The sequence below is a fragment of the Equus asinus genome, chromosome 4 (genome assembly GCF_041296235.1).
Source record: "Equus asinus isolate D_3611 breed Donkey chromosome 4, EquAss-T2T_v2, whole genome shotgun sequence".
NCBI classification, from domain to species: domain Eukaryota; kingdom Metazoa; phylum Chordata; class Mammalia; order Perissodactyla; family Equidae; genus Equus; species Equus asinus.
The window spans coordinates 16,279,744-16,339,642 of record NC_091793.1 but is presented as its reverse complement, the minus strand read 5'-3'; the positions used below and the strand labels follow the sequence as shown (position 1 = coordinate 16,339,642).

The following is a 59,899-nucleotide window of genomic DNA, read 5'->3' as shown; positions in this document are numbered from 1 at the left end:
GCAGCAGCCAGGGCTGAGCTGGGCCTCTTGGCCAGTCCACCCCAGCCAGGCCCGGGTCCAGGAAGGAGGGACCCAGATGAGGTGGTGGCATGAGGCACCAAGAGGGGACCCCCAGCTCCAGACAGACCCTCAGGTGGCAGCAAGTGTGGCCTTGGGAGTCAGAAAGATCCAAGTTCAAATGCCTTCCCCAGCACTCACTGACTATGTGCCCCTGGGGGGTTCCTCCTTCCCTTCGGCCTCCCCTTCAAAATGGGCGCAGTGATAGTTTCCTCACTGCTCTGAGAATGCCTTAGGACCCTGGTGTTACACTCCCGAGCCTCCTTTCTGTCTCCTGAGCTTCAGTTTCCAGGGTGTCCCTAACCCCGTCCCACCTGGCCACATCCCAATACCAGCTGTATTTCAATCACCCAGCACATAATGCTCCCCTGCGTGGAACGCCTCTCCAGCCTGTCCTCTCTCAGCCTCTCTCTTCTCCAGCCACTCCTTGCCAACTAGCGCAACCTGTAAGGTTTGGTCCAGATACCACCTCCTCCAGGAAGCTGCCCCCCCCCCCCTTACCCTCCTCCCTTCTCCCACCCGAATAGACTTTCCATGCCATGCTGAGGAATTTGGCTCCAAACCTGAGGACAGTAGGGAGCCACAGCAGGCTTTAGACCCGGTGACTCTCCCTGGTGGCCTCAGCAGGGAACATGCAGAAAGCGGTCCAGAGACCTCCAGAATTCAGACTGGTCAAATTTCAAAGGAAACATCGCAGAGCTACTGAAGACAGCCAACTTTCTGTTTTTCCATGTTGGAACCTTTAGAAAAACAATTAATTATAATTTCCTTTTTTGAAAGGATATTTTTAAACCAAAAGAAGTAGGAAGACAACCTCCAGATCAAGGCCATCTTTTCAGGCGGAACAAACGTGGTGTTGGAATAACTTGCACATGGTCCTCGTATTTGTCATTTCACCCCAACAGTTGCGAATGTGGTTACGGCCGGGCCCCTGCGAGGGTGGGTCCTCCTTCCGGCATCCCTTCCTCTCTGAACCGCTGCTCTCCTGACCCCGCTGGACCGGGGGCGTCTCCTCACAGCCCCCAGCTCCGCTGGGTCCTCTAACATGGCGGCTCTCAGAGGCCTACCGGGGGCACCTGGGCTGTCCAGTCCAGTGGGCCCAGTGGCCTGTAGCTGTGACAGGGCTCTCAGGCCACTAAGAGGGACAGACGTTTACGAGGACAGAGAAGAGGAGACAGCGCAGATGCCCCTCCGTCCCCCTGGGGAGACGAGGAACGTGCAGATATGAGTGTCGGTGGTGCACACAGGCATTCAGTCCTCCGGGCACAGGCCAGCAGGCTCCAACCACTGGAGGGGGAGGGGAGGGCAGGGCCAGCACGAGTGACAGGTCTGCACTGAACCTTTCGGAGTGTTCTAGAAGGAGACGCATCCTCACTTCCAAGCGCAGGCTGCACCGTGGACATTTTGCTGATTGGAGGGTGGGCACCATCGGTAATTAGCATTGAGATCCTGCACCCAGCCTCAGAGCTGGGAGGCCCGCGGTGACCACTGAGGGCAACTTGGCGCTGAAGAGAGACTGAGGCCCAGAGAGGGACAACTCTTGTTCAAGGTCACACAGGAGGGTTATACTGGAAAAACAGTTGCTCTCTTAGGTGACATGAACTTGTAATCTTGTTTCCAGCTTTCCTTTGCCTTTTAATCCCTTTTTGTCAAGGACAGATTTCAAGCTTACCTGTTTCCAGATGATTGCGTGTTTAAAACTGGATGCTCTGAATTAGTTGCCCACCAGCGCTACTCCATCGTGCTTTCATCGGCTGCGCTGTCTTCGATTGCTCCCCAGACAGGATGTGACTTGACACTTGCAACAGGCCCTGGCTGGGCACTGAGGACACTGAAGGCTCAAGTCTTTGCTCTCTGGAAACTCACAGCCCGGTGGGGCTCCGAGGCAAGGACGTGCAGCTTGTTACCAAAGGCCAGAAGAGCCAGGCACTGCAGGAGTGGCTTGACATAGGGGATCCATCCCGGAAAGCTTCCTGGAGGAGGTGGTAGCTGACGTGCTCACCAATGTTAGCGGGTATTGTTATTCACAGTAAGAGGAAGGGGAGGAGAAGCTGGGAAGGCAACATGGGTGGGAAGCACATCCCCTTCCGAGGGAACAGCTGTGAGAAAAGGCAGGCAGTTCTCTGGGGAGGGTGGCGAGGGGGAGGCAGTGATGGGAGCTGAGGCTGGAGAGAGAAGCAGGGGACTATCCTGGGGGGGTGGAGCATCTAAGGGTTTTAAGAAGGGTGGGAACAGGAGCTGTGGGTTTGGGGAACCACTCTGGCAACCGCACTAGAGGAGGCAGGCAGCGTGAGGGAGGCGACTGACCAGCTGAAGGAAGGTTGTGGCCCCAGAGAGGGGCGGATGGGCTGATTACAAGGGCCTCAGAGGAAGGATGGCCAGGACTTTGAGTCTCTAGTGTCCCTGGTGGTCTTGCTCGTAACCAGGATGGACAGATGTGGAGGGGCACCTCACACTAGCCCCAGGTTTGGGGCTGAGCCCGTGTGTGACCGGGCCCAGAGCAGTGGCCACTCTGTGCTGCCATGATGGGGGGCCTGATGGAGGGAAATTGCAGGTGTGTGGGACGGGAGGGTTCCTGGCGGTGACCACTTGATACAGAAGTCCTGCTTCATAGCAGAGATGTGTCCAAGACTGTTGGCCCTACAATGGTCGATGCCACCCTCCAAGCCACAGTGAAGAGCCAGGTGGGCCTGGTGGAAAGTTGGAAGGCCTTCCACACCACACGCCTGGGAAACGGTCCAGGCGTCCCAAGACTGCCAGCAAACACAGGGAAAAGTCCTCAGGGGCCTCCAGGGGCAGGTAGGAGTCGAACCTTCCCCAGAGGCAGGTGCCGTGGGTCCAGGGCACTGCCCCAGCAGAGCTCAGAGCCCAGGGCCTCCCTGCCTGACTCTCTTTGGGATTGCTCAGCAAAAGAGAAAAGACGGGGATCCACAGCGGGCCTGTCCTGGGAAGGTGGTGTTCTGCTAGGACAGGCCTCCTGCAGGTAGAACTGAGACATCGCTGTGTAAAAAACACACCTGCACACACTCATTCACTGCCGGTGCTAGGATAAGCCATTGTCCTTCCTGCAGGGCCATCTGGTGATATAGTCAAGAGCCTTTAAAAAGCAAATCCTCTGGGGGCTGGCCCCGGGGCCGAGTGGTTAAGTTTGCGCGCTCCGCTGCAGGCGGCCCAGTGTTTCGTCGGTTCGAATCCTGGGCGCAGACATGGCACTGCTCATCAAACCACGCTGAGGCAGCGTCCCACATGCCACAACTGGAAGGACCCACAACGAAGAATATACAACTATGTACCGGGGGGCTTTGGGGAGAAAAAGGAAAAATAAAATTTAAAAAAAAAAAAAAAAAAAGCAAATCCTCTGTGAAGTTACCGTTACTCTGCTAGGAGCACCTAAAGTGAATTATTAGAGATGTGCAAGGAGGATGTTCATAGCAGCGTATTTGTAAATTATCTAGACAGACAACAATGAAGAATTAGGTACAAAAGTTATATATAGACATCTGAACAGTGGATTATTCTGCAATCATTAAAAAGTGGGCTATAGAAACATATTTAAAGATAGGTGAATTGTTCATTGCGCCGTAGTGAAAATGCAGATGATGGAACCTGACACGTGACGCCAATGGTTTAAGGTATGTATTATGAATAGAGAAAAAAGGCTGCACAAATTCACACTCGAATGTCAGCTGTGGTTTCTCCGACTTGGGATTCTCTGTATTTGATCTTTTCTCTTTTCTCATGAGTGCTTTTCTGTGTTTGCAAACTTGTTGACAAGGAACATGTATTATGTTTGCCATCAAGACAAAGAGAGCTGTGTGTGTGTGTGTGTACGTGTGTGTGTATGTATTTCAATGGCCCGGAAAGAAAAGACCAAGTTCAGGTAAAGACCCATGTGACTCATTGCTTCCCCAAAGGAGGTTTCTCAGTCCCAGCTTGGAAATTACTACCGAAAACGCTGGATGTTTAAAGCCTGATTGGGCTCCTGTTTCCCCAGAGCAGAAGGGTCACCCATGAGGAGCTTGCTACATGTGCGGGCCTTGTCCCACCCAGGCTTTCTTGTAACCATAATCTGGGAGAGATCTTCTCCCCCCACCCCAAAAATGTCTTTTGTGTGTGTGGGGTAAAACATACATAAGATAAAATTTACTCTTTATCATTTCAGTGGCATTAAGTATGCGTACATTGTTGTGCAACCATCATCACCGTCCATCTCCAGAATTTTCATCTTCCCAAACTGAAACTCTGTACCTACTAAACAATAACTCCTCATCCTCCCCTCCCTCCAGCCCCTGGTAACCACTGTTCTACTTTCCTTCTCTATGACTTTGAATTTGACTAATCTAGGTACCTCATGTAAGTGGAATCATGTATTATTTATTCTTTTGGGTCTGGCTTATTTGGTTTAACATGTATGTTTTCAAGATTCATCCATGTCACAGTATGTGTCAGAATTTCATTCCTTTTTCAGGGTGAATAAAATTCCACTGTAGGTATAGACCACATTTGGTTGATCCACTCCTCTGTTGATGAACATTTGGGTTGTTTCTACCTTTTGTCCATTGTGAATAATGTTACTGCGAACATGGATAGGTACTATCTGCCAGAGTCCCTGCTTTCAGTTCTTTTGGGTATGCACCTAGGAGTGGAATTGTTGGGTCAGATGGTAATTCTGTTTAATTTTTTGAGGAGCTACCATGCTGTTTTCCACAGCAGCTGCACCATTTTGCCTTCCCACTAGCAATGCATGGAGGGTCCAGTTTCTTCACATCCTCACCAATACTTGTAATCTTCGGGGTTTTTTTCCTTTAAATAATAGCCATCCTAATAGGTGTGAAGTGGTAGTTCATTGTGGTTCTCATTTGTTCCCCTAATGTTTAGTGACATTGAACATCTTTTCATGTGTTTATTGGCCATTTGTATATCATCTTTGCAGAAATGTCTATTTGAGTCCTTTACCCACTTTTTGATAGGGTTTGTTGTTGTCAAGTTGTAAGAGTTCTTTATATATTTTCCATATGAGAGATCATTTTTTGTATATATAGTATTCTTGGGTCATATCACTTGTTAAAATATTCATTTATTACTTTTTAAATTTGGAAAGCACATAAAGTAAAAAAGAGGGGTACAAGAAGCATTAGTGATTACATTCTTTGACTTAGCAATTCCACAGCTGGGGATTTGTCATAAGGCATTTTCGTGAACATGCACACAGGTTTAGCTACAAGGATATTCACCATAAAAGAAAAAGGAAGCAAGGAAGAGATGGAAAATATAAACAGCATCAATGTCCAATCATAGTATATAAGTTAAATAAAACACAAACCCCCCAATACAGGGCTGTGTGATTACAAACAACATAGTAGACGAACCCTCAGTGATGTGGGGACACTTATAACACAGCCATGCATGAAAGGAGCAAGGTGCAAAACAATATTTACACTATAATCCCAATTTTGTTTCAAACAGATGTTCAATTGTGTCAAGAGGAAGGAAAAATGCCAAAATGTTAATCTCACACGGTGGAATCAGGTTGTTTTTATTTTCTTCTTCGTATGTTTTTAATTGTCCAAATTTTCTGCACTAACGCGTGTCGCTTTACAGCCAGAAAAAGAGAGTTATTTTGTTAAGGTGCTTACAGGTGTATGGACCGTGTCCTTCCGATTACGGAAAAATACATATATTCACCAGAAAAAGACTCAAGACGAGAGTCGACGCCGAGCTCTCGGCCGTGGTTTGCGCTGTGAGAGCCTGAAAGATTTCTTATTTTCATTTGTACTCTCCCAGGTTTTTCAAATTCTCTGCTGTTTTGTTATCTGGTTAGGGAGAAGGAAAAAAAGACAAAATTGTTATACTTTAAAAAAATGAAAATCTAAAGGAACGACAACGTGAAGTAAACGAAACTCAATTCCAACATCTCGCGCCAGCGAGCGAAGGCCGCGGGACGCGGAAACTGAATCACCACCGCCACCGCCTCCGCACAGAGGCCCCGCCCACGCCCCGCCCCCGGCCGCGTAAGGCTCCGCCCAGGTCCCCGTCCGCTTAGCGGCGACGCTACGTCCGCACCGCCCGCCGCCCTGGCAGCCGGAGACAGCGCGCAGAGGCCCCGCCCAGCCGCGTGGAGGCCACGCCCCCAGCCCGGGCCCCGCCCCATCGGCTGCGCCGCTGCGTTCGCGCCGCCGCCAGCCGCGCCCTTGCCCGCGCTTCCGGAGCCGGCCGCGCAGAGGCCCCGCCCCCGGGCACGTAGGGCCCCGCCCGGCCCCGCCCCCTCGCCGCCACGCTGCGTCCGCGCCGCCCGTCGCGCTGGCCCTGGCTTCCGGAGCGGGACGGAAGGGCGGGCGGCTGGCGGTGCCGAGGCCGGAGCCGCGTGGGGCCCTTCGGGGAAGGGCGCGGCTCCCCGCCTTGGTCCCGCGTGCGTTTCCTTCTGTTCCCCTCGTTCATGTCCCCACCCGCCCCCAGGTGCGCAGGACCTCACGCAGTGGCCGCAGTGGAGGCCGCACAGCCGGGGGACAGAGATCAAAGCGGGGCGGGCCCGGCGCGCCCCCGGGACGCGCGCTGCTGGCCCGCCCGGCCCGGAGGGAGAGCAGGCGGATCAAAGCGCGCGGTGCTGGGGCCGGCCTTTCCGCGCGAGAGAGGCCGGGACGCAGCGCCCCTGGGCAGGACGCGAGGCTCCCTGTAAGCCAGGGCGTCGGCTCTCGCCCTCCACGGGGAGGAGGCCGGGCCCCGGCGAGGCGTCCCACTCCCGCCCTGGCCAGGCTCGGTCCCCGGTCAGGCATTGCAGAGCCCCCCTTCTGTCGGCTGTGACTCGGGCCTGAGCTGTGTGACTGTGCCGCATCAAAGTTTGAAGGCCCAGCGATCATAATAGCAGCTGCCAGTTATTGGGAACCACGTGCCAGGCAGGCCGGGGACCTGTGCCTTTGTGTCGTCGCATTACTCCTCGTAGTAGCGCCGTTAAATGCTGGTATGGCCCACCACCCCCTTTCGCAGATGGAGGGGCTGAGATCAGAAGCAGTTTGCCCCAGGCCTCTCGGGAGAATTGGCACAGCCTGCATTTGGGCCGGATCCCTGATTCTGCATCTGAGGCTTTTACACTCTGCTAATCTGGCTCCTGTGACAATAGATTCAGGGGGCGCAGCTGGCTGCCAGCTCTGTTGCTTACCTTAGCTCACTGCTGCCTCATCCCCAGCAGGAAGACCCTCCTACCCAGAGCTAAGCCCCACTTCCCATTCTGACGATGCCCAGGACCTGTGAGCTCTATGCCAGGAGCCTGAAGATTCCATGCCAAGTTAGCACCCACCTGTCACACGGGGTCTCCTTGCTCAGGTGATGGGAAAAGACACGGTCTGTCCAGCATCTGAGGAGAGGCTGTGAGAAAGTGGGTGATTTCACAACGCCCAGTTTGTTGGACCAAGTCTGCCATGCCGGTGTCATGAGGCTGGGAAGTGTGGGTGAGCGCATTTCCCGCGACGTTCACCAAACCCCAGCTACCCCAAGGCTGCCTGCCTCTCTCATCTCCACCCTCTCTCCCTGGGAGACTCGGAGACGGGCATTTTGGCTATCCACGTGGCTTTCCAGGTTGGTATAAAAGGCCGAGTGATGCTGGACATTGGCGGCAGACCAGACACGAGGCCCAGCACAGGGTGCCCACAGCAATCCAGATTTTCCAGCCTCCATATGTATGTACCTCGGGGAGGAAGCTGCAAATTTGAATTTTTTTGTTTTTGGCTCCATATTAAAGAACAAAGCATGGGAACTGGACAGGCCCCTCTGTAAACAGAAAACACATGTTTTCTGAGAGAATGGGCTCTTCCTTTCCTGGTTTCTTCCCCCGTGGACAAGGCCTCCTTAGACCTGCTGGCTTCGAGAACAGGGAGGCCTTGGACCCCAGGCTGAGAGGAGGTGATTCTTTGTCCCCACTCAGCGAGCAACACTCACCTTAAATGGGGGCAGGAACAGGGCATTAATGGGTCTATTCAGCAGTGGGGTGGGCCTGGGGTGTGGTCCCAGGAAGGAAGTCCCGCAGGGACCTGAGCCCTGAGGTTGGTTCCAGGAAGGAAGCTCCTCAGGATTTAGTCAGGGGGAGGGAGAGTCTGGACCATTTGTATCCTCCAAGCAATTACAAATCATCTTGGGCTCTAGGTGAGCTAGCTTCAGACGAATGTGTGCGCCTTGGGGTCTGCCAGCCACACACAGGGGCAGAGACCTTTCTAACTCAGAAGAGAGGCTGGGGCCTGATGTCTACAAAGAGCAGTCATGCTGAGACTGAGTGCCCACTGCTGTGTGACTTCAGGCAAGTTTCTTAACCTCTCTGAACCTTAGGTGTCTCGTCTGTAAGATGGGGATAACAATATTTGGTCATTGAGGATTAAATAAGATAATGGGTGTCTTAGATATGTAGGAGCCAATTAATGACTGAACGGATCAAACTTTGTCTTAGTTTTAGTGCTGAGCTGTTCCCACATCCCTAGAGTGGCCCGAGAGCCCTCTACAAGTATGTGGGATGCCTATACTCCAAGGAGCACCTCCACTTCCCCCGTCCTCTGCTGGGCCCCGTTGAGTGCCAGGGATCCGGCTGTCTCAGGATTGTTCCTTTGAATCCCCCCAACAGCCTGATCTTTGTCCCCCAGGGGAGATTAGATTTGGGGAAATAACCAGACGTCCTTTGGGCCAAGTCTGCTGAGTAGGTGCATGGTTGCCAAGCCAGGGCCCCCTGTCCTGGGTCAGAATGTATCGCAACTGTAAAGTCAGGAGACCCTGTGGCTCCCGACTCTGAAGGCGGGTTAGAAGGAGAATCTGGACCAGATCATCTGGATGGGCCGCCACTGGTGTTGGTGTGTGTGAGAGTGCCAGTGTGCGTGTGTATAAAGACACAGAGATCGTCACACACGCTCAAGCTCGGTGGATGAACCAAACCAAAGCCAGACTAGTTAACATGAGGCTGCCTTTCATCCCTCAGCCCACAATCTGATTTTCATGGAAATCTTTGTGGGAAAATTCCAAGCGCTTCTGATAGAGGCAGATGCGTGAGAGTGAGGCAGTAAGTCGTCTTGGAAGAGTGCGAGACTTCGAGGTGGGGGTTTCCTCCCAGCTCGGCCCCTAACCAGCTGCGTGACTCCTTGCTGGCCACTCCTTCTCTGTAGGCCTCAGTTTTCCCATCTGAACGATGGGGGTCACGATGCCTGTCCTTCTTATGAGAAGCAAATGGGGGGAATCTGGATAGGAACATGCCTAGAAGTCCTGACCTGGTGCGTCAAGGACCTTAAATGCATGGACACCCTTTGACCTAACACGCTTATGGGAATTTACCCTCAGGAAAGCAACACAGCCGTACGTAGAGATGTCAGGATAAAGCTGTTCCCAGCAGCATGATTTACAGTAGCAAACACTTCAACGGGACAACATGTCTGACAACAGTGGCAAAAGTGATAACCCACCCAGGATGAACTACGCCTCAGCGCGATGCTCCAGGCAGGAAACACACGGACCACGCCCACACGGTGGGTCTACCTCAACCTGTGCCAGTGACGCAGCTCGTTAAGAATTTAAAGCATTCACAAAGTTCTGTTCACAATAGCCAGAACATCAGAAATAACCCAACTGTCCACCCACAGATGAGTGGGTAAACAGACTGTGGGCGCCATACGATGGGATACCGTAAAACAATAAGGCGTGGGCTGGTGAGAGACTCAGCGACGTCCATGAGTGTCAGTTATGCTGAGCAAGAGATCCTACTCTCTGATCCCGCTTATGTTAAATTAAATAAAGGTAAAACTAATCTACAGTGGTAGGATTCAGATGGGTGTCTGCCTGGGACCTGGGAGGTAGGGCCCGCCTGCAAGGGGGACTAGGGGACATTTTGTGGTGATCGTATTTTTTTTCTTGATTGTGGTGCTGGTTACATGGGGGTATGCATGTGTCAAAACTCGTCGAACAGCACAAGTGAAAGAGATCTTCATGGAAATTACACCTCAGTGAAGTTGATTTAAAAAATTAGTTGATATTTAGATTTTATTTTTCAAATCCCATAGAGAATAATACTTAATGACACAAAATACTCACAACATATTAAGCGAAAAGGATCTGAAATAACCTATAGTATGATCATACAGACATGTCTAGTACATATAGTATATGGTTTGGGAAAGATACCAGAAGGACTTCAAGAAAACATACCTGGTAGTTATCTCACGGGTAATTTTTGTTTTCTTTTTTGTGCTTTTCTGTATTTCCAAATTTTCTGTAACAAACACTTTTCTTTTTATAAACAAATTAAATAAAAATATCTCTTTTTCTTTTTTCCAGCTGTGGCAGGTCAGGGACGCAGAGCTGGGTCCAGGACTGGGCTGCGAGGATGCCCCGGTCCAGCGAAAGGGAACCGCCTGGAAGCTGGTAGCAGAGTGAGAGGCGGGGCCCCTTCTCTGGCTCTTTGGCCGTTTCTGGGCTGGGTTATTCTCGAGGGCTGCCGTGCCCACTGGGCTCTGCCGATGAAGGGAGGAGGCCTGTCCCTGAACCAGCTGGGGTAGCCGTGAAGCCAGACCCTCCCGTTTGGAGTGCCGCAACCCTGTAGCTCTGAGCACCTCTCCCAAAGGTACCAGTCTCCCATGCTGACCGGGAAAAGGGTGGGGAGCGGGGTTCTGGTCTCTCTGCCCCTGTGCCACTTTCCCCACCGGAGGAGCCCCTCCTTGGTGAGTTGCAGGGACTGGGGGGAGGGCGGGGGGGCAGACCCTGTGCCAGCGCCAGAGCACTGTAGCGCATCTCCTGCCCGGCTTGGCCTTGTGAGGCTGGGGCTATTGTTTACCGCCACCACTCTCTCCAAACTGGGGAAACTGAGGCTCAGAGAGAAATGACTTGCCCAAAGTCCCCGGGCCAGTAGCCAGTGGAGCTCAGACTTGGCCTCATGCCTGGATTCTCACCACCTTCAGACTTCAGTTCCTGGGAGCTTCTGGGCCCCAAATAGCTTGTTCATGGAGCGCAGATTTGGGGGCAAGGGCTGTGTTTCTCCTGTGTCTGTTGTCTGCTCTGGGTTCTTGTGCGATTTGTAATCTACTGCACAATCAGGGGGCCTGTCGGCTGGGCTTGGAGGTTAAAGGTGAGCTTCTCCGAGGAGAGCGCCCCGCCTGCTTTGGGGGCTGCTGGGACCCCAGCGTCGCCCTCTCCCTCCGCCATCGGGCCCCCTCCCTCTAGCCAGCTGGCCTCACAGAGGTGCCAACAAGGAGACCCGGATTGGCTTGGTTGCTTTGCCCTCCCTGACTGAAGGGGTTCTGCAGCAGACTGAGGAAATGAAAAAGAAGAGCCTGAAACTGTTACAAAAAAATTTTCTTTAACCAAGTCACAAATGAGAAAGATGAGGCAGCAGCAGGTTAAGGACACTTTGTGACGTCGAGTTTTTATCACTCGGCACTTCCATGACCGCGAGTGTCACAATTTATGGTCCCTGTGGCCAGGCAACCGCAGAGCCCGTGGATTTACCCCCGCGTGTGGAGCTGCGCTGAATGCAGTCGGCACACAGGAGCCCAGTGTTGGGGCCGCAGCCGTGCACCCGTCCTCCTGCCGGCCTCGCTGCGGTTTCTGTTAAAAAGTAAGACCCTGGGGTAAAAGAAAAGAAAGCTTTTAGAATGAAATGTATTTGCATGTCTATTTATATAACTATAAAGAAAGAAATTGTAATGTCACTGGTGGAAGGCTTTGGAGTAAAAGACGAAGAGGTAAAGAATTGCTTGCTTTCTCTTTCTCTCTTTCTCTGTCTCTGTCTCTCTCTCTCTCTCTCTTTGTTTTTCTATATTCTCCAAACCTTCTGTAACAATGTGTATTACTTTTATAATAAAAGGAGATAAAATACACTTATATTAAAAGTAGTCAGACTGCACTTGAGGCTCAAATGATTACCATGACCATCAAGGGTACTTGTTACTGAGTAGCTGGTATGTGCCTGATCTTCTGCCAAGCTCTCCCACCGTCCCGGCTGCTCAGAACACCCTGCAGTGGGAGCTGTCACCCCCTGCACGCGGGAGCCGAGGCCCTGAGACGGCAGCCGGCGCCCACACGGCGGAGCTGGGGGCTGAGTGTGAATGATTCCGACTCTCAGAGCTGTACTATTTCCATAACAACTTCCTGCCTCTTTCAGGTGAACGTTTTCTCTAATTACAATGATCTTCAATTAAAATATTTTATCTTGTTTAGGTAGAATCTGAAATTATTCCTGTAAACAGAATTTAGTAAAAAAAAAAAAAATCTTTTTTTTTTTCCTACTTTATGATCCTGTTAACCAATGGCCAAAGTAGGGATCAGCTACATAATTTTCAGGGCCCAGGGCAAAATGGAAATGCAGGGCCGCTTGTTCAAAAAAAGATGAAGAATTCTAAGATGGGGACAGCAGAGCAGTGAGCACGGGGCTGCAGCACAGGTCACACGCCCATGAAGCCTGCTGGGACAAGATCTTGACGGTTTTTGATGGAGCTAGGGTGAGCGACATCCCCTTTTGGGACAAACAGCACCAGTGACCAGATGTCAGAAAGCAAATGGGTGCAAGCTCCAGGAAGACGTGAGGTGCTCAACGCGTTTTCCGGTCCTGAAAACACCAAGTGGCGGCAGCTGAGGATGGGAGAGGGCGAGCCAGGCAGGCTTCCCTCCCCAGGAGAGGGCCAAGCCTCTGTGCTAGGAGCTTTCACGTCAGGTGAGGGGTATCTACTGCATATTGTTGTGAAATGTCACACCCTGGCACTGAGCCTCAAGACTCGATGGAACTTCAACCGCTCTGCTGGAGTGTGCACAGCTGGCCTGCCTACATCCTGGGGAGAAATGAGAAGAGCCGACGCCCATGCTTGCTCCTGTAAAAACACAATAAGAAACCTCATTCCACTCCCTCTGGGAAAGGATCCTGGGGTTCACTGGTGGGTGGATTTTACCCCCAAATGAGGCCAAATGCAGGCACTGGGGACAAACTGGCAGCCTGTGTATGTAAGCTGATGAGTATTTGCGGCTCTGAAAACTGGCTCCATGTGCCCCCCCCCCCCCCAGCCAGCCTCAGGCACCACCTGTGTCCACCTCCACTACCTCCATGTCCTCAGCCCCATGAAAAGTTCCGGAAGTCTCCAGATGGATGGGCAGCACCATCAGGTGCCCCCGTTGCTGCACCCTCTTCCGTGAACCACGTATGGAGGTCCAGGACCGACTCCAGAAAGGATCACATTTGAGAATCGCTAGTGCTCTCTGGAGCTCGGAACACTGCCCATTTTTGTGGAACAAGAGACAACATGCTGCCCCCACCCCAACCCTCACCCTGGTGTCCACGGCCCCCTCACTCAATTTTAAGAAACAAACAGATAACCCCACGCTCCCCAGCCTGAAACAGTGCTCTGGGACAGCGGGCCTGTGATCAAGCGTCTCCTCCATAAGCATGTCTGGCAGGGAAGGATGGACAGATGAATAGACGAACAGAGCAGTGCAGGAGCATCTCAAGGCCCATCGGCAGCTTGACATCTGTGCCCCTCAGCTCCTGTTCCAGTGCTCACAGGGCCCTCAAAGGGCCTGGGCTTGGCCACTGCACAGGTTCCCAGGCCTGGGGCCACTTGGTAGCCTCCCCCAGCTCAGATGTGTCCCCAAGGACCCTTCCAGGCAGAGCCGAGAAGGCAAAAAACAGCGCCAGCAGCCAAGGAGCTCCCAAGAAGAGGAGGCCCGAGCTTCCAGCTCAGGGTAAGGCCAGGCGTCCTCCTGCCTTACACGCGGAACATCTGCCTGAAGGGCGAGAACAGGGTCCTACATGCACCACAGATGTGGGCGGGAGCAGGTGGGCCTGGGCCAGGACCAGTATGGAGCCCACATCCTCTCCTGGACACCAGGGGTCCCAGCTGTCCCTCCACTCCCGGGACAGGAACACAGAGTAGCTGCTCCTGGCGGCTGACTCAAGCCCCTGTGCTGAGGGGACAAGACAAGGGGTGTGTGGGGATACAGTCTGAGTGTCAACTACCTTTCAGCAAGCGTCTTGTACCCACTTTTCTCCCCCCTAAAAAATTTGCCCAAGTCGCTTTGGAGTGGGTTATGAACCAGGCAGGTGCCGAGGGAGGAGGGTGCCTGGGCGATGGGAGCAGAGCAGGGCTAGAGCGGACTGGGGGTGCTGGTTTATCCCTTAAGAAAAAACAACCGAAAAAACTTCTGGGTGGAATTTCAAGTTCTGGAGATTTCTAAGTAGCCGGCCCTTTCTCCACCGTATTTCTTTCTTTCCTCCCCTCTCCCGGCCTGCTTTCCCTCTTTGTTGCCAAGCTCAGACGTCGCTGCTGAAACCCAGCCCAGCGCCCGCGAAGCCCGGAAACTTCCAGCTCGCGATTGTGCGGAAAGTTGGGGTCGCGGGGCTGGGGTGACAGCGGCGCCGCGGGGCCGGCCGCGGCGGTGACCCAGGGCCGCGGCCGCTCGCGGCCTCGCTCTGCCCGGCGGCGCCTGGGACCTCGGACAGTCCGCCGTCCGGACGTGAACTTGACTCCGGCTGCGGCCTGCCGGACCGCGAGGGCGCTCCGGGACGACCTGGTAAGCGGCGCCCGCTCTCCCGCCCTTGCCCTCGGCGCCCGCCGCGGCCGCGGGGGTCCAGGGTCCAGGTCCGAGCGCAGGGGTCTGGGTCCGGGTCTGGGGTCCCGGGCTCGCGCCGGGAGGGGGCGCCCCGGGGGGCAATCGCGGGGGGCGCCCCGCCGCTGGGGCCGCCATCAGCGCGCACGGCGGAGCCCGGGCCCTCCAGCCTCCTCGGAACAAAGACTCGGGAAGTTCGGGAGAGAGTCTTTCCCGACACGTTCCCTCCCCCGGGCTGCTGGGTCTGGGCGGCGGCCATCAGGGCTCTGAAAGCGCAGAGAAGATCTCTCTGGTTTTCTTCTGCCCTCTTCTTTTTTGCCCACCCCTCCCCCCACTTTGGCTGGAGGGCAGAAGGAGGGGGCATCGATGCCATCTAGCTCTCAGGTGTTAACCCTCCGAGGCGCGGGCCTGCCCAGGGGCCACACACGTGCTGGGGGACTCCACAGCTCCGGGAGAGGCACCCCCCCTGCACAGCTGTCTCCTTGTCCTGCAACGGAATCGGATCCTGGGGGCTCGGGGTGGACATTGCTCCTGATCCCCCCCACTTGCCTGAGCGGCTTTCCTGTGGCCATCCCCGGTGACCATCCTGAGCAGGACCTCTGGCCACCACTACCCTGTCTGTGCTGCCTGTGGCAGCTGTGCCAGAGCAGCTGGTGTCAATCCGCCATGACAGGAGCTGGGGGACACAACATGGCAGCTGTGGTCAGCCCTGGGGAGGAGAAGGAGCCCAGCCCTGTGGGGCCTTGTCCCTGGGGAGCACAGGGATGGGGACACTGGTGTCTTCCCTTGCCTCTGTCCACAGGCCCAGGCCCAGCCCTCGCGTCCCCAGCTGGTTTCTCTGCACACCTCTCTCCCTTTGCCTGAGACAAAGCCTCCAGCCCTCTGCGTGGCCTGATCCCTGGGGGGCACCCACAGGGTGGGGAAGCCACCCCACCATGGTGGTGGCAAAGCCTCAGAAGCTCCCAGAGCTCTGCCCTGGACGCTGGACCTGGGCCTGGGGATGTGAGTTTGACTTAATGCCCCCCAACCACAGAACGGACCATCTGGCTGTTCCTGCTCTTGGCAGTGGCCAGGTCCCCAGCCTTCCAGAGGCCATTGCTAACCTCACCTCCATCACCCGGACCCCAAAGTCCCTCCTTGGTGAGAGGCTGCAGGGGCAGTGGAGGGAGCAACCGCACAGGAGTGAGAATGCCTGGGCTAGCTGGGGACTGGTCAGGTCACCCACCCTCTGTACCCTGGATGCTCCAGCAGGGTCCTCAAACGGGCAGCCTACAGGGGTCCGGCAGGCCAGATGGGGCACAGTGAAGAGTTTGCGGGGACTGTGGGAACAGAGCGCCCAGGCCTGCCCTAAGGGGACGCCACACATCGGGTCGTCCAGTTGCTGCCAAGAGGGTAAGGGCCTGGAGTGCCAGAGCTTCTGACTCTTGAGGAGAAGGAAATCCAGATTTGCGAGTGGAATGTCTAAAATTTGAAACTACCACAGGACAGAGGAAACATCCTTGGGTTGAACCCTGTGGCCCCCCCAGGTGGCAACCCCTTGTGTACACACGAGCTGGTTAGTGTTAAAAGGGAGGCCAGTTTTCTAGGGACCCCGGCCCCAGCCCAAGGTCTGAGGAGGACGCCCCCTAGGTGTGGGGCACAGGGAGGGAGGGGTGTCTGCACCTCATTTACCCCGCATCACGGGGAGGTGTCGGCTTCCACTGAGCCCTCCAGGTAGCTGAAGCCGGCCTGCCTCTTTCAGACCAGATCTGCTCAAGTGAGCTGATTTGAAGTTAAAGTCTCCCTAAAACGTGGTTCCTGAGCTGCTGCCCCATCCCCAAATCCTCTGGGGAGCCTCCGTGCCCACCCGCCCCCCCCCCCCGCCCCAGGCTGTGCCCGAGGTGCTCAGTGTGTGATGAAGGAGAGACAGGATGCAGAAAGTGAACCTGAACTTGAACTTTTTTCACATCCCAGGCGGTATAGCCGCCACCAGTTACAAAAGCCTGGGCATCTCGTTGCATCGAAGTCTGGCTCTGCAATGAGCCAGGCCTGGCTCAAACCCCAGCACTGCCCCACCCAGTGCTCGCTGGGTGGCCCCGGACAAGTAGCTTCACCTCTCTGAGCCTCTACTGCCTCATTCATAAAATGGGCTTACTAATGGTTCTGACTCAGTTGAGTTGTTGGGAGACTTGTGATAGCCACGTGAACACTTAGCGTGGCACCAGCACACAGCAGGCTAAACGTTAGCTGCTGCTGTTTTACTGTTGTCAAGGTGGACCGTGGATCCCGACTCCTCTCACCCACCACGTGCTTCGGGGGCAGTTCTGGAATTTCTCTTTCTTGCATCTCATATCAACCTTCAATAGCTTGCCTCTCCTCATTTTGTGTGTGTCTTTTCTTATCTCCCCTGTGCCTTTAGCCCTGGGCTGAGCACTGGGCATGAGAGGTGGGTCGGACATGCACCCTACCTTGAGAAGCTGCCAGATGCCCGTGCAATTATAACACCAGGATGAGGTTCTCCAGGCTAATTTCCCATCCAGAGAAGGTGTTTTCTGTATAGTGCTCCTGCTGTTGGCCGTGCAGTCTTTGTTGAATGCCCCCACAGATGAGCAGCTCACCACCTCTCTGGCAGTGTTGCTGCAGAAGCTGTAGGAGGAAGCCTCCTGGGTATTCCCTGAGCCTTCACTGGTAGGACCAGGTGGAGGACAGGTCCGCAGCAGTGGCTTTGGGTCTGAGGTAGCTGGTTTTATGGGGAAAACACACACCTGGTAAGAAGGTCCTAAGAACTTGGTGAGGTGCTAATTTGAGTCTCCAAGAAAAGCGCTGCAAGTGATGGATATGTACTTTCACAGGACTCAGCCCCATCTCCCGTTTTTACTGGTGGCCCTTGTAGCAAGGAGAAGAAGAGAAGGAGGCACTGAGTGGGGAGTAAAACAAACCTGGTATGAAAAGCTGGCTGCTCGGCTTAGGAAGCTGGAAAGCAAAGTGGAGGTCCAGAGGCCCGGGGCTCCTTGCCGGGACTGGCTACGTAGTTTGCAAAGCCCAGTGCAAAATTAAAACATGGAGCCCTTGTTCAACAGTGACTAAGAGTTTCAAGATGGTGACGACAGAGCATGAACCCAAGCGTGGGCCCTTTGAGCACAGGGCATCCCTGAGGGTGGGGCCCTGTGTGGCAGATCCGTCACAGACCCACCGAGCTGGCCCCACTCCTTGCACCTGTTCATGACACGTGCTGAGGACCCACAGGCAGCTCTGTTGAAGGAGCAGGACTCCTTTTCTGTGCCGATTTTTTTTTTTTTTTTGCCATCACTGATGTTGCATGTATATTTTAGAACATTTTGAATCCTCACAAAAGAAGAAAAAAAATTTTTGATCACCTATAAAACCATACTCAGAGGTAGCCAGTGGGAACACTTCACCCAGCTTTTATGTAAACATAGAATTTTAAACAAAATTAGTATCTTAGCATCTTATTATATGTATCATTTTGTCTTCTGCTTGTTTTACTATTTTATCACAACTCATTCCCTATGTCAGAAGATAGTATTCTACAAGTTGATTTTTAATAACTATTTAATATTCCATCACATGGATTTCTTAACCCTGTTACTGGACACTTAGATTATTTCCAGTTCTCCCTGTTATAAACAACCCTTTGTATGCACATTTCTGCTTATTTCCTAAGGGAGTGAAGGCTGTCACAAGAGACCTTTAGGTTCCAGAAGCTTCTTAGGGTTGTCTCTGAATTCTGCCCTGGCCAAGGGCTCAGCCCCCAGGGCCCTGTGTAGGGTCAGTACTGGGGGGCTAGCCCTGGCATCTTATTTTTAGAGAAAAACACAAGTCTCCCCGGAGCTGACTTGACAGGGCAGTGTTGAGCACTCACTGCATGCGCAGCACCGGCTGCCCATGTTGACAGCCGCCCTGTGAGGTGCTGTCATCAGCCCCTTATGGACGGGGACCCTGGGCCCGAGGAGCAGAGGCACTGGCCCAAGGACCTCCTGCCTGTCCTGTTGTGAGAAGGACACATGAATGATTCTGAAGCAGAAAACGGCCCCTCGACCTCCCAAACTATGGGCCAGGAATTGGGGGTTCCGCTGAGCCTGTCAGGGTGGGGATGGCACGAGATAATGCTTAGCACGGTGCCTGCTCATGGGCAACACTCAGTGAGTGGTGGCAAGGAGGATAGGCAGGAGGAGGAGGAGCAGCTGCCAGGAGGTGAGGTTAGAGCCCCTGGGACAGGAGGCTCTGCAGAGCGTCTGGCCGCCTGGTAGAAGGCTCCGAGGGCAGGGATGAGGTCTGCTGATCCCAGCCCCGCCCCGCCCGCGACAGATGAGCACGGTGCGTGGAGCACAGGTGTCAGCAGCCGCGTCCCCTCAGTCTCTCTCAGAGGCCTCTGGGGTGTTGGTGGGCAGGAGCTGTATGAGTTTCCTATTGCGGCCGTAACAGAGTTCGCTGATTTAGAGGCTCAAACAACACAAGTTTATTGTCGTACCGTCGTGGAAGTGGGAAGTCTGAAAAATCTCATGGGCTGAAATCAAGGCGTGGGCAGGACTGGCTCCTTCTGGAGAGAATCCCTTTCCTAGCCTTTTCTGGCTTCTAGAGGTGCCACATTCCTTGGCTCATGGCCTCTTCCTCCATCTCCTAAGAGGGATGTTGTGCCTCTCTCTGACCACAGCTGGGAAAGGTTCTTCACTTTTAAGGATTCATGTGATCAGATTGGCCCCACCTGGATAATCCTAGCTGCTCTCCCATCCCCCGGCCCTCAACTTCATCCACCTGCCGACTGGATTTGGACTGTTCTGGATTTGTTCCTGGGCTGAGGAGCTTCCTGCCAGAGGCCCCACCGGCCCCATCTTTTGCCTACCTCAAGGCAGAGGTTCTGGGAACTCGGGCAGATTCTCTGCTCAACCAGAAGCTTCTCTTCCTCTCCTCAACTCCATGGGGCAGGCACTATTATCCCCAGTTTACAGGTGGGCAAACTGAGGCCCAGAGAGGCCAGAAAATGTGCTCATTCCCCCACAGCTGGCAAGGGGCAAGGCTGAACCGTCAGTGATGGTTGGACCCTAAACCCAGGCCTCCACGGGGCCCACCGCCTGCCTCTGGGGATATGGCCTTCCCTGGCTCTCACTTAGCCACAGCCCTGCATTCTTTCCCGAGGGTGGCAGCCCTTCCTGCCCCGTTCCCAGAGCAGCCGGCTTCTCTCAGGGACAGAAGGGCCGTGGGGCAGCCCTTGTTAGTGGGCTTGTGTGAGTGCGGAGGAATCTGGGAGCCCCACCGGGGCAGAGCCTCACCGTGGCTTGCATGTTGGGGGTGAAGGTGTGGATGGCAAAGGACCAGTCTGTCCCGGCCAGAATGGCAGGGGCTCTTCCTAGTCTGGGCACTGACTGGGGGCCCTCGGGGTGTCTCTTTCCCCAGCTGCGGCACAGCATGCTGACCTGTGCACGGCTGAGCAGCTTTGAATGAGAAAATGAGAGGGTTCCCAGGGCCACGTTTGAAGCTGGGGTGGCACTCGGTCCACGATGGTGGGTGAGGATGTGCACCCCAAGGCTGGGACTCAGTGTGGGCACAGACGGCGTTCCCTCCAAGCTGCCTGCTGCAGCCACCCCCAACCCCAGGGCCAAGGCCTGGGCCTGGCATGGGAGGAGTTAAGCCACTGCGGCGGGCACCTTGGCACGGCGTGCTGCCCGCCCCCACCGCTTTTCTTCCTTTTTGCCTTTTTCCTTCTTAATTAATCATACGCTGCTGCCCAATTTAAATATGGAAATGCCCAGGCCGGGCGATGCCATTATTCCTGAGGCCGGGCGGGCGGTCCGGGGCTCTGGGCTGCGGGGAGCATCATGGCATCGCCTCTTTTCTGGTGTGTGTGAAATTATGTGCACAAAAGGCGTCTCCTTATCTGAGTGTGTGAACTAAATAAATAAATAAGGGCTTTTGTTTGTTTGCCGGCTCCTGCACATGACTGTTTTGACTAAAGCGCCCGTGTTGTCTGTGCCTTTCTGGGGCTCAGGAGACGCGGGCAGGGGGAGGCCCCCGCGGGCCGGCCCGGGGCTCTGGGCGGCCGCCGGGCATCTGGGCCTCTCCCTCCCCTGGCACCGCCTGCACCCCTCACCCCTCCCCACACACCCCTCGCCGGAAAGTTCCCGGCCCGGGCTGGGCTCCCAGGCAGCCTGGCACCGTGCCAGGCTCGCCGCCGAGCGCGGGCAGCAGGGTGGGGCGAGCGGAGGCACCGCCGAGGACGTGGCCGGGCGCCCCGGGCGTGAGCAGGACCCGAGGCCGGGAGGCCGGGGACCAGAAGGTGAGGGCACCCGGGCGCAGGGTGGGCGCGGGGCGGGCGCTCGGCGGGCAGCAGGCGGGCAGCCGGGCCGGAGCAGGCCTGGAGGGGGAGCGCGGCCGCGGAGGAGGCGGGCACAAAGCCGGGCAGTGCCAGGCATCCCCGCCGCTGCCTCCTCCCTCCTCCCTCGGCGGCCGGCTCCGCGGGGAGGCCGCGCGTGCACGGGGCCCCGGCCGGCCGCGCGGCAGGCAGACACGGCGCTGTGGCCGCGGGGCCGGGGAAGGCCGAGCAAGGCGGGGCCCAGCGCTGTCAAGGAGAAAAACATCCCAAGGCCTGCAAATTGCTGCTCTCAGCTTTTTTTTTTTTTCTCCTCCTGCTTGGGAGGAAAAAAACGCAGTGCTTCCTCTGGAGGCGGATGCAAAAAGGATGCAGAATTTTAACCATCTCCTGCACCGCGTCCCTCTCCAGCAGGGTCTGGGCCCAGGCCTGGCATGGTGGTCCCGCGGGAGAGGGAAGGGCCAGAGCGTTAGATGCCTCTTTCTGGGAGATGCTGAAAAGCCAGGCCTTGTAGGCATCCATGTCCAGAAACGGCCCGATGCAGGGGTGTGAGGACTGGGGTCAGGGTGCCCAGGGCCTGCATGGCTCTGGCATGTGGTGGCCGCTGGGCCCCATTACAGTCACCTCTCATGTCACCATAAGGCATGTTTGACCGGCTCATCACCTGGTGCCTGGGCACCGGGTATGAGACCCCAGCACTGTACTGTGGGGGGTCTTGGTTCTTTCTGATTTGGGGCTTTCAGCCTTGATAGCATTCTGGGCCTTTCTCATGACTGATTTTTGTGTTTTAAAAATAATACAGAAAGTTTTCTAGTGTCTGATGAGGGCTTCACACACCGTACATTCAGGGCAGGACTTAAGGACTGAATTCAGAGTGACGAAGGTGGTCTGGTCACCACAGGGATGGCAGACAGGCCTCCAGTGCAGCAGGAGGGGCCCACGCACCTCACAGGGTGAGGATGCAGGCGGGGAGTGGGTGCAATGTCAGAGCGATGGTCCAGGGAGGCACAGTGCATAGGGCCCACAAATATGTTTTAATTTTAACATCTTTTAGAATTAGAAGAAAAAACTGACTATAATAATAATGAGATATAATGATGAATTCAGCTTGGATTATATTCATCTTTATACCAATGTAGTCATAAAATATAATTTTTAATATTTATGGAGGAAGGACCATGAAAGTCATGATGGGGCCTTGGGCTGGTCCGGTTTGTCCCAGGACAAAGGGTCAGATGTCTGGCTCCAGGGGGGCCTTTGGGGGCCATCTGGGTGCCCTGTGAATCTGTCTTCTCTGAAGGCCAGCCGGGATGGGTTGGCACTGCCTGCTGTGAAGAGGGTCCAGGGCCCTCTCATGTGTGTGCATGTTCCTGTGCATACATATGTGTTTTACAAAGGATTCCCACACACATGAGTGTGCAAGACCTAATTATCAAGACGGGTGAACACAAGCCTGCGTCAGGTGTGGCCAGGAGGGCCTGGTGTTCCTGGCCCTTGGGTGAGGGGTTGTCACTGCGTGGGGAGACAACAGTGGCGCCTTCTAGCCATTGTCTCCCTGGGAGAAAGCAGGCTGCGAGGCCCCTTCACAGCCCACCCGCCATACCCACAGCCCAGCCCGGCTCTATCCAGTAGACACGTAAGGTGAGCCGCAAATGCAGCCACATCTGTAATCGAATGTGTTCTAGTAGCCACATTTTTTAAAAAGTAAAAATGAGTGCAATTCACTTTAATTATACAATTTATTTTATCTAATATATATCCAAAACAGTGTATTTCAATGTGTAATTAATATGAAATTATTAATGAGATGTTTCACCTTTTTTTCATACTACGTCTTTGAAACCCAGAGTTCAGATGGACTCTCCGAATTTCAAAGTCTCGATTTCCACATGTAGCATATGGTCGGGGGCTGCTTTATTGGGCAGTACAGGTTTAGCTGGTCCCCAAGCTGTGTGTCATGTTGTCCCTGTCCGTGTCCCCCACCCCCCACCCCCCGCCTAGAGTTGGGGAGACTGATTTTTCTGCTTTTTTGCTGGTGGCCCTTCTTGACCAGAGTAAAGGACAGTTCCCCTGCTAGTCAGGCCCCCGGCAGCTCTGAGAGCTGAAAGAATGGGTGTTGAGGCTGCAAGTTTCCAGGACGAGGGGGGACTGCTGTAAAAGGTTCTTCGGCCGTGCTCCCAGACGCCAGGGGGATGGTACAAAGGGTTGGCTTCAGGGTACAATAGTGGGGCGGTTAGTCACAGTGCCGGGCAGCGGGCAGGCAGACAGAGCTCCCTGTGTCTGCGCCTGTTCAGGCTGGGCCCTGCAGCCCGATTTCCCGGCCGGCTTCCCATCCCTGCCCTACTCCCCGATTAACCCCCTGCTGCCCGCTGCCTACCTGGCCGCCTGGCTGGGACATCCTTACCAGGCTCTGGTTTCTATCAGCCAGCCTAGCCAGAGGCAAACTCCTTCTAGAAGCTGGCCTCAGGCCTGCATGATTTCATTGGCATCTCTTGGGAAGGAGGAGTTGTAACAGCTCCGTCACCGTGGCTGTGCAGCCTTTGCAGCTCGAGGAAGGGTTTTCGTACGAGTTAGGGCTCCCTGTGTGCTTGGCTCCCTGCTTAAAGATCTCAGCAGCATTGGAGAGTATTCAGCAAGGGCTGTGCATTTCTGGAAACAATGAAAAGCCAAAACTGTGAAAAATTAAGGAGTGGCCCTGAAGCTGGTGCCTGCACTGCATGTTTTAAAGGGAGCAGCCTGATATAAATATTTTAATCCTGTGCATAGTTAGATGGATAAGATAAAATAAATTGGTCATGTCCCAGCCCTGTCTGGGGATACTTTGAAAGCAGGACTTCTGTCAGCATTTGCTATTTAGTAGTTACGGTTAAAATCTGCCCTTCTAAGTTGTAATCCTAGCGTCTCAAAGATGGAATTAGCTGTTTGTTGTGATTTGACAGTTAAATTATTAACACGGGGAGACAGTAACTGCCCCCCAAAAAGGTGTAAAACGCAGTTAACAGTCTCTCTCTCTCTTTAATTTAAAAATTATCTGTGCAGAGATTCTGTATTTTGGCTTTTCTTTGCTAAATTAAAGTGGCATGTGTTTTTATTGTAGAAGGCAGGGATGGTTTGCTGTGCCCTGTGTGAGGGGGGCAAGCAAAATAAAGACTCTTGAAAATGTGCCCGTCTACTTAACAGCTTAAAAATTCCGAGTGCCAGGCATTTTTCTTGGAGGAAATAAATGTCTCCAATTTATGCATCTTACCTGTTGATTACATTTTGTGATTTAATCCTTGCCTCAAACTGAGGATGTCTTTGGAATAGAAGAAGCCTGGGTCTGTGGTCCACGAGATGTGGTTCTGTCTGTTAAAAATCACAGAACACTGACTCCAGGCCCTGTCCCCTCTCCGGATGGAACTCGGTCTGTGTGCCACAGCTCATCCCACCTCTGCCTCCAGAGGACAGGCGATGGGAGACATATGTTCCACTCACATCATTTTGTTCTCATTTATTTTAAACCAGTTAAGATGATTTTAGCACAAAGAGTGGTGTATCTTACTTGCCTTCTGAGAGCCATTGGATTTTCAAGCTGGAGTACAATTTTTTTTCAAAATCCAAATTTAGAAATTGCCTTTTAGAGTAGAAAATAGCATGCTGATTTGCCTTTTAACTCACTTTTAAAGAAAGATACTTAAGATAAATACGTTTGATTTGTAGATTTGTTCCCAGCCATTGTTATCAAGGGGCTGGAAATGACCCGTTTTAAAAAAAATAAGAGAAAGTGTGTTCGCACACAGGTAGAATGAGTTCTTCTGGGGTGGACTCAAGCCCCAGAGGTTCCACAGACGTGGGCGTGAGTCACTGTCCTTTCCGTGTTCTTTCCTTCCCTGGAGGAGTGTGGCATTTGGCTCTAATGTCATCGTGTGAAAAAGACAGTCCCTGCCTGGCCAAGGCGTCGGCACACCTCAGCCTTGACACTTCCTGGTGCGACTGGCACGCTGGAGTACACCTCTCCTGTGATAAACAGAGCCTATGCAAATACTATCATTTTAAAGCAAACCCAACAAAATCTTCACTAACTGCAGTTCTGCCCTGGCCGCAGGCACCTCCTCCAGTAATGGAAAAAAAAAAAAATGGAATAACGGGAAACACACTAGATGCCTGGGGAAAATGTCTCCCCTGCAGGAGCCGGGATCTGAGGTCTGGGAGCTGCCTCGGGGACCTGGGAGATCCAAAGCCTCCATGCAAGGCCTGGGGCTCTTCAGTTTGCTCCTCCAAGCCTCAGTTTCCCAGATGTGAAATGAGAAGAAAAGGGTACCTCGCAGCCCACTGTGAAGGCTTGCTGCAGGAATATGACAACGGCAGCCAATGTTTGCCTAGCAAAGCTGGCCGGTTTCATTTTCTGTTTGAGAGTGTTTCTCTAAAGGGTACAGTGCTAGAGACACGTGAACCACCGTTATCATCTTAATAACTTTCCTGGCAATATATGATGATTATTATTTATGTTAAACTCATAAATATTAAAAGGAATTCATTTTATTCTTATAATGAATTATATCGGTTTTACTTAAAATAACTATAGTTGTATCGGTTGTATCCTTTTCTGATTATGAAAGCAATATAGGGTCATTGTAGGAAATTTGGAAAAGGCAGAAAACTGCTTGTAAGGGGAAGATGGTTCAGCATCCTCCCCATTCAAGCTCTGGTCACATTTCCACGTATTTCCTTCCAGGCTTTCTTCTCTGCCTTGTCGATTCTTGTAGCATCTATTTTCGGATAACTCCGTGACACTTTTCGGCGGGATCCTCCTGTCCTCTTGGCGCTTCTGTCTTTCAGGGGCAGTTCCTCCTTGCTGGCCTGCAGGCTGCCTCCTTTAGGCAAGCCGGGCACAGGCCCTGGTGTTCGGGGAGAAGACCTCAGGCTCCCTGGTACCCAGCCTTCTTCCCCTGCTGTTGTGGGAGCTGTGTCGGGGCAGGCCAGACAAACTGCGAACACAGCCCCATGGCAGAGCCCAGGCTGACTCAGGACGTCGGGGAGAAGGGGCGAGTGGCATAAGACACAGCCTCTGGCAGGGCCCAAGCCGTGGAGATGGAGAAGAGCCGGGCAGCAGAGGGTAGGGAGGTGGAAGACGGCGGGAATGTTGCAACATGGGGGCAGTGGTGAAAGGCAGGCCTGAGGTTTGAATTCTCGGCAAAGAAAGCCACTTGGGCCGAATGGGATGTGCTATTTCTTAGACGAGTAGAGTGACATCAGAACTGTTGAGATAATGTTTTCAAGGTGTTCAGCTTTATAGTCCTGACTTAGACCCACTAAGCGGTTGGGGGTTAGTGCCAAGGGACTTGGTAGAAACAGGCCAGCTTATTCGTGCAAGGGCACAATTCCCGAACTCTGTGTCGCAATCAGGCATGTGCCTCGGCTGTTCCCACAAATCCGTCAGGCAAAAGTTCCACATCACCAGGCCTCTGGAGGGAAACAAACCGATTTCCATATTGCTTTCTGGAGTAACTGTGACCTGACAGGAATTCTAGAATTTCCAAGTTCATTTCTGATAGGATAAATGGAGTCTGTGGGGTCTGCCTTAACCTCCTTAGAATAATACAGCGGCGTCAATGTCTTAACAACAGATCACTAGAGATTTATTAGTAACCCACACTGCAGACAAACTTCACAGGCAAAGCCATTGGTTGTAGTGTTAGTTATAGGAGAGAAATTATTAGCAAGAGATGAAATCTGGAAATAATAGGGAATGCTGGGGTAAATTATCACATAACAAAATAAGGGAATATTTTGTCACCGTTAAAATGCTGTTGACAAAGAGTTTGTAAGGGCATGGGGATGTATGGATACATTTCACAAACGGTAAATATGTATGTAAATTATGTAATTGTATGCATATGTTCACTGTTGGGAAGGAAACACAATAGAATATTATTTCTGGATAATGGCGTGTAGGTGAATCTTCCTTTTTCCATGTATTTTATACTTGAATTATTTATATTTTATACTCACTACTTAAATTATCTTTATTTTAAATATCTATCTTTATATTTTACTCTGAAATTATTTAGCCTTTGCTCTGTCTTCTCTAAACACGTGGTATTTTTATAAGCAGGAAAAAAATTTTTTAAAGGCTCGTGAGTAGAAATATACACAAATGGCATATTTTTCTCCAAAGAGCAATGGATAGATGGCATGTAGCAGAAATATTCGTTAGGCAACGAATATGAACAGTAAGTAAATATTATTCGTTCTCTTATAAAAGATTCGTACACTGATAGATGATTAATCAAACACTGCATGGGTTCCCTTAACCAAACATATGTACTTGCACAACTCAGGCATAAGAATCTCAATTAAGATTTTGTGTGAACTTAAGAAGTGTTTTTGTCTCCTAAACAATAGCACTAAGAAGGAAAAAAAGGCATTTTCGTTATTCTTGGATACTTGGTCGGATGACCACCCTCCCATGGTTAGACTTTATGCTCAGTTTTGAGGTTGTGCTTTCTGCTTTTACTGTTTGGTGTTTAAAGGCAATTTAAAAGATTCTGCAGGGTCATATCTGGAGAAGTATATGGATCTTGGATTCATAATACCACATGATAAACTGTGGTCTTTGGGTGGAAATCTTAGGGGTTTATTTATACTCATCATTTGCCTTCTTTAAAAAAAGAACGAAAAAAATTTTTCCCCCAGCGTGTACTTCCCAGGACTTCTGTATCTCCAAAGATTTTTCTGCCCACTTAAGTCACCTGCTGATTCAGGGCCAGGGGTGCATCGCTTGTGTCAAGATAAGACACAAGAATTTTCCTTTTTAACCACAATGCTATAGGATTTTGTGATATGGAAAAATCTGTCCATGTTTCCATCTAAAATAGTTGAGCCTTCCAGCAAGTGCCATTTGCTTCCCGGTGAAATGAATTCCCGGGACCAGCAGCGTTGGGAAGGGTCGAATCTTTAACACGCAGGGGGCTTCGGGAAATATCAGTGCCCTGGTTGGCTTCAAAGGCCGGCGGGGGGCTCTCAGAGAGACCCCCGCTCGGGCTGCACGAGGCGCAGATGAGCCGGACCAGCGGGGACCCGCCGTCGAGCGCAGAGCCCCCGCCACGACGCGCGCGCCGCTCACCGCGCAGGCCCGGCGGGCGCAGCCTCAGTTTCCCCGGCTCCTCGGCGGGCGGGGCCGGCGGGGACCCGGGCCGGGAGGGACCGTGCGCGAGGCCGGCACGGGAGGCGCCGGCTGGGAGGTCCCGCGGCCTCGGGGGCGCGACCCTCTAATCCGCTTTAGTCAATATATTGTGCGCTTTCCTTGGGCAAAGTAAACAGGGCGGGCGGACAAAGCGGCGGCCGCCGGCCCGCGACTCCCTGACCCCGGGGTCGCGCCCTTTGTTCGCCCTCAATGGGGCCGACCCCCGCCGCCCGCCCGCGGCTAATTGGGGCGCGTGCCGCCGCCGCCCGCCCGGCCTGGGCGCGGACGCCGAGTCGGACCCCAGATCCCGGACCCCGACCTTCGCCTGATGCAGACTCGGCCCGGCCCCCGATTCAGACTCCAGGCCTCGGTTCGGACCCGGCCCCCGGCCCGCGTGGACCCGGCCGCAGGCTCAGACGTCAGGCCCCTCGCCCCCCTGGATGCGGACCCCAGGCCTCAGACCTGAGGCCGACCCGGCCTGGCTCTGGCCCCTCCCTCGTCCGGCCCCCTGCCCGCCACCCTGCGCCGTGAGCCCGGGGCCTGCCTGGAGGAGGCGCGCGGGGCCCTCCCCGCCCCGCCCGGACCCGCCCTGACCAGCCTAGCCCTGACCGGCCTCCCGCCCCGGTGGCGGACGTGCCTGTCCCGCAGACGGACCTCAAGCAGCCACGGCGGCCACGGGGGCTGCCTGTCACCCAGCGGGGGGTGAGGGGGCAGCAGCAACACTGCTGCCCCGGGTCCCACGTCGGGAGCGGCGGGAGGCGCCTCTGCAGGGCCCTTGAGGACCTCCGCCAGCCCGGTGGTGACCCAGAGAAGAGAGGCCGACGGTGTCTGTTTTGCTTTCTTTGCTCTTTATTTCCGCTGGGAGTCCGACAGGTGGGAAAGAAGAGGGGCCGGGGAAAGCAGAATCCCCGGGGAGGGAGGACAGGACCCCCCAGACACCTTTCTGCGTGGGCTCTCCCCCAACCCTTCTTTTCCCTCCACGTCACAGCCTGTCCAGAGGCTGGGGTAGTTCTGGGCAAGCCCGGGGATGCCCGTGGGTGAAGGCAGTTGACACTCAGTTCCGGCCTTGACTATTCCTTGTCCTCTGGGTTCTTTGTTTTTTCCTCAAATGCTGGACAAGGTTATAATTTTTATCCCAAGAAGCTTTTGAGACTTAGCTCCTTGTAACTTTTTTTTCCCAAGGGTTTTGCCTGTTTTTTTAAAAGCACTTTCTCTTGTAATTAGGTGCGAAAAGGAAGCAAGAGAAAGGGGTCTTGGAAGCCTTTGCTCTTGAAGACGGACTGAGTAGCTTCCAATTCTTGGCCAAGCCAGGCAAGGCCCTCTGGCCCAGTCTTCATTTACTTCATTGTTTTGTTCACCTGGCTTTGCCAGGGAGACTTTTAAAAATGTTAAGTTTGTTTCTGAGCTGGTCATTTGTGGGGTGGAATATTCTAGTGCGGAATTTGGCTCTGGGAAGCCTCGGTGTTCTGGAGTCACCGGGCAGTGTCTTGCTCTCCTGAGGACCAGCCTGGGGTGGGGGTCCTGCGTGTGCCACGCGTCGGAAGGAGCAGGTGCATCAGTAAATGTTAGGGGTGGTGCTAATCTGCCGGAACGGGAGCCCTCTGGAGACGTGCCCTGCTCTTGTGGCCTTCCATAGACCTCTTCCCCAAACACCCCAATTCCTCTTTCTTTATCCCTTCCTCACTGTCCTTCCTCCCACTGTCACAGCGCCCACCTGTCCTTTCTCTTTTCTGAGGAACAATAACTCCATCTGGTCGGCATAGATGTGCCACTGCAGAATGCTGATGTCCGGGCCCGGGACCCTGGCCACGCTCCGGGAGAGAACCGCCACGGTGAGGCTCTCCGCAGGGAGCCATTCATCAGCCCTCTCCTTGCTGACATGAGACTTTGAGATTTCCCCAGGTCGTCCTCGTCACCCGCTAGGTCTTTTACGCTGAGACCACGGGCAGGGGCCTGCCAGGTTCACAGAGGCCCAGAAGCAGAGTGGGTCTCAGGTGGGGCTCAGAGCCCCCCTGGCTGCTTGGCGGGGAGCCCCTGGTGGCGGGGATCCCCTGGTTGCGGGGCACTGACGCCCCAGCAGAAAGGGCAGTGGACAGAGAGCATCGTGACCCTTCAGCTCAGGCGAGGCGGCTTTGTTACGAGGACTCTGGCAGGCCCAGCAGGGAGCTCGAGTCTGCGATTTTACACCGGAGATGGACTCGTCCCAGCCCAGTTTTGAGGGGGTGATCAGGATGCACCTGGCAGGGAAGGGTGGACACCTTGGATGACCGGCCGGCTGCGGGGGAGGGGGGGTGCAAAGCTGGCCGGCTGAAGGCTGTTCCGAGACCCACGTTTCAATGGGGCTCTGTTTTGCCTGGGAACGGTTCTTACCTATGAAATAAGCCTATGTGTGTATGAGTGCGAAGAAGTGGGTGGTGATATTTTTCTTAAAAAAAAGGCAAAAATAACAAAGTGGCATGTGTGCCTGGGGGTCCCAGGTCTGTGCAATTTTGGGCCAAGTCGCTGCTTCCCCTCTTGGGCCTCGGTTTCCCTGGCCTGTAAGGAGATGTGACAATTCTGGTTCTGTCTTCCTCTCGGGTATCACCTTAGGAAAAACCCTCGCTGTGAGGCTGTTGTTTTGTGCTTAAAATGTTAGCGACTCACGTGGCACCTAGCACTTACAAATGCTTGGGAGTTTGTGTTGATTTGAACTGTATCGAAATCCTCTGCAGTGGCTGTCAGAAGGGTATGGGCCGAGCATGAGAAATTGAGCAAGATACAGAGCATGCCAGTCCCCTCAAGGCCTTTGACAATGACAACAAGATGGCCCCCAACTTGGGGGATTGGATCTGATGGTTTGGAGGCCCTCCTTTTCCTGGCTTGTACACCTCGGAGCCCTGAATGTTTATCCTAAGGTCCAAGGCCAGACTCTGTCTGCAGCCGCGCCCAGCCTGGCTAGGGTAAGGGTCCGAGTGCCCAAACCTGTACCCAGTCCACCCAATTTGACCTCAGGCTCAAGGGGTCAGGCTCAAGTGGCTTCCAGAGCGTCCGGGCAGAGAGTGCACACCTCAGCCCCGGGCCCCTTGCCTCACCCCCCCAACGCCGAATGGCTGCTTTGTGCTAACGACGATGAGTGAGGTCAGCTTGGTTTGCCCTTCACAAAATTTCATACTGCAGGGGAAGTTTTCTTGCATCTGAGGTCCATCCTTGTTATCTACAGCAGGTTCTGTTTTCACCGGCTTTGGTGTTTGTATGTGTGTACTGAAAAAGGGAGACGGCGGGTAGGACCTGCCTTTGCTGGGCTGGGGGCTCGCCATCAGCCCCTCAAATCCGCCCCAAGCCGTAGGGGCAGCAAAACTTTTGTTTCTTTACACACATACATGCTCAAGTGCATACACATGCGCGCGCACACGCCTCCCAGGATATTATCCTCGTGTTGCTAACATTTAATGTTCTAATATTAAAGTTTGAGGCACCAGCAGACTGTCTTGAAAGGCTCATTCAGCCTGTCTGCCTCGGAGCTATTTTATTTATAAGTCTTCTTGTCACGTCAAAGAACTCTGTGTTTCTTGCAGACTGTGTTCGGGTGGTTGAGTGTTTTGGTTTTTGGCTACAGCTGGTTAATTTTTCCGAATCTGTAGATCCAGGTGTGCGTTGAGAAGTTTTTTCCCAGCGCAAGAAGTTTCCCAGTGAGCCTTGGAGTCCTCCTAGAAATTTCCGGTATTCTACGTGTGAGAGACTGCCAGTTTCGGAGAAATTGTGAGAGAGAGGGAAAGAGGCTTGGGTGCCTGCGTCCACTACCTCCGGCTGGACGAGGAGCCTGGGAAGGGTCCTCTTTGGGAGCAGGATCTTGGAGCATATTTAGAATTCAGAGTTGAAAACTGGTTAACGGATAAGATATGAGCAAGGGCGTTAACTTTGATGGTGGTTGACAATCCCTGCCCGTGATCATCGTCAAAAACCGAGCACGGGAGTGAAAATGCCTGTCCGCCTCTCCCGTTCTGTTGAAATCCATTTTAAAAAGATATGTTCATCATGGGGAAATTATATAGACTCTTATTTTCAAGGTTAATGCCATCCGTTGTCTGATTGCTTACATTACCACTTTCTTTTGGTTAAAAAGAAAACAAACTTCATGTTCTTTTAAAATTAGGAATTACACCGAAAGTTGCTCTATAAATAGCAGGAAACAAAACAGGACAAAAGCAGTGGCTTTCTTTTTTAGTATTTTTCTTTGCGGCTATTAAATATTATCCTGTTTTGCAGTGGTAGATTTAGTTAAGCTATTTCTTCACTTTTTGTAGAAAGGGCATATGTGAAAAATCCCACCTTAACCTTGTCTTTCTGTTAACTGGATCTAAAATCTATGATATTTAGACATAGTCAGGAGAATGAAACTATTACATATTAAAGCAAATTACTCACCTGTGTTGTATGAAATCATATTAGATTTTGTAAAAAATAAAATGAGAATATTTCAATAAATAAGCCCGGCGTGGTCAAATTTCAAACAACTTGTAATTGACCCCCCCCCAAAAAAAACCCTCATTCTGCATGTGATTATTTTGCAGGCAGTTTAGGTTTCGTTGCGACCATTTTAAAGAAGTGATCTGTGAAGTTTTGATTTAAAAAAAGTTCTTGCTGTCCCTTGCAATTTGACAATGAACTGTTTGAGTTCTAAATCAGGGTTTATTTCCTTTCCTTTTTTTTCTTTATTCTAGAGGGCTTATAATTTACTTAGCTCACTAAATAACTGTATGACTAAGAAATGATACTGAAGTTCTCATTTCATTTGTGGGGAAGAAAAAAATTAAACTGACTTTCATTAGTATTTCAGCATTATTTAAAACATTTTTAACTAAACATTTGATAGTTTTTAAAGTTTAAAATTGCTTTAAATTTTTCATATCTAAATTCTGCTTAGATGTAATTCAAAAAGCATATGGGGTCATTAAAATAACGACTATTTCAGGCCCCTTAAAGGACTGATATGATGCAAAAATACTTCAAATAAATCAGTGCTTTGCAACTGTGAAAGGAAGGCATTCTTTGGACATTTGAGGAATGAAATGCTTTTCAAATTTTCTGATGTCCTTTCATTTTCGTGGAAATCGGTACCTCCTTCTCCCAGAAACTGTTAAACTCCAAATTCTATATATCTTTAATTGCTAATAAACATTTCCTATAAGTGGCATGATAAATTCTTTAGAAAAATGTTAATTTCTCTAAATTTATGATGATTCCATTTTAGAAATTGCAGGATTGAGAGATTAAAATAAATTCAGCACCGACTTCTCTTTGAAAGGTAATTTTGATTTTTTCAAAATTTAGCTTGTATTGTGCTTTTTCTCATTCCTGATATGAAGCCAAGAATCAAGTTTTGGCATTTGATGTACGCATATAGAACTGGAGATCTTGGCCCGTCAGCCTCAATTCACATTTTCTGATTTGTGTTGTTAGTACTTTGGAATGGAAAATATTAATCGTAATTCCTCATCCGTGAGGGGAAAATTTTCATGCCAGCGTGTATGTATTACATACAGTATATTTCCATATTTATATTTATAATTGAACGCATGTTTATCGTAGACGTCTAGTTGTTTTATGTTCTCCTTTTATTTGAAAAATAATAACCCCTTAAGAATGCTTTCAGGGTTGTTAGACTTTTTTTTATATATACATACACAGGTAACACATGATGAAAAGTGAATGTGTGGACTTCCAAATTGTGTAAAATATGGTGAAACAGCAGCTCACAGACCGTTTCTAAGCAGACGTGTGATTGCCCAGTTGTGGGGTTACTGCCCATCGGTCAGGAGGGAACAGAGGGCATGCTGTTGATCACTGCCGGCTGCAGGCACTCTAACTGTGTCCTTTCTATTTTTCTAAAAAGGAAAGAAGGTATAGAACTGGTATGGCAGGTGCTGGTTTTTAGAGGGCGAGGGGCTGCTAATGCCGCCTCCTGCCCGGTGCTTTGTTCCGCAAACATGCTTGTCCTGTGGCCAGAGTTTCATTTCTGTTGTTAGTTAACTAATGCCAAGTTTGACATGAAACTGAGTGAACTGAAGCGAAAGATTCGGAAAAACCCTTCATTACGTTTGGAAGGAAGAACCCTTTCTGTGGATGCTGCCTCACTTTTCCTCGCCCAGCCTGAGACCCTGTAAACTCTGTCTGACTTCTGTCTAAGCCAGTCGGCTTCCTTCCCCTCTCCTCTTCCTGAACTATCTGCGTAAGAAAACAAAAATGCTTACCCAAGGTGAACTGATGATGATAGGTTTGTGCGTAAATAAGTGAGAGCAAAACTGGACCCTTCGTAAAGTGGGAGTACAAGTGATTACGACATAGGCATGTCAAAATGGAATCCCAAAGCTGCAGACTACTTTGAGACAAAGGCAAAAGAAAAAAAAAAACATAGCTTCTTAGCGACTCCTCCAAAGGACGCCTTGGGAGGACTGAAGAAGTGGCATCTTACTCAGGAGCTGCCACCAGCTCGCCATCTCAAATGTCTTGGGCCGGCTTTAAAAACATCATTGTTCTTGGGTGTGCAGGTTGGATGTTCAAAATCGATGTGAAAATGTAAGCTTTCAGTTACGCTCATCCTACTTGCTTTAATTAGACTAGATGCATCTGTTTACGAAGTCCTCAGAATGCCTTGGAGACGAAAAATTTTAAATTATTAAATGTCACTACATTGAGAAAAGAAAACCCCGAGTGCCCCCAGCCTTCTGAGGCTGAAGTGCGGCCGAAGCCTGAGCAGGGACGCATGGGCTGGGGGGCATAGCAGGAAGTTGCCGGTTGCATTCCCATTAGGCAGATCTTGGGAGAAATCAGGAAAAAATAACCGTATAAGGCTGATACTATAAACATCCTGGGACAGCAAGAGCCTTCCTATGACTTATTTTTCTGGTGTGGCCCAGAGCTCAGACCAAGTTCTGCCTTCGGGAAACTTGTCCATCATAAGGCTCACCAACAAAGTAAATTTTCCAGGTTTCCTTTTTGATAATTTGAGCACACTTTTTAATATTATTTATTTTGAATAATATAATATGATAGTGAGTTAGAAAAAGACTTTAAAAAACCAACCTGAATGGAATTCCTGAATTCCATTGGAATTACCTGAATCCTATTATTTTCCTTGACTCAAGCAGAATTTGATTTCTGAATTTGCAACCAAATTATATGTAAATTCTTGCCGAGTATAGAGGGGATTAAAAAAAAACAGTGTGTGTTCTTGAATATTGTTCTGACTCACCCAATTTCTTGTTTTACCGAAGAAAAGTTGGGAGGAGGAAAAAGGCATTAAATTAACTTATTACTGTGTGTGAGAGCAAGGAAAAAAAAATCAGCTAATAAAAAGGTTAGTAAGCCGGTATGATTATACAATGATTTCAGGTGGAAATTGCAAAGCTAATATCCTGGCATTTAGTCATTGCCTTCAGTAATGATACAGTCGTCAAATTTGTATTTGTGCCAATGGAACACAAGTTGTAAGTGGCATAATGGAAGATAATCTCTTTTTCTTTGTGGCTTTTTTAATTCAATGTTTTAATCCACCCATTTAATCACAAAACATATATCACATTAGTTATAATATTTATAGTGTTTAGGAAAGTGATTATAAATAGATTATAGTGTGGTTGGTGGATGCAATATTTTTATGTGTGTGTGAACATATCTCAAAGGTATGCAGTGTTTCCAGAGTTTTGCACTTGGGAACGGTTTTACGTGAGAACAGTAACCATATATTTATTTTCAAAATCCCCGTTCAGTTGTTACCGAGCTTGCTCATTATTTTGGAAAAACAAGATTTGGTATTAAAAGGGCCCGATACTTCTGATGTTTAGATCTTTGCATTCAGCCTAGTTTCAAAGCAGTTTTGTTGTTCTGGAGTCCTCACGTTTGCTAAACCACAAAATATCTTTAATATGTTTTCTAAAGTAGTTGAGCCATACCGTTAAGATGAGGGACAGGCGGAATTTATAATGGCCGTTAGTGGCTGGGTTCTTCCTTGGTGTGGCCGGAGCAGGAGGAGGGTGATAGCGGGTTCTGTGTGGTTTTTGGGACTGCCCTGCACATACTCATCTCGTGGGGACGTGTTTGCTCACCCTGCACATCCCAGTCGGGCTGGGAATTATAATAGTGAAGAAAATTACAAAGGACTGTGCTAGACGAGAGATTGTTTTTCCCTGCGTGCGTATTGCTAGAATGTGGGTATGGCATTCCCGAGGCTCAGACTGCTGAGAGAACCATCTTTTTCTGAGAAAGGAGGAACACAGAATTCCTGGGCTTCCAGCTCTGGACCCCCCTAGCCCTCGAAACTGGGAGAGCCAGCCTGGACCTTCCTCAGGGAAAGAGTGAAACCCACCCCACTGTGAAATCACCCCTGTTTGGGCTGTCTCTGCTCCTTGTCAGCAGCTATGGAAAGTGAAAGTTGGTCAGGATTTCAGTGAAAAGATTAACCGGAAAACATGTCTACTACATTTTCAAAAGCTGAATTTTCTCATAGGAAAAAAAGCTATCCCTAGAAAGGAGAGGCCACAGTAAGAGTCTAACACCAAGGAAAGCAATTTGGGGAGATTTCTTAATATATCCTGGGTTTTTTTCCCTCCCTCCCTTTCCCGCCTCAAAATCATGTATGTCATAGAGTAGTGGCAGTGGTGTGGGGGTGTCCAGCACAATTCGAGGATGAGGTCCAGGGTGTCTCGAAGGTGGGCCAGTGGGCAGCTGAGGCCCTGGGAGAGCTGCTCCAGCTGCCCCAGCCCAGCCTTGTCCATGTGGCCATTCTCTCTTCCTGGGCAGTGAATCCAACGTGAAGTAGAGTTTCCTGGGAAGCAGGGCACACGAGGAACTTTTGAATTTACCAATGGCATAAAAAGTATATATATTTTTATGACAACGGGGAAGTTTCAATTGGTTGACGGAAATGGCGAGATGTGACGTCAAGGGACATTGGTTAGAATGCCAAGGCCGGCTTGGGGGGTGGGGGGCTGGGGGGGAGACAGGCACAGAAACGTTGGGATGGGGCCCAGGAGGCCTCGTTTCAATTGGGCCCCCGTCGCAGGCGTCTGGGGACAGCCAGGTCCATCTGACTCTGGGCGAGGGCATGCCCAAGCTGGGGGAGGGGGTCCGAGCGCAGTGACCTCGTGTTGGCGTCCCCCAGCACCAGAGGCCCAGGCCGGCCCCTCTGCGGGGAAACCACTCAGGCGCCCCTGCGGAGGCTGCAGGAAAAGCTGCTTCAGCCTCCCTGGCATTCTAACCAGTGTCGGGACCCTGGAGTCCAGCCGGTCGCGGCCCCGGGGAAGGGCGCGGGGAGGAACCGCGCTGCCAGGGGGCAACAGCGTAGTCGTCCGGCTCCGAAAGAGCAAAGCTGCGGCCTAGCACTTCTTCCCGCAGGTCTTGCGCCCTGGGCCAGGGGAGCAGGAAGTTGTTTCTGCGGGGAAGGAAGACAGCGAGCTCGGAGCTGGGCAGCAGCTCCGGGCACGGTGCCCCCGCCCATCCCACGCCTCCCGGGCCACCGTGAGGGCACCCCCCCATTCGCCAGGCACCTTGCGCACCCCCTCCATCTCTGGGCACTGTGCACTGCCCTCCTCCACTTCACCAGATCCCGGGCACCGTGCCCCACCCTCCACAGGGCCGGCGGTGTCCGGGAAGCCGCCGGGAGGTCGCCCCTGGTGCGCGCCCTGCCCCGGGGAAGCCTGCTGCCACCGTCGACCCCGACCTCTGTCCTGGGACCTCGTCTGGAGATCCATGGCGCACAGCGGCCTCGCAGGGACGAGCCCGGCGACCGTGGCTGCTGTCCGCGGCGCGCACGGGGCTGCGGTCAGGCCAGGGACCGTCGGTCCGCCCGGGATCCCCTAGCCGGGCCCGAGCGTGCGCGCGCGCGCCCTGCTGCCCGCAATCATGGCAGCCGGCGCCTCGGAGCGCAGCCGCCGAGCACGCTTCGGCAGCTGCCTCGGTGCCAGGGCGGCGAGGGCGGGCTAGGGCCGGGGCTTGCGCCTGTCCGCGCCCCTCGGGCGCGCAGGCCCCAGAGGTCGAAGCAGAAAGCTGATGGGTCTCTGCGGAGCGGTGCCCCCTGCCCCGCACGGGCAGGCGGGAGGGGCCGCGGGCCGGGGGCGCGCGGACGGGGAGCGCCCGGGGCGGCATGCCCGCGGGGGCGCGCACGCGGGGCTGCGGGACGAGGCGCGGGGCCCGGGCGGCGAATCCGCTGCTCGCCCCGCCCGCCCCGCCCGCGCGCGCCGGCCCGAAGAGGAGGGTGCGCGGCGGAGGGGGGAAGCGGGAAGGGGCCGCGCCCCGTCCTCGCCCGTAGCGGGCATGGCCGGGGGCCCCGGGAGGCCTCGTTGGTATTCTGGGCACAGCCAAAGTGTTGACCTCCCCGCGGAACAGGGGCGCCAGGGTGCGCGGGCACGGCCACCACCCCCGGGCGGTCTCCCGGAGCTGCGGGGCCCAGAGGCGCCTTGCTCCCCCCCACCGTCCCCTCCTCTCCGGGTCTCCCGTACCCCCTCCCCTGCCTCGATCCGGCGGCGAAGGGGTGGGCAGGGAAACGCGCTCTCTGGGACAGGTGCCAACTCCGAGACAAAAGACATAAAATAGGCGGCAACGGGGGAAGCGCGGCCGGCGCGCTCGGGCGGGGACGGAGGCGCCGCGGGGGCCGCATCCTCGGTGCCGACCGGGGAAAGTTTGGGAACTCGCCGCAGCGGCTTCGCAGCGGCGGGGGACGCTCGGGCCGGGCCGCCCTCCGCGCCGCGCTCACCCTCTCCGCGCCGCTGCTGAATAATTCATGGCGCGGCCGCCGGCCATTAGCATGCACCGGGCGCGCGGCGCGTCTGTGCCAAGCCGCCGCCGCCGCATTCGGCGCCCGGGCCGCGCCAGACGAGCGGCCGCGCGGAGGCCGGGCCCGCGCTGTCCCCGCGGCCGCCCGGCGGCGCCCATTGTGCCCTCGGCCCGCGCCGCCCGGCCGCCCCGAGCCCGGCCGCAACCCGCAGCGCGCCCGACGGCCCGGCGCTGCAAGTTGGGGCCCGCGGCGCCGGCCCGCCCGCCCCGGGATGCACGTGAACTTGGAGAAAGTCGCAGGGCGCGCCGGCCCGGACCTCCGCGGCAGGGCGTGGGCGTCCCCCGCCAGGCGCGCTTTCGTTTTCGTCCGGGACAAAGGTCCTCGCGGCGCTGGTCGCAGACACGGAGACCAGGTACTGCGGGCCACTCTTCGTTGAGGTCCGGTCGTTCAATCCAGGAAAGCCGGAGCCGGGAGAAAGAGGAGCGGCGCGATGCGGGACCGGGGAAGTGGGGCCTGGCCGTGCGCTTCGCCGGCGCTGCCCCGGAGCCGTCCCCGCTGCGGAGAGTTGCGGGAGATGGCATCGCTCTGCTCTCTGCCGTTTCGGCGCCTGAAGGAGGGAAGCATTTGGAACCCAGGACTCAGACCGATGACCCAGGGCCTTTGCAGCCGCGGGCACGGCAGCCTAGCGCCGGCTGCTTCCGAGCGCGTTCCTCCGGCAAGGGCACGGCTGTCGACCTGCGCGCCCCGGGTCGCGATCGGGTTCAAGGCGACTCCTGAGAACGGTAAGTGCATTTCTCACTTTCGCTACTTAGTGGCTATTTAAATATTAATGAAGGGATTTCTAAGAAGAGCTCCTCTGTAGGGCAGGCCTTCCACCGACGAGGGGACACACGGACGAGGTCGCTCTGGAACCCGAAGCCGCACCAGCTTTCAAGAACTCCACGGCCGTCGTTAAGATTCTGGAACTTGGAATTTGTGAAATACAGCCGCTCATCTCAGGTGTGCGGGCCGTTTGCCAGAGAGAATTTTGTTGAACCCGTAAAATAGCATTAGCAGGCATCCAAAACAGAATAGAACGAGAAGAGAAAACGTCTGTTTTCAGGTTAGATGTGTTTGCAGGCTTGTTTGGAAGCTACAATTCTTTGTCGAAAAATTGAAGTCTTTCACTCACTTCCTAAATCTTTGCTACTTCTTATTTTTTTCTGCTGGTCCGGCATTTATGGAGAGCTGATTCCGGGGGGCCCTCGGTCAAGCCTTGGCAGCGATGGGGCCACTGGAGTGAAAGGCCCTTGTGTGGAAGCTGTTGTTTATGGTGGCATAAAACGAAAAACAACTCATAACTTTTCGTAATAAATCCCCCTTTATAGGTGGCTCACACACAGGCCTGGCCAGCGGCCCTGGGGAGTTTGTGGGGAGCGAGGCAGGGGTGAAGGAATGCGCGTTTGCCGTAATTACAGGGTTTTAAGGTAACGCCGAAATTAATTTCTTCAAAGTTGAGTTTCTGAGGCCACGGCAGTCTCTGCAGGCCAGCACTGTCCTCATTTTATTTTACTTTGTTGGTTCCAGTTATTGGGGATTTTTAAATGCATGTTTGAACTTGCAGGTCCCTCTCCTGTTAAAATGAAACCCATAACTGTGGGGGATTAAGCCCGCTTTTTAATATGATCGTATCGCAGGTGCGATTTCCCCTCCGCACTCCCCCACCTTATTGATGTGGTTTGGGCAACCCTGCTGGGGGCTTTGACCACAAAAAAATAGAGGGAGGGCTTTCTCCCATAACACCCCAGAGTTGTGAGCTGGCTCTTGGAGGCCATGTTTCCGGGAACGTGGACAGAGGCCTGAGTGGCCCAGGCCTGCCTGGCGCCTCCCTCTCCTCCGGCTGCCTGGTTCCCCAGATCCGAGGGAAGAGCCCAGAGGACCGAGGGCACCGTTTCAGTAAGGTCTGGCCCACCCTGGCCCAGAGGCTGAAAGTTTGCGCAAGTGCCCTGGCTTTTACCCCCGTCTTCCGTTCTGGCCCCCCGCCTTTGTGAATTTTTATTTATGAATTTATCAGAGGCCGTTAGCAGACGTGAAACCTGAGGTGGGCCATTTGGGGGTGATCTTGGAAATGAGGGTGCAGCTGCCGAAGGCATGCCGCTCCGGCCGGGAGCCACTGCTTGGTGTGGCGTTGGTAGTGACAGGGTTAATAATCGTAAGGAGGTCAATTGCCATCGGGACCTCGCCTGCAAAACGTGGAGACGTTTTCCCCGGGTCCACAGACGACCTGTAACATACGGCTAGATGGATGGGAATGGCGTGGCATTCTGCTGAGGCTGTTGGGCATGCCCAAGCTTAAAACAGACCCCAGCACAAGGAGCGTCCATCGCTTCTTTTCCATGGGCCTAAGGAAGACTCCCAGGGCCACTTAGCAGGGGGTTCGTATTCGTCAGCTCCCAAGACCCCTCTTCTGCCACAAAGTGTGCCTCTGGCACATGGAGTGTGACAGGGTTGAGATCCTACAGCAAACAGTGGGGCTGCCCCACGGACAGAAACCTTGCCTCAGCACCACCGCGGCTCTGTCCTGCCTTTGTCCTTGTTCCTTAGATCCAGCCCAGTTCCCGTGGAGCCTCGGGTCCCACCAGGGGCTTCTTACTGTGTGGGGCTGTCTCATCCAGGCAGAGTTCATTTTTGAGGACTCTGGCACAAGAGACAAGGTTCTGAAAACGAAACTAATGCCTGCCTGTTTTTATCACTTCTGGATTTAATAGAAGGAATGTGCTAAGCAGGGGGACAGGGTCTCGTGGATTGTGGCGGGCTGGTGAGAGGATGGCCCTAATATTCGTGTTTTTGTTTTAAACTAGGGGCAGCCCCAGGATGGCCCCTCGCCTGCACTTCGCCATGCCCGGCCTCTGGCCACTACGAGGCCCAAGAACTTCCTGAGTGAGGGGGCTCCAGCTGCTGGCAGGGGCTGGCTGCTCAGCATGGGCAGTGTGTGGTGGTGAGGCCTCCACTCTGGCGGGTCCCGGAGCATGCTGCCTGAACTGGTGCGGACAGCACTCTGCTCAGTGGAAACAGCAGGAAGCTTTCCACTGGGGTGACTTTTGGTCCGTGTGCTTTGCACCTGACTGGGGCCAACTCTCTATGAACCAGTCTCACTTGCTCCCATCCTCAGCAGGGTGCTGGGGCCTGTCCTGCCCTGGCGTGCACTGGGCCTGACTGGAAGACAGCCCGTGGGGCCGAGGGAGGGACCAGGGACTTTGTCCGCCCTGATGGGCACCTTGCCTGGATGGGTGCTCTCTTGTACTCAGGGAAATCCCTTGCGAGGCACCGATGTGCGCTCCCACTGAGGCCCTTCCATTCCAGGCAGGAAACCATCTTAAAACCACCAGGCTTGGTGGTGGTTGTTGGGCTTGGAAGGGTGTATTTGCATATTTGGGGAGAAGGGAGAATACTCGTGCAGAAGTCCCATTAAGCTGGAGTGTCCCAGCTCACATCCGGGCAGCTGCGGTCCAGCCCCTGCCCCTGGCTCACTGTGTGACCCTGGACAAGTCACATCACCTTCCTGGGCCTGTACCCTGAGCTCAGGAGCAGGAGGGTCGTTGGGAGGGTTCAGACGACATTATTTCCACAAAGCACAGTTCCTGGCACGTGGCAGGGACGCGGTAAATGGCTGCTGCTGCTTGTTATTGTTGTAAATGGTAATCGCCATTTTTATTGCTAGTTACTATATTTTTGAGTTTCTGGGGAACAGAAAGCCCAGTTTTGGTTGCACCAGAAAAGACACCTGGAAGTTTCCTCCCCCTCCCCCCGCCAGGTGGTAGTGCAAGTGCACCTTGAGGATATTTTCTTCAAGGTAGACTGTCAGGAGCCTGCAGAGGGGGCTTTCCTTGTCAGGCGGACTTGGCCTGGAAGCACTGGGTACACTGGATGGGACCAGGCCCCTGGAGTCCTCCCAAGAGGTCCCCTGATGCCCTTCGCGAGAATGGCACTTGAAGAGCTCACCTTGGTGCTGGCCCCGGGGGTCTGACCCCTAAAGATGAGGGCAAGACATCCTGACTGCGAGGTCCGGAGGGGCCATGCCAGCCACCAGCATCCTTGCTGGCGACATGGGTGGCAGTTCCGTGGGAGGGTTTCACCACTCTGATGGGCTAATTGTTCCTTAGCCTGATACAAGCCTACGTTTACCAAAATGCTGGCTTTGGGAGAATTTTATCTCTTAGCTGATCGTTCAGGAAGACCCAGCAAGATGGCCCTTTCTCAAAACATCTTGTTGGAACAAGAAAGAACCATAAATGGCATCAGCCATGCTTTTCTGATGTTATGCGGCCGAGGAGGGAGAAAAAGTAACAATTGTCTCCGAGTGAAGACAATGGACCTTTTATATGAAATATTTATTTTCAGGGCCAACCAGTGTCCCGTTGGCTGGGACAGCGGAGCTCGAGTGTCTGGGTGTTGCGGGCCCTGAGAAGTCAGGGATGAGATTTACAGAAAAGGAAGAAAGAAAGTCCCCACCCGTGGTTCTTGGGAAACTTCAGTGGGAACGGCTGGCTTTCTTTATCAAGTGGAATTTAAACTTCCACAAGTTTCTTTTTTCTTCTGTGATTTCTTTTGAAGGACCCGCAGGGGCACATTCGCAGCCCCGGAAAGATAGCTGGGTTTTGGCTCTTGGGCTGGATGGCTCCCTCGGGCCAGGCCCTGTTGGCCTTTGTCTGCTGGGGGTGGCAGAGTGCAAGTGAGAAAAACAGGACTGGAAGAGGAAGGGTCTGTCCCTGAGGGTTGGGGGGAGCCCGCCGAGTGCGATTTGGGACAATATTTGTGGTTCTCCGGTGTCCTTTACTCCTCCCCAAATCCCGTTCTGTGATGAACTCAGGAGCGGCCTGCAGGTTATTGGAGTCTGGCCTGACTTGGCAGAGCCACACACAGACCCTCAAACACTGTCCCCAGCTGGAGATGGTATGTTTGTAACTCTTGGATGGATGTTTTCTGAATTAATAGAATGAGCAGAATTTCACTGAGGCCTACCCATGAGCCACCTCCCTCTTGCCTTCGCGGCTGCCGGGATGGTGCTGGAGCAGCTGGACTCGGTTCCTGCTAAATTCACAGCCTCAGTGTAGCCGGGAAGGCGCCCTGGGAAGCGAGGCTCATGTTAGGGACCCGGGGAGGAATTGATGGGGCTGGGGCTTGTGAGGAGAGTGTCAGGGAGCGGGTCTTCCCAGCGTTTGGGGCACAATGGGAAGGCCTGGGACAGTTGGCCCAGGACCCTGGCCAAATTAGGGGGTCCTCAGTCTGGATGCCCCTACAAAGCGGATGGAGGACAGAAGGAGTCGCCCCGATCAGGGTGTGGGGGGCCCTCCCTTCCATGCGTCCCCTAACCCAAAGACTTTGTTGGCAAATAATATATTTGGCTTCAAAAAGGAGGTTTTGTTTTTTAAAGCTGCTGTCACCTATCTTTATTTTTTAATCCTGGAAGCTGTTGACTGTGGTCTTTTTCACCTTCTGCGTTAACCTGCCCCCAAAAATGCTATGACGAGAGCTCTCTTTCGGGGGTGACCACAACAGAGCCTCTGAGGCCATGAGTAGAATTGTAAAAATGGGAGTGGAAAAGACTGAAATTTCGTGACCTGGGTCAGAAAAACCCTAACACACAGGCTTTTATTCACTTTTGGGGAGGAAGGGTTCAAAGTAAAATGCTGCCCGGTCTTCTTGTGAAATTTTGGGTGGGAAGCTTGTTTGAGTCGGGGTCCGGGAGCCCTGCCTTTCGGGAGGGCTCAGAAACCCGCGTGGATGGATGAACGGAGCGTCTCGACAGCCGGTGGGGGCCGCTGCTCAGTTAGTGGCTGAGAGATTTTTGGAGTGGAGATGTGACCAGCGGAGGCCACGCTGATTGTCGTCAAATGAGACTGGTGGTTGTGGTTAGGAAAATGTGTGCTGTGCATGGGATGTCTAAAGTAAAACGCCAATTTTTTTTTTTTAAGGGAGTAATAGAATTTTCTCTCAAGATTAAAACAAGAACGTCATCCCTGATGCCTTTGGTTTCCAGTGCCGGGGCTGGGTTTTTCTGTGAAATGCCTTCCTTTACGTCTTGGCTTTCCGATGGCAGAAAGAGCCTCTAGCTGAAATATTTACCTGCTGATTTGGGGCTCTTAAATCTAGATTTGCCTTTCATGTGTTGAAGAGCGATATTTACATTCAAATCAGCCTTTTATAATTACATTTTAAATTATAATAAAATGATGGTGGCGGGGGGGGGGGGGGGGGGGGGGGGGCGGCTTCAGTCTTCCATGTGTTTAACAGGGAAAGTCGCTGGGCGAATGGCGTGTGGCTTGCACATCCCATCGCCAGACCTGCCCAGGCTCAGAGCAGGTGCCTGAAGTACAGGTTCTGGCCTGCAGGGTCACACGTGTGTCCTGAGCATGTCAGGGTCCGTGGATGTCGCCTGTGGAGCCCTCCCCGATCTGCCTGGAGAAGGGTTTGTGGATGGGGATTCTGGCCCCAGTACAGTGGGGACGCTGCCAAACCTCATGGCATGCAGTTCCAGCCTGATTCGGGCCTGGCTGCCCTGCCGCCCTGGCTGATATGTTGTGTCCTGAGCTTCACGCTGGCCCGCAGGCCTCGGGGTGGAGGCCATTATCTCCTAGGTGGCCAGCTGGGCACAGCAGCGGCCACTCCTGGTCGTGGCGATACTGTGTGTGTGTTGGGGTGGGGAGTGCCCACCTCCTCCTGCAGCCGTAACCCAGGTTGTGCCTTCTCTCTCCTGTCAGGGCCGGCCCCAAAATGGCCACCCAGTTTTCAGGGGCTTCCCTCGTGGAGTATGGGGGGACCCTGTCCTCCCGGGGCCAGGCTGCTGGCAGCCGTGCCAAGCCCTTTCTGGAATGGAATTCCCAGCGTTCCTGGTCGGGCGCATGGTATCGGAATCCTACCTGCTTTGTCTCTGGCATCAGCTGGCGACTGGTCACGTGGCCTTGTGCATAAGACCAGAGCCCGAGGACCAGAGGGCTCCTCCTGGCTGCTTCCTCCTCATTCACTCGGTCCCCCCCTCCTTTCGCTTTGGGCATGACAGTCTCTGAGCAGGCATAAAGCAATATTAAAATAAAATGTACTCGAGGCCGCTGGGGAACTCCCATCCCCAGATGCCGAGGTGTCCAGGCCGCCCCTTACCTCCAGTCGTTACCAACAGAAAGGCCCGGAGCTGGGGTGTAAACTTACACAGCGGACCAGCCACGGTCACTCGGTCACTCGTGCTGTCCCCTCTCGTTCAGCACGGAGCTGGCCCTGCCTGCCTGGGAGCCCCTTCCCACACTTGCAGCCTCGCGGCTCACCCTGCACAGGGATAGCCTGGCGGTCGTTGCCTCAGCTCCTGGCCGCATAAAAAGGCTGGAGGAGAGACTTGGGCAAACAGGTTGGCCACGCAGACCTGGCCTGCTGCCTGCAGGAGAGGGCAGCTGAGTCTGCCAAATCTCCGAATGAAAGTGCCCACATTTAAACCAAGCCCACTGACCCGGGTCAGAGGGCCGAGCGTGGGCATGGGTCACCTCTCCCCTTGGTGGTAAGGATTGGCTTTGGTGAAACTGAAGGATTTGTGGTGGTCTGAGAGGGATATGGTGACGTGCCTGGACTCTGGACCCCTCGTGACTGCCTGGCCACCTTTTGGCCCCTGTCTGCATGGTGGCCGTGTCCTGAGTGCCGATGACGTACCACGTGCCATGCTCAGCACTCCGCTTGCAGTTTTGTCATCAAAGCAGCCCTGAGTGGCAGGAGCCATTATCCCTATTCTTTTTACAGATGGGGAAACTGAGGCTGGGAGAGGCAGCGTGGCTTGCCCTGGGTTAGGTGGCCAGTTGGGCACAAGGCCAGATTCAAACCTGTGACCACGGCCTCAGCTGCAACCGAACAGCCTCCCAGGGCCTTGGCTAGAATGGGCTCCCTCCAAGGGCCGGCCAGGGAGCTGTTGGGGTGAGGGCTCTCGGCCTGGCCCGGGGAGCACAGCTGGGGTGCCGGCCGCCGCCTGCTCCTCTGCAGGGCCCGGCGTGGGAACAATGCGGCCTCTATCCCGGGAGTGAGCCCAGGCCGCCTGGACTCCCGGAGCAGCCGGCCAGGCCGCCTGCCCGCAACATGGCGCCCGGGGCCGCGCCACCCGTCCACGGGGAGGGCTGGCGCCTGGGCCGGGCTTGGGCCAGCCGGCTCCCGGCGTCCCCCTCGGGCCGGCCGCTGAGTGGCCAGACACTCCTGCTTCCTCCTCCCTCTCCCGCCTGGCCAGCCCCCCCTTCCTGCTGGTGGGTTTGGGGGTCCGGCCCACCCGCCTCTGCCACGTCTGCCATCCTCCCGGCACCCATGAGCATCTTTCAAAAATTCCCGGTGGGCGGGGCCGAGCCGCAGCGGCCGCCTCTGGCCCCCCCTCCCCGGGCAGCCAGTGCCAGATGAGAGCAGGAGACAAAAGTAGCATTTTCCTCGTCCTCCTGGGCTGGCAGCAGGGCCTCCCCCAGCGCCACTTGGCTCCTGGCAGCCCTGCCCCCGGGTGCCGTGGTGGCCGAGGCCCAGGCCGCACCGGCTAGGACCAAGGGACCGATGGACGACGGTGGCCAGAGACCAGGAGGCCTGAGGGCCTGTCGGTCGGGGGCTGGCACCTGGAGACAGCCTGCTGGCCGGCAGGACCTGTCCTCCTCTGCCTGCCTCTGTGACCGGCGGGCAAGGGGACACCATCTTCACCTCCTTGCTTTTGAGAACGCCCCTCGTCCTCCTGCGCCTTGGGTGAGTCCCCCTCTTCCCTTCTCTCTAGCTGGAGACAAGCCGAGGGCTCTGCCATCTTGTGCTGATGCCTGTTACGTTTCCTTCTCTCTAATTGGTTATCCGAAATTCAAAATTCTATTTCAGACCCCCTCCCCCCCATATCCTCAGTGAAGTGAGCCCTTCCAAAAACTGCAGGGAAAATGCAGAAGCCAAGCCCATTTATTTTTAAGATCCAAAGCTGCAGCCTTTAGAAATCACAATAAAAATGAATGTTTGTTATTTCACAGTAGCTGCGTGTTCAATTATAATTTGAACGAATGTTTCAGGAGGTATTAATAGGCACGGCCTACTCTTTCGTGCTCAGTTATATCGGCTTGTTGTTGGGGGGGGGGTCTCATTATTATTATTGTTGTTGTTGTTGTTATTTTAATTTTTGGCAGTGCCAGGAGTGGCAAAGGGGAAAAACACCAGAAGCGTCCACGCTCCTCCCAGCAAACTCCTCGTCAGGCAGGGCTGGGCTGGCACACGGGAGGGTGGACTCCGCATTGAGAAACTGAGGCCCTTTTGTTTTGTCCGGCATCTTTACTGCTGCTGTGTCCACAGTTTTGGGGTCCTGTTTTTTCTCCCTTTCGTTTTATGTTATTTCTTGGAAAAAAAAAAGCTCTTTTTGGCTCTCAGCTCAGTGTGGGGAATATCTTTTAGGTTGTTTTGGGCTCTGTTTTTTAAGCACTTATTTAAGCCTGGGGATTCCACCTAACAGTGCCGTGCCCGGCTCATAACAGCCCTGTCCACGGATGGCGCGTGGAGCACACGTGGGCACGTCTACCAGACAGACCCTTGGGGGGCTCTGAGTGGTCCAGGGCCTGCCTGTGCCCTGATGCCGTCCTGGTTTCCCATCTACAGAGCTGTGGGCCGAGACACCCGACCATCCAGGGCCTGAACCATGGCAAGTGGGGGTGGGAGTCCCTCGAAGACCTTTGTGTCCCCGGGCCACGCTCCTGCGGCTATCCGGGAGCTGGGCTCTGCGGCTGCCCACGTTTCTGTGTTCCCTTCAGACCTGCTGGACCTTTTCATTTGAAAGGTGGGCTCTGCAGAGTTCAGACCCGAGCTCACCTCATCCTCTGGCAGGCTGACAAAAGCGCCCACAGTCGCGGCCTGGTTTCCCCACCTTACAGGGGAGCCGGGATCTTGATTTATGGAAAATGGAAAAACAGGTCCAGAAAGTTCTAAATTGCAACTAAGAGGAACATTCCCATGTAAATACATCTTTGTTTTCCTAATTCAGAGGCGTTTGGACCCTGTATGTGCCGGCCTGAGCAGGCAGCTGGAGCAGACACCACCAAATATTGAAACTGAGCTCGGCTCGCACGAGGAATATCGGTGGTTGCTTTTGTTCTTAGATAAGACAGCAGTGGGTACGGGAGGATTGGGGGCTGCAGAGTCAGGCGCATATAGCAGAGATAATTAAAACATTTTCATGATTATGACAGCCACATTCTGCTGTGCAAGCTGGAGGATCGTTCCACCCAAATATTTAGCAAGCACCAAATAAAACACTGGGGACAAAATAAAAGTAATAGAGGGAAACAGAGTGTAATAAATTCTAAAAGCAAAAGAGTCAAGAGGAGAGAGAGACGGGGGAGAAGAAGGTTAGTCATTTTTAAAGAATTTCTACTTTTAATAGCTGCCCGCTCTTCATCATTTTTAATTTTATTTTTTGATATAATTAATGTAGGTGAACAGGCCTTTAATCCTAAATCCTGGAATGATAGATAGTCAAATTTCCTGAGCATTAATTCATCTCCTTCTTGGACAAGGTAGGGGCAAGTAGCATAAAATCAATTAATTTCCATAGATGAGCGTTTTCATTCTAAATTAGTATTTTCCAGCGAGATTATGTTCAGCTGATGGTTTCAATGTATATGCATAACACACCTAGCGCACACCTTATGTAGCTGGGGTGGTTATATGTGATCAATTATCAGATCAGTTTTTTGACTTGGGTGATAACACTGTACCTCCCCCAAATCAGTAAAATTCCATAGAATCTTTTTTTTTTAAATCGGGCAAAATATCAGCATTCTCCATGGCACCCGGTACTTCTCAGCAGTATTTTTTTTTTTTTTAAGAAAGTACCACGCATCGCAGTTTTCATCTCGTCGCTTCTATATAAATTCCACTATAGACTGAAATTATACATTCTCGCAGCACAGATGGGCTGGTCTGTCATTACGACTGCCGGGTCCTTGTTGGAACACACAGCATATTTCAATTGTGGAGTCGACAATTTCGAAGAACTGAGGTCAAAATAAACAAGTTGCATTTGTGTGTAAAAACAGCCTTATTAAATGATCTTCTCATCCCCTGAAAACTTCGGTAGAGGAGCAACCATCACCTTCAATTAAATTTTAATTTACGTTTTTGGTCTTCCTCTTCTCCTTTTAAGACTCCAAATGCCCAATGTCAAAGGACCTTAAATGTTTTAATTAGTCACTTTTTTATCTTGTTTTGCAGCACCAACAGTGTCACACCAGATTTAAATTCAAAATTGTGGGTTGTGGGACTTAGAATTTTAGTCTTTTTCATAATCCCTGTAGGAAAGACGTTAAATCTCTGGCTATTGTTTATAGACTGACATAAAATTATTTTGAGACGTTTATGAAAAATCAGATCATAAATATTTTGCGTGGTCTAAAGGCACATTTCAATAAAAAAAAATTCAACAGGTACACTACAAAGAGTAGCTATAAACTTATAAAAAAATTATCTCCCCGAGATAAAGTGCAGGATTTATTGGTCCCTATCGGCACACGTGAGAGTGGGGTGGTTTTACAGCCATGATAATTTGCAAATGATGATAACTGTTTATTTTGAGAATTTGCTCACGTTATGATAGAATTGGTTCTGAGGGTTCTTTCTCCCCCCTCGTTGTTTTTAAGTGTTTCCTTTTGCGTTTCCGAATTCTGGGTTCAGGCTGGGCCATTCTCAGTCCGTGGGGCTGCCTTCCCGCCTTGTGGCCGGAGTAGCGACCCCGGTGTTTGTGGAGCTGAAACAGGGCAGGGGGCTTCCCTCTACTGCATCCTGCAGGCTCCCTGCCCCCCTTCCATTTGTTAATGGAAATGCTTTATCGTGGCTTGTGCATTTTCAGGAATGTACCTGTCAGCGGAGAGGTTAGGAGTAATAGGAAAAGTGAAAAGTCAATGAAATTTCCCAAAGCCATTTGGAAGCCACTTTCTCTAGTGGCTCTGCTCTTGGATTTTTTTTAACCATTTCATCCTTTCCGGTGTTGGTCTTTTATCCTGTTGATTCCTGTCTCAGCACCAGAACTGTGTTTGTTAGCAGCCCTGTGAGTTTGGCACTGGTCTGGGGCTCAAAGATCAGGCAAAACGAAGCAGCCCCAGGCTGTACGAGTCGGAGTCTCAGCGTCACGGCCCTCATCGATGATGGTGATGGTGGTACCTGTGCTCTCCCTGGGTCCGGGGCCGCTTTCACATTTGGAAAAGCAGAGTGGAGAAGGACTGAGGCTGGGCTTCAAATTGAGTTGTTTTATTTCCTGGCGGTGTTGATCAAGGGCGACTCGTTTCACCTCTCTGTGCCTTAGTTTCCTCATCTGTAAGATGGGGACAGTAAGTGTCCCTGCCTTGTAGTAACACAGGGAAAGTGTTTAGCACAACACCTAGTTCAGAGAGAGCACCCCATAAATGCCATTAATCCTTGGTTTATTTCTGAGTCTCAGCGGTTACCCTCACCTGCATTCCTCCCAGGGGGGCACCGTGCCTCCGAGGCTGAGGGAGGGAGTTCCCCAGGTTCAGCCAGCGGATGGGAGTGGGCCCAGGGTTCGAACCCAGGCCTGCTGTTCTCCAAAGCCCGTGTCCACCCAGCATTAACTGGTCAGTGTGGACATAGATGTCCACATGGCAGCTGGTTGTGGATGGCGTGCCTGTGTCTGTGCACTGCGGCGTGTGCACGTAACGTGAGCGTGGACACACAGGTGTCCTGTGTTTTCCCTGGTTCATTGGTGGTTTCCAGAGGTGGACTGGTGTTTGGCGGCACCATGTCTGCTTGGGGCAGGCCCTCTTCGTGGTTTCCCAGTGGGCGCCCTACGCCTCTGGACCACTCTTGGGGACGTCTGGACTGGGCACTCCGCTGTCCCACTGTGATGGGCCCTTCTCCCCAGCCCTTGGCCTGCCAAAGCAGGTGGTGGATGGATAGGCTGCCCGGGTGCCAGGCTCCTGGTAGGCGAAGGAAGGCCCCTTGGCTGGTCTGGCTGTGCTCCGGGCCCTGGCCGGGCATGGCGCCGTCTCCTCGGCGGGACAGGCAGTTCCGAGAACGGCCATTTGCAGACTGGGAGGAATGGAAGTGAGTCTCCAGGCCCCGGAGAGGAAATGGCGGCGCAGGCGGGCCCAGAACAGGATCCGGGAAGGTGGGCCGAGGGAGGGGAGTGGCCAGAAGGCCCTGGGGTGGGCCGGTCAGCCCTCCTCCAAGAAGCGGCCAGCAGGGCTGGTTTTCCCAGGCAGGTCTGCAAGTGTGTGCGTGTGTGCACGCGTGCATCTGCGTGCCAGGGCTTGGGGCGCTGAGCCGCCACACGGGGGAGGTTTAGCGGCCCTGTTTCCCCACCAGGAACATGGCAAGAACTAGGGGGCATTTGATGAGGCAGCCTAATGCAGCTTTGGGGAAAAGGCCTTGGTAAGAGTGATTCTTACCACGAGGCCTCGTTTTGTTGTCTTTAAAACGGGAGTGACAGCATCAGACTCAGGGACAGTAGCGGCCTGTCAAGAGGTCTGTGGTTGGTTGGTTTTCTCCCTCTCTTTGGCCTCGTAGGAAGACTGGAGGCCTGGGCTCTCAAGTGAGCTGCCTGCCCATCCCAGCCTCAGTTTCCCCATCTATAAAGGGAGGAGATAAATCCTACCCATGGGCTTCTCCTGGAATTAGATGTGATGATGTCACCCGGCATTGACCACGGGGAAAAGGGTCCCCGTCTCTGGTCCCTGTGACTCTTGGCTTCTGAGCTTTGCAGGGGCCAGATGGGAGGTCGAGGCCTGGCCTGCAAACTCCTAGAAGGGAGCAGCCGGTGGGGGCTGGGGGGCCTGACGGCTCCGGCATGTGGTATGCGCAGGAACCTCTGGCCCAGTTTCCTGGGAGTCCAGCCCTGCCCCAGGATTCCTGCAGTGGGTGTGCCCGCACTTCCGGCTGGCGTGGGCGGAGGGATCCTGCAGGCACCCTCCTGGTTGTGCTGCTGCTTTCGACTCTGGGGGTCGAGGAGTCCCCACCTGAGCCTGGGCGTGAGGTCCAGGGGAGCCCGTCAGCCGGGCACGGGCGCATGTGACTGGCAGTGGAGGGCTTCAGCGGCCGCTGCAGCTCCAAGGGGCCTCCACGGGGTGGAGGTGGTGTCCTCCAGCCAGAGCCTTTGTCGTGAATGCAAATAGGAAGTCGCCGGACGCCAGCACTTGGGCAGGCTCTCAGCCCCTGACGATGAGTGGGCCGCGAGGGTCTCAGGCTTCAATCCTGGGTGCTCCCTCACCAGGGCTGTGCTCTGCCTCTCAAGTGAGCCACACTCAAACAACTCATCCCCTGGCTGCCAGGCCTGTGCGACCAGCACTGGTGGGCGGCTCACAGAGGCAGCCTCCAGGTGTGCTCTTCTGGGCCAGGCAGCGTGGCAGGCCACCACGGCCCACAGCCTGGGCGCATGCCCTGCGGGAAAGGTGCGGCCACCAGGGTCAGCATCCAGCTGCCAGGAGAGGGGAGAACAAGACTGACTGGGGGCCCAGAGTGGCAGAAATCCCCTGCCTTGACCCAGTGGAGAGAGTTGGGGGCCACACTCAGTTCCCCCAAGAGAGGGCCAGCACGTGTCGCATGCTGCCAACAGGCCTAGCTCCTTGGGATTGGATGATCTGCACTTTGTTGACCTACTAAGCGCCAAGCCCAGGGCTGGGTACCTTAATCCATTTTTTTAAACATTCATTTTTAAGTTGAATTTGCCCAATTGCATTTCATTTCAGCATTCAGTCAGAGCCAGTGTGTGCCAACTGAACGTGGCATAAACAGGCCGGCCACGGTCCCTGCCTGCATGGAAGGTGGGTGTTAACAGTTTTCTGTGTGAGAAAACCGAGGCTCAGAGAGACTGAGGAACGTTCCCAGAGTCACACAGCTAGCGAGTGACAGATCCCGCCTCCCAAACCGAGGTCTCTGACAGCAGGACCCATGGTCTCCCCGGGCTGGGTGGGAACAGCCCAGCCCAGGATCCCTGTGTATTTTCAATCTCTCGTGGATGCTGACCTCGGTGGGTTCTCCCAAGCACCAGCAGTGGGGGCCTGTCCTTTGCTCTGGAGTTCTTCTGCCCCAGGGGCCATGCATCGTGCTGGTTCTAGAGGTCCTCAAGACTTGTCTCTGGCTGGGTTGCGGTTACCCCAGGATCCAGGGCCTGTTGGTTGGGCCGATGAAGTCCCCAAGAGCCCTGCTGGGTAAGGGCTCCAGGCCCTTTGTGGCTCAGAGTGCTGGCCGGGCCGCGGACAGTGCGCAGTGTCGCAGCAAGGACAAGGCAATGGGAAGGAGGGAGCCGTGGGGCCCTTGCTCTCAGTGTTCCTGTGGCCCAGAAGGGGGAAGATGTACGAGTTCGTGGGCCCAGGGGATCTTGGAAGCTCTGCAGAGTTTATCACTCAAGTACCGGGAATAAATACCTTTGGGAGATGCTGTAAAAACCCGAAACAGGCGAGACCATTTTGTGGACTTGAGCATTCTCAAAATGGCCCTTTCTGCTCTGGCCCAAATCTGGACCCTGCTGTTGTGCTGGGAGCCTGCGGTGTAGACGACAGTCCCTCGGTTTTTGGCATGTTCTTCGTGTTGGGGCTCATTGCAGACACCATTCAGCACCTGACAGACGCTGATCCCTCTCCCGTGGAGATGCCCGCGCCCTGTCTCAGGGGTCTGTGGAGCGCCAGGGAGCGGGGGTCAGCGGCACCTGCTGGGGCCACTCTGAGGCTAGGGTCTCAGTGTGAGAGGGCTCCCTCCGAGCAGGCAGAGCAGAGGTACCCAGGCGCCTCGGAGCTGCTCAGTGCTCCCCTGATTCTCCAGGGCACCTCCCAGAGAGAGTGGGGAGCCTGCCATGGGCCGGCCCTGTTTCGGGGTACAGGAGGGGACCAGCAGCACCATCCAGCGACTGGATCGAGCAGACTTTCTTGAGCGCTGGGTCCTGGGCTAGAGGGATAAATCCATGACTGTGGGTCTGTCCCCTACTCACAGGCAGGGGGGCCTCACTCCGCGAAAGTGGTGCCCTCAAGGAGGCCTAGACCCAGGCAGAATCGGTGCTGGGCGGGGGCTGGGCCCAGCCGGGTGGGGAGCAGAAAGGTAGCCTGGAGCATCCAGCACAGGTCTGAGCCCCTGGGGAATCCGGGCAGCCTCCTGGAGGTGGCAGACCTGCAGCCCCAGGCTCCTTCCCGCGTCCAGCCCCGGGCCTGCCACGTCCCAGGGCCCTGCTGCCAGGCCCAGGCGGAGCGCCGCCCCTCCCGCCGCCACACGCCAGCCCTGCACAGGCCACATCTGCTGCCGCAGCCACTCCAGAGCTCCGCCTCCTGGGCTCCGTCCCCATGGAAACCGTGGGGGGGCCCTCCCGCTGCATTTGGCCCGCTGACTGGTTTCCATTAGAGCCAGCCTGCTTTCCTTGAGCCCTGCCCCTGAAGTTCAAGGCTTCTCCCCAGGGGTTTCTTCCCACATTTACAGAGCACCCACCTCCGTGCCAGGGGACCCAGCGGTCTGGGCCCGGCTGCCCTGGCTGACATCCATTGGTGGAGTGCGGGACTTGCATTTCCCCGTTGCTGGGGTCCTGCCCAGGGCCCTGACTGCTCTTGGTCTTGGCAGACCACAGGCTCAGACCACGTCCTTTCTCGCCCAGGACCAGTAGCTGCTGAGGATCAAGCGCTGGACGTGTCAGAGGCCCCAGGCTCCTGTCCTGGCTGGGCCATAGATTCAATGGAGAGCCTTAGATAGGCCTCTTCCTTTCTCTGGGCCTCAGTTTACCCTTCTGTAAAATGAGAAGGTTGAACCCTTTCTCCAGGTTCTCGCAATGCCAAACGAGAAAGAGAAAGAGAAAATGAAGCCACAGGGAGGCCAGCTCTTGTGGATTCTCAGTTCTGGGATTTTTGTTTGTTTTCAAAGAGAGACTTTTTTTTTGACGGGAAGGAGTCGTGGAATTTGACTGGACATGCTTGTTTGAGAGGCCAAGAGCCAGCAGAACCCACGGACATGGGAAGGCCTGGGCAGCTGTGCCCGCCGGCCTCCATTTAGCATCTGCTGGGTGCCCAGTGACCTGGCTGTGAACGCAGAGAGCGGAGGCTTGGAGCGTGCCTGTGACGGAATCCAGAGGGCCTGGAAAACTACCCGAGGTTTCCGGAGGTCAGAAATGCGGGCAGAAAATGAGATCCGGCTTTAAAAAAAACCCTGCTGGCTCGTCCCCCGGGAGACGGGGGGGGGTGGTGGTGGGGCTGGGAGGGTGCAGGCGCTCAGTTAACTTTGGAAAGCTCAGCCGGGGCTGCTCCGTGGCAGCGGCCCCTAGACCCAGCCTGACGCCCTGGAGGAGGTGCTGCCCTCCCTCCACCTCTGGGGAGCTGAGGACTTTCACAGGAATGATGGGTGAGACTCAGGGAGGAGCAAGTCCCCAAGTTGCCCAGCCTGCCGAACGGATGGTTTGGCTCCTCCCATGGGAGCATGAAACATCCCTGGTATCACGGGGCCTGGCCTCGGCCGGGCCCTGCGGTGTGTGCTGGGGACACTTTCCAGCTTAAAGACGAGGAGCAGAGCCTCAGAGGCGGCAGGCCTTCGCGGCAGCCGGGCTGACCTGCCGGGTGGCTTGGGCAGACTACTTTCCTCCCTGGGCCTCAACATCCTCATCTGTAAAGTGGGGATGGTAACACTGACCTCCACGGTGACTGTGGACTTTAGGTGAGAGTTGGGGTCATGGCTGGATAAATGGAGGTGGCATCAGAACCACACCCACCCTGGCATCCTCATCACGAGGGAAGGAGGCCTCACATGTCACAGTCCCGCGGACCCTCGGTGGGGCTGACGCTCACCGGGCATGACCCCAGGGAAAGTGGAGACAAGTTGACATCTCTCAAGGTGATCTGGAACTGCTGCTGGGAGGCCCAGGGTAGCCAGCACAGCAGTGTTTCCTCATCCTGGTCTGGACCGAGGGACCAAATCCATCCCCGACTCAGCTGCAGGCCCACCTTCCCACCCGAGGACACCTGGGTTTGCCGACAGAGCCTGGTGGCAGGAGAAGCAGCCGACAGACCCTGGGGACGTCATCACTGCAGCTCAAGAGACGGGTGCCGTGGCATTTTCAGCTTTCTGTCCTGGGCAGGAATGAAACTTTGGTTTGGAGGATGGCGTCCTGGTAGCCACCGGGTCTCTGCACCCCAGCCTGCCCCCCAGTGAAAGTAGGCCAGGGAGTGAGCTCGGAGGAGCAGGCTGCGGCGCTGCCCGAGGCTGATTTAGACATATGGGGAGACAGGGATAATGTAGGAAATGAAGGAAATTTCCCCAGGGGGAGGGGGAAGAGAAGAAAGAGGAGCTTAAGTGCCCAGATAATTATAAAGCCTGGCGGGCTGATTTATGGCAGGCGGGCAGGCTCCTCTGGTCTCGCCGCCCCCTCCTGTCTCAGTCCCCTGTGCCCTGGAGACCTGCTGGTGGGGGAGGCAGTAAGGCTGGCGGGTGCCGCCCAGCACCCAAGCTCCTCTCTGTTCCCTGGGGACAGAGCCCCTCTGTGTGCCAGGCCCTGACGTCTGTTCTCCAGGGCAACCTCACGGATCCCCGACGTGCCACCATCTGAAAAGCTGAGGTCTGGGAGGCTGAGCCCCTCACACAGATCTGAACGGAGGAGTCAGACTGACTAGGGTCCCAAACTTCGGGCCTTCCTTCTGCCCACTGCTGCATTTGGGGCTTCCAGCGGGCAGGACCCCTGAGGCAGCCCATTAGAACAATGACGGGTCAGATGGAGTGGCAGCCGTCGCTGTCAGTGCCACAGGAGTGGGAGCAGCCAAGGCCGTGGAGTCGGACAAAAGCAAGAAGGTGTGTTTTTCTGGCTCAGGATCTGGGCGTGCTCTGTAACCAGATGAGAACATACCTCACGCACATTGGCCAGGGTGCAGGAGAGGCCGTCACTGCTGGTCCAGGCGGGCTGCCTGGACAGTGCGCCATTTTCAGCCTGGCCCGCCAGGGGCTTTCCTCTGCTGTGACCACACCCGTCCCCTCCCTCCCTCATATAATTCCTGGGGGACGATCCCCCAGCTGCTGACCTGCGGAGTCATCCTTGACTCCCCTCCCTGCCACACCCAGACCATCCCCAAGTCCTGCCAGCTCTGCCGCCTTTAAGCATGTCCCCAACATCTCTTCTCCGGCCCCCGATGGTGCCTGCGTCTCGCCTATCCAGGGATGTGCGATCACAGTGCAGGCCTCTGCCCCATCTCCCACCTTGAGGGCCTCCCATCCACCTCCCAGCTGAAGTCCAGTCTCCCCTACATGGGACTTGAGAGGCCCCTGACAACTGCCCTGCCCCCCTCCACAGCACCATCCTCCACCTCCCCAGACTGCAGCGTAGCATCACCGCCTCCTGGAAGGCCTCCCTGCCCCACGCGCCTGTAGCCCCGAGCTTGGGTGATCAGTGCATGTGTGTTTCTGCGCCGGGAGGCCAAGTGCTTCGGGCAGGACGGCTGAAATCTCCTCTACCCTGGAGCCGAGCACTAGCCTGGCACGGGGCAGGCTCTCGGGGAACATCTCATGAATGAACAGAACTGCATCCAGTGGCAGAAATGGAAGAAGAGAAGGCTGTGAACCGCCTGTCTGCTCAGCACCGCGGCCCAAGCTGCCCGCTCACGGCATCTCGTGGGTCCAGACAGTCGTGGAAACAAGCGGGCGGAGTTTATCTTCCACCCCTACCGGCTACGGTCCCTTCCAGGACTACCCCGAGGGGCTTGTGGGACCACACCTCATCACAAACGGACAGGCCCGTGCCCTGAACTCTGTGGCGCACAGAGGGGGACTGCGGGGTGAGCCCGGGCCACAGGAAAACCACGGCTGCTGCTGTAGGGGTTTTCACTCGGGGAGACCGGCTTTTAGAGGCGACCGGAGAAGCTGGGTGCCTTTCCTCTCGCATCACTGGTGGGAAAGGTAGTGATCCCCTGGCCCATCAGATTGTCATCAGTGGGTAGGGGCACGTTCTGTTAATTAGGTCAGATATTTCCAATTCACAGATTTCCTCAACAGTCCTGTGGCCACCTTGCAGCTCACAGGGTCCTCCTCTTCTAGAAGGTCCTCACAAACTGCAGGGCCCTTTTACCTCCCCTCCCCTGGCAGTGGCTGGTTTCTGCCAGCTCAGCCCTCGGCCTGCCTAGCCCATCCTTGGGAGCCACCACACCCCTTGTCTTCTCATCGTTCACCTTTGAGGGTCTGTGACGAGCAAGGTGTTGGCACCCAGGATCCTTCAGAGGGTCCAGCACCTTTTTCCAGCTGAGGTGGGTCTGGGGCAGCTTCTGTTAAGGACTTTTAAAAAGTGTGCCTTGGGGGGCCGGCCTGGTGACAGAGTGCTTAGGTTTGCTCCCTCTGCTTCCATGGTCCCAGGTTAGCAGGTTCAGATCCCGGGCACAGGTATAGCACTGCTTGTGAAGCCACGCTGTGGCAGCATCCCACATAAAATAGAGGAAGATTGGCACAGATGTTAGCTCAGTGGCAATCTTCCTCACAAAAAAAGAAGCAAAAACAAAGTGTGCCTTGGGGAGATCACCCCCCTGACCAGCCGGTAGGGGCCTTGGTCCCATCCCAGGCTCTGCTGTTGGCCTGATGCGGGATCTTAGGCCCGTCCCTCCCCAGCTCAGAGCCTCAGTTCCCCACCTGCCCCACAATCTGTTTGACCTCCACCTCTGACATGTGATGGGTCTCTGGAAGGTTCTGAGGGACCAGGTTTGGAGTGGCTGCCTCAGGTGTACGAAAGCGTTCCTGGGCCTTGAGGCAGGACCCCCTTCTGGGGGACGGGGAAAGGCTTATGCATAAAGACGGAGGCGTTCATCCTGACGCCTCGTACAAAGGTGAGGCTGGAAGCAGCCGGCGTTCTCCCGGCTGGATGTTGGAGTTCCGTAGTCATGCTGCGGTTACCTGACGGGGTGCTGCGTGGCTGTTCAGAACGACACACCAGGGTTCATCAGCGTGTGGGAAGTGCTCCATGGAAGGGGGTGGCAGCTCGCGTTGATGCACACGTGAGCCCCTCGCGGGAGGGAGAGCGCCGTGGTCTGGGCTCTGCAGAGGGGCATGAAGCGTCTGCTGCTGCTCCTTTTCTCGGTTTTCCAAAATCTTGTTTAATGAACATCTATTCCTT

At 54.2% G+C, this 59,899-nt stretch overlaps 2 long non-coding RNA genes across 2 annotated transcripts; one reads left to right on the top strand and one right to left on the bottom strand.

The window, feature by feature from the left end:
• The first annotated feature begins 20,896 nt into the window (after window positions 1-20,896).
• On the top strand, window positions 20,897-32,565 carry LOC139045020 (uncharacterized). Its single transcript, XR_011502524.1, has 2 exons — window positions 20,897-28,955; window positions 29,307-32,565. It is a non-coding gene; the product is annotated as an uncharacterized lncRNA (long non-coding RNA).
• A 4,365-nt stretch (window positions 32,566-36,930) lies between these two features.
• On the bottom strand, window positions 36,931-37,918 carry LOC139045019 (uncharacterized). The gene is made up of 2 exons (XR_011502523.1): window positions 37,780-37,918; window positions 36,931-37,491 (listed from the first exon to the last, which is right to left on the bottom strand). It is a non-coding gene; the product is annotated as an uncharacterized lncRNA (long non-coding RNA).
• Window positions 37,919-59,899: the final 21,981 nt, after the last annotated feature.